This window comes from Cyprinus carpio, unplaced genomic scaffold, assembly GCF_018340385.1.
Source record: "Cyprinus carpio isolate SPL01 unplaced genomic scaffold, ASM1834038v1 S000006759, whole genome shotgun sequence".
In the NCBI taxonomy this organism is placed as follows: Eukaryota; Metazoa; Chordata; class Actinopteri; order Cypriniformes; family Cyprinidae; genus Cyprinus; species Cyprinus carpio.
In genome coordinates, this window is record NW_024879356.1 from 1,402,446 (window position 1) to 1,472,519 (window position 70,074).

Here is a 70,074-nt window from a genome sequence, read left to right on the forward strand (position 1 = left end):
TGTTAGGCCAGGAAATAACTCACTGTTAACATAATAACACATAAAAATAAAGCTTAAAATTAATATGGATAACTACTTTTTAATAGGAAGCTGAGAAAAGAAATCTGCAACTCAAAAATACAACACGTAATTATTGGGGTTTTTCTTTAAAATGACTGGTCCATAGCAGCATGCATGAATAAAGAGGGAGAATTTATATTAGCTATTAACGTGATTCAGACCTCTGTTCACACCTACCACATATTTGTCAGTTACAAAATATTTGTAAAGGTGCGCAAGTGGCATGATATCAAGACACTCCTTTACTTCCATTGAGAAATATAACGTTACGCGAGGTTTGAAACAGAACAGGCTGATCTGCTCCTATAAATTAAACAGGGAAATTAAATAAATTTATGCCATTTAGCAGCGCTTTTATTCCAAACCTCCTACAGTCGCCCATTCAAGCAAACAGGTGTAGTAAATGCCTTCAGGTTTCGAACCCCAACCTTGCGCTTGGCAACGCACTGCTCTACCACTTGAGCTACAGCAGCACACCACAACATTATAAAGACAAAAACTAAGTGAGTAATATGCTCTCAAAACTTCTAAAGAACATTAATGCAAACAGTGGTATTACAACGTCTGTTTCGGCTTGAAATCAAGGAACAAGAAGTTCAGTGCATGGATGTCACACGTTTATCCAGATAAGTTACCAATATTTTCTGAGTATCTTGTTATACATATTCGTCTTTGACCCATTATATTGATAACCAGGAAAGATACTATATCAGACACCAATACGAGCAAAAAAAGTGAAAAAGCATATGGCATTAATAAACAATCATATCTAAACACAAAGTAGTAACATTAAGTGCGCCAACATGAAACTCTTTGGCTCGAGTCCCAGAAAGAGCAGGAATGGACTGGATGCATGTGACTGCAATTCACTTCACTTATTCCCGAAACGCATAAGAATCCAATATAAGTCTTGCATCTGATTATCATACACACTGACGTTATGAGATGCCCACGCCATGGCAACCAGTGACATGTTGAAGACGTCAGTGAAGTGGTCTCCCTCTACGGTGATCAATAACCCCAGGATGAAGAGGCAGCTTCTCTAGCGTCCTGCATCGGCTCCACCTCATAACCGGCGGTGGTCCGTGCTGGCGGTGGCCCAGTCTTTTCGGTTAGTAAGCCCGAGGGCAAGGGGCAGCAATAAGCCCACCACGGCCCGTTTCCACCTCCAGATGTGGACTCGGAAAACAGGCGACCAGCGCTCGCTGGACATAGAACAGCTGCGTGCAAAAGCCGCCAGCGCCATATCATACCGTATAGCCAATGCTTCAAAGTCTAGAGAAACGCGTTCCTAGTTGAATGTATCTATGGGATTTGAAGTACATTCCTCATATTAAAGTAATTGTGTCGTCTGTGAGCGATGGTCTATCGAGAAAGTAACCATTTTGGTCACTGCCAACACCGCGCGAGCGCAGCCGGCTGCATTTCTTCTTCTTGCCACCTTTCATCTGGACCCCGCTGCTGTGTGACATGGAGCTCGATGATTGGACGGCGACAGAGCGCTTGTGCGTCACCTAATCGCGGTCGGGAATCGGTGTTGGACGTTTCCCCGGCAGGGCTAAGGGCGCGGAAGAACATTTGGACGGCTGATCTCAGATCAAATAAAATCAGAATTCAGCCTTGCGCGCGAAGGTGCAATCCGATTGGCCTGCTGCTGTACCGGTAAATGGAATTGTGAAAAAAAAAATCCTATACTGAATGTATAATCATTTTGATCTATGAATAAAAACGTAAATTATTTTATGTGTACTTTCAGATATAGATTTCGGATTTTACTCAGCGTCACTAGAACTATATAAAACGTTTTACTTGAAGGACATATTTGAATGTGTTTGATGATAGGATTAAAACGACTTTTAACACGTACTTCACTTACTAGCCACTGTTTAAATGCCCCCTATTCACCATTGCAACTATAAAACCGATAATGAATATATATGTTAATGTAATATTGATGTATTTTATATAAATATATAATTTTTTAACTAAATACAGTTAACAAATTGATTTTTTAATGTATATATACTATGAAATTAATATGAAATGGCTTTTTATGCAGTCTGTTTCTGATTTCTTTCTCCGGAATTTAATGAAACAAGCTATATTTCTATTGCAAATCAATTGTTTTATTTTATTATATGATGTCCATATCACTGACACCCTGACGACAGTGCGACCAATACTGGACAAGCCGTTATAAATTTATTGTTCATTCTATATGGGATGCAAACATAAACAAAGCAGAGAGGCAGAACACCCAACTCTTGCAATGTTGTTCATATGTAATTGTGATTACATAATTTACAAATCATTAATCATCATATTTCCTCATTGTCTGTGTGTTCAGTTTGGGCTCGTCTTCAATAACAAATACTCTGGTCTGCCTTCTGACAGATTATCTTGTTGCCAGTAACATAAGCTCGCCCATTCATCAAGAGGATTCATGGACAGGCTCGTCTGCAGAAATCAGGGCCTGATTTCTAACATCCTTTGCTAAAAGGGCCTTTTGACCTTGATGAGTTCACAGTTGCATCTGCCATGGGTTTTACGTCCAAATATAGAACTTTTAGTTTTGGTAGGTTCCAGTGGGCAGCGCAGGGTGGAGAGTTGTGTGTTGCGCCAGAGTTTTAACACCTGCATGTCGCCTGAGGATGGCTTCAGCTCACGTTCATGTATCGTGTCAATGTTTGTTCCCCTTCAGATCCAAACGGACCAGTGTCCTCAGGAAGCCCTGGGTATACAAAAGAATTATTAAAAGAACTGATCTCAATAGAAAGAGTTATCAAGAGATTCTTGAGGCATGTAAACATGACCAATTAATCACATCACATTCAGTCTGATAAAAGCATAAATAAAAAAAACAAATGCATAAATACAGTAAATGTATGCATGCATAAATGCATAAATAAATGTGTAAAATAAATGCATAAATAAGCAAATGCATAAATTCATAAATAAATGTCAAAATTAATGCATAAATAACTGCATAATTAAACATGCATAAATACAATAAAATATTACTGTTACTATAATATTACTATTAAAATATTATGTAAAAACTATACAAAAAATGTGTAAATTAATGCATAAATAAATGAATAAATAAAGGGGTAAACATAAATAAATATGTAAATTAATTTGTAAACAAATGCATAAACTCATAAATAAGTGCATAGATTAATGCGTAAATAAATACATAAACAAATGCATAAACTCATAAAGGAATGCATAAATTAATGTGTAAATAAAAGCATAAATAAACAAATGTTAATTTGTTTAAAAACTATACAAAAAGGCAAAAAACAAGCATATCAAAAGACATAAAATTGTAATTGAAATAAAACCGGAAAAATATTCTATATCAATGATATTAATTATATTCCTATTCATACTAGTTAATATTAATTTCAAAATGTTAATAAAAACTATTATTTCAATGAGACTAAATAACACAGATGGACTTTTTAGTTTATGTCAAGGAAATCAAACAAAATAACAATACATTAAGTGGAGAAAAAAATGCCCATGTACCCATGAGGAACAGCAGAAAGCAGATTCTTGTCTAACGTCTAGGCTGGTTTAATTGAATGCAGCAGGTTCTCGAGGGGCATTGGCTTTCAAAAGTTTGGGATTAGAGTTGTGGTTTCAAATAAGAGATGTTTCAGTAGTTTCATTCCTGCAAGCTGTTGGAAAGTGACTTCCTGGATATTGTTCTGCCTGCAGTCCAGCGTCTTCGAGTTTTTAGAGGTCAATCTAGCAGGCAGTATTGCGTAGCCTCGGTTTCCTGCCAACTCGCACACAGACAGATTAGGCAGGCGAAGACCCCCGGCCACTTGACACGAGCCTGTTAGAGCTGACAGAAAGAGTAATGAGGTTGTGCAGCTGGACATGTCACGATTCCTCAGTGAGCGAATCTGATTCCGGCTGTCCAATGTTCAGATGAACTAGAGACCGAGGAAGACCATGAGGGACTTTGGTGAGGCGGTTTGAAGACCAAATCTAACGTTTTTTAAAAGCTGCACCGCGAAGAGAAAGAGAAGAAGTTGATGATATGGAGGAGATGCTGTTGGCTGTCCATGCTAAGCAAACTGAGTAAGGGCAACTGGGGACGCCATGTAATTTGATTTGATTTGATTTCACATCCAGAAATAGGACACTAAGCCTTGACGCGTTATATGGTGGTGTTTCTTTGTGCCGTGCTCCTTTTAGTATATTTGTCTTCTCATTTCTTCGTGATCAAATTCTGGTTTTTCCCTACTTCTGGATGGCCCCCAGCACCCTTGCGGACTTGCAGCTTCGAGTCGCCCAGGGGCGACTCTTGCTAGGCTGTGTATCCTGTTTGTGGCCCAAATGGCTTCGGATCTCCACAGGCCATCCCCTTGGGGCATGCCACAGGCGAAGCTGTCGTAAAACTTCGTAGACCTTTCCGTATAAGGCTCCCAGAGTTCTTAACAAACTACGTGAGTATCTGAAACACATTGGACAGATCGATCTAATACTACGATATTCCCACAGACGACAGAACTATGAATATCTTCAAGTCCCTGGCAAACCAGATAACATCTCTTGACCTATAAATAACACAAATCTGATTTAAAATTCATAGGCACAAGTACATACGTTCACGGGAAAATACCATGATAATAATATTTAAAGCTTGAATTAAAGAAAAATACACATAGTACAAAAATGGAAAAAAAAAAGAGAAAGGCACTCTGCAATACTGTTAAACGTGACATTTAAACCAAATGTAAATTAAAAAAGCCCCCCAAAAAAGCACTAGAAAAATAAAAAATAAAAAATAAAAAGGGATATTTAGCAAAGAAAGAAATTATTGTACACATTCCACTGGGAATAACTAAATCTGTTTAAAAAGTAACCAATATATAAAAAAATATAATCATAATATAAACTAATCTAACACTTTCATTCGAGAAATAATCCACAAACCTTTGAAAAAAAAAAGTCGAAAAAATTAAACTAAGAGAATAGGTAACCTGAAATTTTCAAATTCACTACAAATTTTTAACCTCTGTAAATGTGACATTAATCAAAATTTAAAAACAGGATATTTTAAAAATTACATATAATCAAATAAATAAATCCTGGGGGGTGGGGGGAGGGGGGGGCGAATTAATAATTAGTTAAATGAATTCAATCTCTTGAAAAATCAATCAACAGTAGAACTAGGCTATTAAAATAAAGAGAACTACAAATAAAGAACATACTAGGATGTTCATAAACAAAACAAAAAAAAAAAACATTATCCAGTGGGCAATTAATAAAGAAACAAATCTGATAGAATGGAAATAAATAAAATAATACATTAATTAAAGAAAGCATTTACAGTACAAAAAGATGTAAAAGATAAAAACCTAAGAGGAAAGACATTCTGGGAGTTATGAATTGGACTACCAATTTTACCTCGGTAATGTGAACACATTTAAAGTAAAACAGCAAAATTAACAAGAAAAAAAAAAAACAAAAAGATTTAATCTGCTAGGATAGTGTAATGAACGACGAATGAATGAATGTTTTAATCCTGAAACAAACCAATATCACCATCATTTCATTGTAAAACATGGAAACATTAAACAGGGTAAAATATTTCATCCAGCTGGAATGAATGACTCCTAAACAGCAAATAATACAAATCAAATAAATACACCCAGCAAGCAAAAATACCTTCAGCTCTTTGAGGTGATTGTATCCCAGGGTGTAGTTTTCCTTAACATTTTTGGTTGAGACAAAAGCCGGTGAGTACAGCCTGAAGCCACAATGAAACACTGCACTGGAGCTGCTTGCTCACAGATGCAGTTTTTTGGACAAGATGTAGCTGCAGTGGGCCCATGTTGACTTGTAGAGTAAGACACACAGATAACAGCACAGAATATCATGCGCATCTGTGAAAAACAGAGTCACACATCTGTGTCTGAAGCAGGCATTTTGAGCATCTGAGCTAGCTTAAATAGTTAGGACAAAGATTCACGCTATGGTGAGAATAAGACTCCTTTGCTTTATACTTGAATCAATGGCTGTGAGATCATTAGCTTGGTTAGAAAAAACAAAGTCGACACCATCAAGGAAACAAAGGCGTATCAGCAATAGAGTGTATCGCTGTCTGTTTGGTTTTTGTCAGATGTAACCAGTGCGTGATGAACTATGTACAACCTACTCTTTTTAAACAAAATGCCATTCTTATGGAATAAATTCTTTGGCTTCATCTTTGCTACCCAGCTAATATTAACATTAACTAAAAAATGAAGTTTTAAAACCTAAAAATGTAGAAACCATGTTATATTTTGGAACGTACTTTGATTAAAACAAACCAATCCCAACATTGTAGGTTACGTCACATTACTTTTTGTTTTGTTTTTTTATTACTTGGCATTCATGCATGCTTGTATTCACTGTTAGTTATTGTTTATAAATCTAATAAAAAACAATATTTGAATTATGGACATTCATTACTGACTGTTATTATCATATATATATATATATAATATATAATATTATAGTATATATAGTAGTAATATCGATATATAGTATTAATAGATATATGAGATATATAATATATACTATACATTATAAGCTTCAATTTCTAAAAAAGCTTAAAGAAAAACAATAAATAAAGGGTTTGGGTGTGATATATATACAACACACACATTTAGTGAAACAAGCATGTATAAGATTTTATTAAACACTTGCAAAATATACTATTACATGAGTTTCAACAACTAAGAATAATGCCAAATAATGATTATAACTGTATCTATATTATGAGCACAGGAGAGTGTAGTACTGCTGTATAATGTTCACCACGAAGCACATCACCTCCGTGAACGCTCGACTCGTCTATCGAGATGCCTTTCCTCATAAAGTGTTAGGAGCCCATCTTGTGTCAGACCCAAACCTAATCGATTCCACCGCTTTGAACTTGTTCGCATCTCAAGGATCTTTCCTGGTCAGATTGAGAGCACGGAAACCCACGCCCATAACAAAACATCGTCTCTCACTTCTAATCGCATCAGAAGTCTGCTGTTTAATATAACTCAATCGCACCTGAGCAGAGGACTCACATTTCGAGGTTCATCTGTGTTTTCTTCTTGTATCCGTGTTAAAATGTCTGCGTACGCTGGCGGCGTGCCGTATGCCCCGGGCTCGGCCCTCTCCGTCCCGGGCCACCGAAGCCGCGCGGCTCCCCGCTCCGAATGGAAATCCTTGTTTCCGATTGGCTGGAGGTTGCTGGACGAAGGAGTTTTGACAAAGGCGTACTATGTGGACGTGGCTTCTGTTGCTGGGTGAGAGATCGACCCGGGACCAGGGCCTGATAACACTATGAGGTCCGTCCAGGCACAGATGACCAGGCACTCAGCTCGTGGTTTTGCTCAGCTGTGTCACCAAAGCCCAAAACCATGTTTCGAGCTCAACACACAACTAGAGGTGAGGAAGAAATGATGGCTATTCTCCTACAAAGTCTCTAGACAAAGGTTGTGTGTACTGTTCATGTATGCTATGTCTTGTGAACCAACGTTTCAGTTTGAATTGTAGGACTGCAACATACTACATACAATATAATTTGATCGAATGGATAGATCTGTCGAGTCTTTAATACACTGATTTTTAATTTTGTTATAACAAAAATAGAATATGGAATAGGGGTATTGACTATTCAGTTTACATGTCTTATTTCAATACTTACACTAACAAAAACTCACATACTATGTAAAACGTATATAGCATTGTGTGCATAAACTAAGGCATTTACTCCCATAATATGGTCCCTTTTTAGTATGACCCCATAGGTTAAGCAGAAACTTCTGTAATCCAGAATTCCTTGACAAAATCATTTATGCAATAAGGGACGGGAACCTTGAAATAAAAAACTGCTCTATAATGTCGAAATAGTATAGATGTCAACCGTGCTTCATTTGCAAATTCTGAATAATTCCATGCGGTTCTGGTTTTAATAAGGTTTTATAGTTGCCTAAACATGAGCTTTATTTCTTCATTCCATGTTGGCACAACCTTAAGATTTTACTCGCAATTTGAAGACGTGTAATGTACAGTGCCGGCTGCATCCAAACCGCACCTGTGTTCCCCGCATCGCGTAATCTAAGGCTAGCAGCCGTGAGTCGCCAGCCTGAATCTGATCCAAGCTTACGGCTACAGGACGCCAATAATGACCCAACATGACAGAGTCCGCTGGTCAAACCCCTACGGCAAAGCAACAGATATTTACGAGGCCAAATAGTTTTAAACGTAGAGCCGCCCTCGGAGGTTTATATGGTGGGACACCCCACACCAGTTGTCCGGCGGTGACGAAGAGACTGAGCATCCTTTTATATCACTATAGGGGTATTGCCAAAATAACTGTATAGGGGCTGAAAACGCCCTGTGGGGTGCGCACCCCAGTTTATTCAGAGTCTTACAACAAAACCACTTCATTGGTCACCAACTGAAGGGGGTGTCCTATGTCTGTGGCCCTCAGGACTTTACTTGTCACCTGTCCATGTGTAGGCTACTGTCCGGATGAATAATGCACCTATGATGCATTTAGTCGTTTTTGGTTCATTAGTCATTTTTCCTCGGGACCTACCCACAGGGGGGATGGCATGCTGTAATCTGGATGGGTTCAGGCTGCAACAATCAAAAAAACAAAAAAACTAACACAAAAACGTTGCCCAGTTCGGGAACGAAGCAGGATTTTTTCTTCAATTTCCACTGGGAAACACAAAATGCTTTGGCCATCGATGGGTTGCAAAAAAGGCGAAAGTATATCAAAATACAAAAAAAACTTAGGGACGTGCAGTAAACATTATCAATACCCTGTGGGGAGGGGGAACCCTGTCTTAACGACCAAGCCAAAAATGGCCAGAACACTGGTCCCACCAACATTCTCTTCTTGTTTTAAAAAAAACTTGGGGGACTTGCGTGCAGTCCCACTTCACATACAATGAGCCCACTTAACTTTAAACAGCGCAGCACTAAAACAATTTGCCATACTTATGTTCCGGAGGGGGTGTTTCAATGTTTTTTATATAAGTTAGTATGTTACTGTTCTTTTTTTGATTTTTTCTGGGTTTCACACCCAAACCCCAACTCTGGATAACTGGGCATTCTTAGTCTGTTGGGGTTGGTGCCAGGGATTTATTCCGGTTTCATCAGGAGAACCCAGGGCTCGGGTGTAATCTGCCTTTTTCCCCACCAACTTTTCAAAAAATGCCCGTTATGGGGGCTCTTTTAATCAAAAGCTCCACAAGGGTTCCAATTTGATTAAGCCACGTTATTATCATTTCCCATAGGGGAAACAATTTAATTGGTCTCTTTGGCTTGTGGAAGGAGGGGGGGAATTTCCACTCCAGGGGAGGAATTAAACAATATGCAAGGCAGGAGGTCCAAGGCCGAAGATTAAAATTTTCAAATAAAAATTAAAACAACAGTTCTTAACTCTCACTTGCACTGGGATGATCCCCGTATTGGGAAATTTTGTGTGGGGGAGGGCCTGTGATTTTCTTTTCTATGAAAACAGGTTAGTTTAGGGCAGGTGGGAGGATGGGTCTGCCCCAACGGTACAACACAAATCCCACCCTCTCTCGCTGGGGCAAACATGCCTTGGAAGGCATAGATTACCAGATAAAGAACAAGCTTGATAAACACTTAAACACTCCCAAACTGTAACAACAAGGGAGGGGAGGGGTTTGGATTGTTGACAGTGCATTTTACAGCTTCCTATCCTGTTCCCGTTAAAACAGGGTGTTGTATACAGCTGAGGTGGTTTACTACCTTGCCCAACAATACATTGAACCCATATGGTACGACCAAAACATGTATTTCGGTATGGCCACTTGGTTATCAGCCCCATGGGTTACTGTTCCCCCACCCCCCAAAACCCCCCCTTAGGGCATTAGTGGCGGTCCAAACCAAAAAAAGTTACAAATTCACCAACATATACAAAAGTTGTGCCAGGGGAAAACATAGGTTAAGTTCTTTGTGTATCGTCCAACGACCTTTAATACCCCCCCCCCCCCCCCCCCACCCCCCCCATTTTATGTTAATTTTATTTCTATTTACCCTTTAACAACACAGACGCACCCTGACTAATTTGTTACCCGTTTACCATGTTTGTCGCCATGTGCCATTTAAAAAAATTATCTACACATTAACTGAATTTTTCATCAGCCGCCAACTTTTTTTTTTTTAGGCCCATCCTTTTGCATAAGAGGGTGGATGGCTTATTTGGCAACATTGTATGATTTTTTACCACATTTGATCACTGTTGTAATCCCCCACCTTATATATTAACGGGAAGAGTTAGTGATGTAGTCTTTTCCATCCCAGGGGTTTTATTAAACGTAGTTCTTAGATTTTTTGTAGTTTTTCCTCCCCCCCAATAGTTTCACCATGTTTTCTTGTAAAAGTGGGAGTTGCTTTCATTTAGAATGCCGAAACATGGTACTAATTTTTATAAGTAAAAATTTTTTTAACGGAAATCCCTCTTTTCTTCCCCCCCCCCACCACTTTAACCGACTTTATAGTTCAACATTTTCCAAAAAAACTTTGGCCATTGTTCAAAAACAAAAAAAAGCCCATCCCAGTGTTTGTTGTTAAATTAATGCATTGCCTGACTAAGGGGGGGAAAAAAAACACAAACATCACCAGCGGTTATTTTTGATAGGGGAACTTGGTCAATGAAGAAAATGTTTAAATGGGGAGTTCATTTGTGATTTCCATACTTGCCCTTAAAAAAAATCTACTTCCTTGTGATGTCATATATACTTTTTCCCGGAGGGGATTCCACCCCAAATATTTTGTTATGCCAAACACACACCTCACTATTTATGAGGGCTGCCAAACTGTGTATGAAAAGTTTCTTGGGACCCATGAAACAAAAAAAAAAAACAAATAAGGGGGTCATTTCTTTTCTTCTAGTTTATTAGCGTGTGTCAACCCCCCGACACACACGGCGCTTTCTTGAAAATCTCCCTTTTTGACGGTATTGTGTGGTTGGGCCCCTCGTTTTGTGTCAAGATTAGTTTCCCCCCCCCCCCCCCCTACAATTGTTTAAATTTTAAAAGGGGACAAACTATAAGTTTTGTTTTTGCTAGTGGGGAAGTGTGTTGTTTAAAGTGAGTATATAGAGGACTTCCTAGCATTTTTAATGTAGACTATGTCACTTTTTATTGTGGGGAATCATAAGTATTCAGTGCAGCAGCTGATGGTGTTGGGTTTAGATTTTCCCCACTCTCGCTCTACTGTTAGGTTTTCAGCAACACGAATCCTGACAGATAAAATAGCATACCTTGGTCTGCTGCTGCGTTACTGTTACAATAACGTGTCTGGGAGGGGGAGTGGTAGTGGAGGAGGTCCTCAGCTAACCTTGGCTATGAAAGCCAGCAAGAGAGTTAGGTTTGCATAAATAAATGAGTAGTTTTTCTACGCGAGAGGGGGGGGGACTGTTTTTATATCTGTCCTTTTTTTTTGACGCAGCTTGCCTTCCTAAAGAGGCTTGGGAGGATGCTGGGAGGATTGAGCTGCTTTCTAATTCTGCGGGCCTTCTGATGGGGGACGGGATGTTTTCCGTTATTTCATTCACACAGTTGTGAGGTTGTTAATGTTCTCATGAGTGTGTCAGATTGAAAGAGTTATGGCTCTCCGAAGGGAAGTGGAAACGGTTTAGTGGTAAGGAAAGAGGGGAGAGGGAAGAGGGAAAATTTTTAAAGCGATTGTTCACCTAAAAAAAAGTCCAAATTCTGTCATTTTAATTATCCTCATTGTGTCGTTTCCGGAAACCCCAGTAAAACCTACGTTTCATCTTTTGGAACACAAATTGAAGGGGGGGAAATTTTGATGAATGAAATCTGAGAGCTTTCTGACCCTGCATTTAGACAGCAATGCAAGTGAAAAATGTTCAGAAGAAGGTACCAGGAAAAAAACATAGTAGTGAAGGACAATACGTGTTAAAGAGTCCCATATCTCGGTCCTTACTACCCAAACTACCTCTTGTATCGGGCCAGTTAAAAATGAAAATGTCACATCAAAAGGTAGAAAATAAGAGCAGAGGGCTAAATGTTCAGTTTTTTTTGTCCTCCCTTCATAAAGGGAATAGTTTACACAACACCAGAAATGGGGGGAACCAAACTGGTGAAATGCTGTAGGACCCACAAAAACCAAGTCATAAGGGTCTATTTTTTTACCAATTTTAGATTTATACATAAATCTGAAAGCAGAATAATAAGCTTGTTAGGAGGACAATATTTGGGTTTGGATAACACCGAGATACAAAACTATTTTGAAAATTCTGGCGGACAATCTTTGGAGCTGGGGCAATACAAAAACTAAAAATTTCTGGGTGAGAAAAATCGCCTTTAAAAAAATCTTAGCAAAATACATAATTACTAAATCAAAAATAAGTTTTTATATATCCTACTTAGACTGTAGAAAAAATTTACAAAATATGATTCTTGGGGACATTTACTTAACTCTTTCCCTGCCATTGACAAGTTTTTTACGGCTTTCCGTGTTTTCACTGTTATTATACACACGGGGGCGCTATTACACATCTTCTGAACGAGTACAAAACCTCCCGTGCAAAAAAAAACAAAACACACGTGAACAGGATGGATAAAAAAACTAACGATTTCTTATGTAAACAGATGCATATAATAAATTAATGCATACTGCTATCATCAGCAAATATACAGCATATAAAATGAAAAACTGCATAATGTTTTATGGGAGGTAAAATGATATCCCGGAAAGTGGTATATGGCTGTGCAAGTTTTGGAGGTGTGGATGGAAGTGATTTTACTGGATTTAGGTTTTGAAAACGGTACTGAATATTTACCCAGATGTAGTTTTTTTTTACTATAAAAATGTGATTTTTGTTATCCCTTATTGCTCAAAATTTACATTTTTATGGAAAACTACCTATATTCAAGTCTGTGGTTGATAAAAAACGAATTGCTTTAAGCTAGAAATAAAACTGATTTTTTTTTGTTTAAAAGTAGAGGCTTTCCTTTATTTTGGTGGGGGTATTTGCCATGTATTCTAATATCATATTTTCAGCCAAAATCTATTACTGTCAGCCATCCAAAAAATTTTTAGTGCCACCCCCAAAATCATCAAAATCGCTGGAGGTGGCTGGCCCAACAACTTTTTTTCAAAAAATGCTGGCGGGGAAAGAGTAATAATCCCTAATGATTTTGCCCATTTGCATAAAAGAAACATGTGTTAATTTTCACCAATTACAAGTGTATTGTTGGACTAATGCTTCAATCAATACCCGTGCTGCTTATGATAACCCCGGTTTTGTTTTCCAGGTTCACAAAAAATGTTTACTCAACCCTCAGGCCATCCAAGTTGTAGATGAGTTGTTTCGTAATCTGAAACAGATTTGTAGACATTTTGCAGTACACTAAAAAAAACTAAAAACAATAATCCAGCAAGTCAAATCACACAACTCCAGTACATCAGTTAAACATCTTGGGAAAGTGAAACGCTGCGTGTTTATAAGAAAGCAAATGCACCGTTTTACAGGCATATTTTATTTTTGGATGGAGCTATTCCTTTAAAAAGACTTGTTGCAAAACTGGGAATCTAACTAGAGTTTTTCCATAGGCATCTTGGCTCAACGTGCCAGAGAAGGAATTGCACTAATTGCTAGTATCCTAAAAAAAAGCCACAAATTGCAGTTTTCCTTTGGGTGTTGACTCTGTTAGGTAGGATAAAACATTTTGTCTTCATTTTCATACTTTATATTTTCATTTATTAATTGTAAATCTGACTCTATTACTGGATTGGAGAAGGATGGTCAATGCGTTCATAACGCAGAGACACTACTTGAGGTCAGCACAAATCTGAGCATGGACTCATGATTCTTGGATGGCCTAGTTATCTCACTGTGTCGTGTGTGTGTAGTGTGTGTGGTGTGTGTGTGTGTGTGGTGTGTGTTTGGTGTGTGTGTGTGTGTGTGTTTCAGTCTCCAGCTGGTGGACCTGCGGGTCGGAGCTGACAGATTTCAAGGAGGAGAAGGCTGTGCGTGTGAGGAGGGTGGTCATGAACAGCTTCTTCAAACTCCCAGCCATGCACATTGCAGCTTAAAACTCCAAGCCACAACGACGGACAGGCGAGTTCGACTCTGAACTCCATCAAAGACTCAGGATGGCTGGGCACATCACAGATTCCTACAACTATAGCAGAGAAAAGAGAACTAAGGCTAGGTTTAAATGTAAGATGATTGTTAGCTGAAAGATAAGGCTTTGTGAGAGGACACCTAGTTTAATATGTTAGCATCAAGGCCACCTGGAATGCTTTCAACTCATTATGTGGTCAAAAGTAGTGTGGACACCTGATAACCAGAAACATATCATTCCAGAACTATGGTAATTAATGTGGAAGTGGAAAGCTTTTCATCTGATGTAACACTGATAAAGTTCAGGCCTAGAAGTGATGTTAGCCTAACTAGCTGAGTGGGGGATATTTCGAAGCAGGGCTGATCAAAGTTTATTCCAGACCCATCTAAAAAAGGAGTGCTAGATGAACCCATCAGCTTGTTTTGTGTACAAGGGACTACTGCCATGGCGTTTAGCAAAACAAACATAGACTATCAGAAGCCCCTTTCACACTGCACCGTTTGGACCCGGAAAATTGCCGGGAACATTGCCGGGTCGGCTTTTTCTTGTTGTGAACTGCAAACACATCCCGGGATTGATTCTGCGGATTGATCCCCAGGTTGGGGACCTAGTAACATTGCCGGGTTCAGTCCTGGAACGAGCTCTGTGTGAACAAAAGCCAGAACTAATGCCGTTGTAAAGGGTGTGTCGTTAGTGATCCGGGAGACACACGTTATCGCGTGACCCTCTGTACCGGTCTGTTGTTGCAAGGCAGGCAGATCAGCGGGGACCATTTCCGAGCGACACAAAAAAAAAAAAAATGTGCAAACTGTAATGAAGCAGAGATCAGGTTTAGGTTTCCTCACTTTCCACGCCGACGTGAGATCGTTCCCCAGCTTAAGTGAAAGTTACATGCCTAGGTGTTCCAGGAGGATCCGACTCTATTACGCGGATACAATCCTGAAAAACCGTCCCTGGATTGTAACCCATGTTACACAGTATCGATCAGAATAGCATATAACTGATAACTTTGTCTTGTTTCAACCAACAACCATTTTAGAGATTGGGGCTAATAAAGTACAAATAAACCTACAAGCTGAACCTAGACTGATGAAAATTTTATTAAGAGATATGATATAAAACACCTAGAGGAATTGAAGTGTTGAGCAGATTAATTTTGCTAAGACTGTAGCACCGTTACTAATGTTACAATTAGTAAGTGTTTTAAAATATCAAGTGAGTGTTACCGGGTAATGCGGGCAAGCTAATTCCAATGTAAAATGGTCAAGTGAAGCATGCTGCACAATGAAACATCCATTCCAGTAGGGTCAATGGCATAGATTGGGTGGTAAGGATGTCTAAAAACTTCTGAAATAATCCGTATGTTCACCAGTCTGCCAATTTATTTGCTTAAAAATGCTCAGTAAAAATAGTAATATTGTGTAAATATTATTGCAATTTAAAATGACAATTTTCTCAAATCTAATTTATATTCCTGTGATATGCCAAGCTGAAGCTTGCAGCATCATCCAGCATTTCGTATAGAAAATCAAATCATGTACAAAAGAGTTTTCTGGGTTAATTATTTTTGTGGATCGAAACCAGGCCTATACATTTTTTTCACTACCGAGATTATTTGATGAATAGAGTTCTAAAGAATAGCTTTTATTTGAATGAGAATAGTTTTGTAACATTGTCGTTAATGTTACTTTTGATTATTTATTGTGTTCCCCCCCCCCTTGCTAAATAGAAAGTATTAAATTATCTTACCGACCCCAAATGTTTGACTGGCAGGTATAGATATATTAAATTAAATTAAATTAAAGTAGATTTATGAATGCATTTAGCAGACGCTTTTATCCAAAGCGACTTAAAGTGCATTCATGCTATCAATTTTTACTACCTATATATATATCCAATATCAACCTACCATTACATTCAACAACAACAACAAACAACAAGTATTTAAAACCTTCCAGCTCAAGCTGCAGACAGGTGTCTGGTGCACGTAACGGCTTCAGAACTCACGTCCTGTTCTGTGAGCTTCTGTGGGTGACCTGCCATCACTCCTAGACTTTTTCACTTTACTGTAGCATCACTTAGAGTAACCCAAGGGCGCAAATCTGACAAACCGACTACAGAGATTACATGTCTGTATGCTTCAGTTTATCCAGCCATCATTAACGGGTTGGCTGGAATAGCTCAGTCCACTAATTAGTACATGATGTGTCTACATACTTTTGACTGTGTAGCAAAGCTGTGACATTTGAATGGTGTTGTAATAGCAGTATCTATGGTATAATCAGCTGTAATGAACACTAACAGACTCTGGTGGGTTGGCACACTCTGCGCTTGCCTTCCTGATTTAACCCTACATGATGTAAGGATGATAGCGTTGATGCTTCTGTAACCGTCCTTTCTGTTTTTACAACCCTGTCTCTCTAACCTCTGACACCTCTGTTTTTTTCTTCAATTCTTAAGCCTGTTCCTCAGTGGAGGACAAGGTAAGTTTGCATGTTTTTTTGAGTCCATGTGTGTCCGGTCTAACTCCACTTTTTCCCTTCTGTTAATGCTGCTGCTGTCTTTTTTAACCATCCCTAGTAAAGAACTATGTTCTTTTTGTGTACTAGTAGTGCTAGAGGTGAGTGAATATATTGGTAGCCGATACATTATTCACTGAAACCTTGGAAAAATTGAACCCCGCTGATGGGTTATAAATGAAAAAGTAAAAGAATCTGTATCGCGGCCACCACATGCTGTTAAGGTGTGGTCATTTACTGGTTGTTGAGTGAAAAATTTTGTGGACGATTATCCAGTATTTTAAATCCACATAATCATGAATTTTTGCATGAGAACGAAACTGTTCCTTCACAGAATTTTGCTCAATTCATCACACTGACCAAAGGAAAGCTGCTTTGTCTGAAAATTAATCACCTAAACTTTTCACAATAGACCTTTTATGTCTGCGAAATTTCACCGAAATATCGCTAATGTGATCGCACCTTTAATCTTTGATACAAGCCGATCGATATTAGTCCTGAAGTTCAATACTGGTTACATAGCTAATGCTAGATGTGTGGTCTTTTTTTCACTCCAGGGGTTGTAACAAATGAAGAGATGCCATTTAAAATTAGCTTCATTTCACAACTAACTGGGTAAACTTGTAAGTAGAGGTGGGTGATAGGACCAAAATCTTATATCACGATACGAGTCATTTGATTTTACGATAATGATGTATATCATGTTCTAGTTATTTTTTATTTAAATAAGGACTTTTTGAATCAAAACATTTTTATACCATAGAAATTTCAGAATTGCTTGTCACAAGTGTCAATATGACAAAATGATGCACGCGTAATGCATATAGCAAAATGAGTTCTCTTACGCTGCTGGATTGTTTCAAAGGCTTAAAAATCACTAGTTTTAAAACCGCATGACCTTTAAAAATGTGCGCAAATGATATAACGGTTTTCTTGACCATGTGGCACAGCAATGTCATGTGAGTGTGTAACCGCGATAGAGACTAAAGTTCAAAATCTCTACCTTCTTCTTGACAAAATTTAAACCAGTATCGGCTATAATGTCTGCTTGTCTAATCGCCCACCCCCAACTTGTAGTAATTATGATGTTAAATCTACATTTGTTACAATTCTGTAGTATTTGCACACATTAAGTGGTATGTTTAAGCTAGAGTGGTTGTTTGTCCTGTGATCTCACCTCACTTGTCATTGTGAAGTTGTAGTTTTTGTGGTGACGTAGGTCTTCTGTTTCTTGTCCTATTGGGCAGCACATTAGAAAGGTTGTTAATGACAGAGATTTGATGTGTGTTATTAACAGACTTGCATCAGTATGCATACATGGTCAGAGGTTTGGCGCACAACTGCTCACCTCTGGACTTTGTTTGATTACATGTCACAGGAGAAGGAACTGGAGGCCAGTAAGAAAGAAAAAGTGAAGGAGGCCAAGTTGGAGGCAGAGGTGAAGATGTTTGAAGAAAGAGAAACGAGCCCCTCCGCAGGCACATTGCGGTTACTACAGGCTGAGGTGTATGGAGCCAGGCTTGCAGCCAAGTATCTGGACAAAGAGCGTAGTGGCTGGGAGGTAAGAGGACAGCATTGTTCTTCTGTTCTGATTGACCATTATGTGGGTTTCATGTGACGATTTTTCTTCCACACAAAGAGGCAAAAACTGGCACAGAGTTCTGGGTGTCAGTAGCTATAAACTGGAAAGCTCTTTTCGTTGTATTCAGGGTGCAACAGATCCAGTTGCTCGGGCGAGACATGAAAGGACCAGCACATGACAAGCTTTGGAACCAGCTTGAAGCTGAGATTCACCTGCATCGCCACAAAACAGTGATCCGAGCCTGCAGGGGGCGCAATGATCCAAAAAAAACCCTTGCCATCACCTGTGGGGCATGTAAGATAGCACATTCAGTTCATTTACTTGGTAAAACTGCATGCAGGTGAACTAATTTTCTTGAGATATATCAGAGTAAAATTTGAAAAAACAAGATTTTACCCCAAAATCAAAATCAGAAGTTAAAAATCTAATTTCTTATATCTTCTGGTTATTTATTTATTTATTAACTAAAAGTAAAACCATAATTCATTACTTCAAATAAAAAAACTAAATAAAACAAAATTTACAAAAATTAAAACATTTCAGCTAGATACCGTCAACATTTTTTATTTAATACATTTTTTATTTTAGTTTTAAGTACTATAATAACTTAAAACAAAATTACAAAAACCTTAGCTAAAGTTAAAATGAAAATATAAAAATAAAATTGAATTAAAATAATAATAATAAAAAAATAGTGGTACATTAATGAAACTAAAATAATATTGTTTTTATTTTTTAATAAGAAATAAAATTTTGCATTAAACAACTAAGTTTAATTAAATGTAATCTTACAAATAAAATGTTAAGCCCATTAAGATTTTTGTCTGCACTGACATTTAAGAATCTTTAAAAATATATTTAAATGTCCATATTTACTTATTTAGTATTTTAAATTAAATCTATTTTAGATCAAAATGTAAGATTTTTTATATTTAAAAATTTATATGGACTTAAACATTAGTCTTTAAAATTATGTTGTTTTAATATACTTTAAATGGTATTAAATATACTATATAATCCCAGTCACAAGAATTAGATTTTTCCACAGTACAGCTGGCTACCATAAATATGAAAATAATGTCACAATATAAATAATATAATATTATAGACAATAGTCTAGAAAACAAGCTTAATTATTTATATGCACTATAAATAAATATATATATAAATATAGTAGTTTGTTTGATTTTGTGGTGAACTATGGGCATTTTCATGTGATTCACCCTTGATTATGTCCTCTCTACGTTTACCTCTGCAGGACACAGATTCTTTGAAAAAGACTCAGGGAGTCGGCCCTATACGCAAAGTGGTTTTGAGCAAAGAAGATCATGAAGGACTTGGCATCTCCATTACTGTGAGTTCAACCTTTGATTTTATATGCAGGCTAATTCATCTGGTTTCAATAGATGAATCACTGTATGTTCCAAGATCAAAGTCCTGATTTGATGTTTGCATTGGAATTATTACAGGGCGGGAAAGAGCACGGCGTTCCCATCCTCATCTCCGAAATCCACCCCACTCAGCCTGCAGAGCGCTGACGGAGGACTGCATGTGGGAGATGCCATCTTAGCCGTCAACAACATCAACCTGAGGGATGCAAAGCACAAAAAGAGGCCGTCACCATCCTCTCACAGCAGGTGAGAGACACGCACGGTTCAGTCTGCAGCCCAGCGAGGGGGCTGTCAGATCAGGGCTTAGCGTGTGACCTATAACTTCTTATTAGAACCATGTTTCAATCCCATTCTAACACCCGCAGAGAACCTCCCAAAGGTTAAGATGCCCTTTAATTGGGCTTGTGAGGTGTAATGACTACCGGTTTGAAGAGAACATACCTGTTAATGGAATTGTTCACCCAAAAATTGTCATTTCCCCGTCATCATGTTGTTCCAAACCCATCTGACTTCTTTCCTGTTGAACACAAAAGGTGGGTGCTCTCTTCAGTTTAAAAAAGCAAATGAGGACTTGGTCTGTCAGGCTCTGAAATGACAAAAAATGCATCATAGATGAATCATAAGTGGTTTATGTGACTCATGGGCAAGTCTTCTGAAGTCATATAATAGGGCTGTTAAAATGGCTGTAAAATTTAATTCGAATTTTACACTTAAATATTATCAGTATTCGAATTTAAAAGGCATAAATTTCAGTAAGGGGGAAAAACACTTTTGGTTTCAGCTTTGACTTAAACAAGATCTTCTCTGCATTGATGTTGTCTTTATCCACAATGTTTTGAATGAACAACACAGCATCGCTGCATCTAATGTGTTCAAATGGATAGGCTAACAAAAACATTCAGAAATCGTCATCGCATTTCGTGTTCCACTGATAAGGCTGCCTGACGCACACCTAAAAACATTGCATTCGAATGTGGATTTTTATTTTAAATTCGATGAATATTCGAAATTCAAATTTTAATTTGACAGCCCTATAATACAATAGCTCTGTGTGAGCATCCCTAGGTTATATTTACCTCACATAACGAACAGGACTGATATCTATACACACACCCACACTTCTTTTTTTGTTCTGCAGAGGGGAGAAATCGAGTTTGAGGTGGTTTACGTGGCTCCAGAGGTGGACTCTGATGATGAGAACGTGGAGTATGAGGATGACAGCGGACACCGCTACCGTCTGTACCTGGACGAGCTGGAGGAGGCATCAGGAGCCAGTCACAATAATGGCACGGACCCCGCTTCCCTACAAGGTGAATTCATTCTCTTCCAATCAAAGAACAGTTTTTACAGCATTTATTAATCTGTGTAAACTTGTTGTTCATTCTTTATGTTCATAATATATTAATATTGCATTGTAATTTATTTAATCAATTTTGTTATTTATCTTTGATGCTAAGGCACTAAATATGAATATAAATAAATAACATAAAATAAACAAAAGTAATAAATATGAATGAATAATCTATGTAAATCTAAATATGCCATCAGCTTATACTATTGTCAATTGTCTATTCATGGTTGTTCATAAAACATTATTATTCTAGTTTACGTTTTCATTAATTTTATTTTCTATTTTTGATGCAGGCAATAAGATATAAATATGAATGAATTAATAGATAATGTAATAAATTAAATATTGCTAAATAATGATATTAAAGTTAGTTTAAATTAAACACAACTTGAAACATTAAAAATGTATTAGTAAAAAGTAATATTAACCCTATAGCATTAGCTATAAACGTGTAAGTGTAAAACTTACATCAGATTATCAATAAAAATTCACAATACTGTTTAAAAGTGTGTTTTTGAAAGAAGTATCTTATGCTCAACAAAGCTGCATTTATTACAAAAAAACTGTAATATTGTTTTGAATATTTTAGTAAAACCGTAATATTGTGAAATATAATAATATTTTTTTTCTGTTTTAGTATGTTTCAAAATGTCAATTTTCCAGTGATGCAGGCTGAATTTTTAGCATCATTACAGCATCATCGTCACATGATCCTTCAGAAATCATTCTAATATGCTGATTTGCTGCTCAAGAAACATTAACGTTGAAAACAGCTGCACAGCTTAATATTTTAGTGGAAAATGCGATACATTTTTATTATTCTTATATCTTTACTGTTACTTTTGGTCAGTTTAATAAAAGTATAAGTTTCTTTAAAAAAAAAACAAAAAAAAAAAAAGCGTACTGACCCAAAACTATGCACAGTACTGTATGTAATGATATCATTATAGCCTATGCAGCCATTTAATCATAAAAGCCAAAGGCTAATGGTTTAAATAAAAAATTGTGAAGTTTATCCAAACTGACTAACCGTTTTCTTTCTCCTTACAGCTGTAGGGAAGCACTTAGTGAACAACAGAACAGAGAACGGAGATGCTGCCTTGTCCAGTGAAAGTTTTTCAGACGACAAGACCTCCAAGACAGCAGAGTCTGCAGAGAGTTCCTCCTAGATCTCCAGACTCCCAGAAGAGAGAGAGAGAGAGAGAGAGAGAGAGAGAGGAGCATCAGGCGAAGAGATGGAGACCAGGAAGAGATTAAGACTGCACATGTATAATATGTAACATACCAGATTCTTCTTGTTTTATGCCGTTTGGAGAACAGACTGCTTCGACGTCCACTGGAGATGGATGAACCACTGAGAAACACTGAGGGAAGAGGACACACTGTTACTCAGAGGCCACAAAGGATTGTTTGCATATGTACATCATCAGCCATCTTGGTTTATTCTTGTAAAGAAACACTTGAGGGGACAAAATCAATATTTACGTGGAGAGTAAAGTGATTGGATGGATTGATATGGTATACGAGCTTTGATTCTTGACCTCCTCTTTGGTGTACCCCTCTGTAGGTGAGCTGAAAATGAGCTCAAATGTAGGGCTTCTACTTTAATGATTCACACTTCTTCTCTTGTACTGAAGCAGATGGATATAGCAATGAGTTACTGCTTGCTCAAAATGTATGCACATTGTTTTTAACTTCTCTGTTTTAGCTTAGTGTGATCCTGTCCTGCTCTGAAGCAAAGGCAAACGGGATGATGCTACTTCCTGTTTTGCACACAGGGTGTGGTCAGTAGGTGACGGGGACAGAAATGACACAGCGTGATTTACTAACAGTGCACATCCATGTGCTTTCTTTTCTTTGCTTACTTCACTAACAGTTCAAGAATATAAGTGGAGAAGTGCCATTTAGTTGATCTAGAATTAATTTTGGGGTGAATTTCATAGAAGAGATATCCAGGTCACATTTTACCCTATATATATATAATAATAATAATAATATTTTTTTATTTTATTTTTTTTTACTTTTCTGTGGCATTATTTTAAAAAAAATAATTACAACCCCCCCCCCCCCCACCACACACACACACCACCACCAAAAAAACAAAAACATTGTAACGTTAATTTTTGTATTTCAAGTTAAGGACAAACATTACTCAAATTTACAGTGACACTCACTTTTCAATATTTATTTCAACTAAAAAATGTATACACACCCACACAATTTTATTTTAATTGAAATATCAAATACTGAAAAGTGAAATTTTAAAGGTTTGTGTGCTTTTTTTTTTATTTCTCATGAAAATAATGGCACAATGCAAATTATTAACAATAATAATTAATGGTACTAAATTAAACAATTTTCTATATTTTAAAAATAATGAACCTATTTTTATTTGTATTTTCAGGATTATTACACAAAATTCTTAAAAAAAAATCACACATTTTTTACACAAAATCCTCATTATTGCAGCATTTAAATAAACTAATTACAAATATATATATGTTACTGGCAATTGAATAATAAATACAAATAAATAGTATTTTTACTATTTTTACTATTCATGAAAATGATGTCACAATGTAAAACAAAAAATAGTAGTAATTATTGTTCCTAAAATTTTTATTTTATTTTATTTTATTATTTTAGGATAAGATGTGACCTACACATTTCTTGCCAGCTTTCATGATATCCACCCTTACATATCTGTCAAGGTATTTTTAAACATCTTTACTCAACAGTGTCCATCTAGTGCCATTAAACCTACTGTATTAACAGCGTCTCTGGAAAAGACACTGATATTAGCTTGTTAGGAAAGTGAACTTGCATTTTTACACAGCAATGTAGCATAGCGTATTTAATCCAAGCCAATTTACTCTTAATATTCTGTGAAAAAACATAAAAGTGTACAGAAATGTTAAGATGAGGATTCTCAACACCTACCTTTCTACCCAATTCAGTCTCTTTAGAGTCAGCTGTAGTGCCTCAAAACCTGAGAATTGTAAGATCATCACTGTATTGATCACCAGAAGAGGTTCCTATAATCATCAGTGTTGCTTTACTACCGTTGAGTCATTTAACATATCACTTTTCTCTCAAACTGTTCTCTCACTAGCATTTTCAAAAAGGCGTTTATCACATTATTGCTATTTAATGCTCCAGTCTGAATGTCTTTGCATTGATTACTTTATATTTAAATGAAACATGTGGGCTGCATAGCAATAAAACATTCCCTAAACAATTGCTTTACCCTGCTGAAAGAAAAACAGCTTGGTGGTTAGCGATTAAGACTGGTTTAAGCAGGTTTTTCAGCAAGGAGGCATAGCTTGAATGGTAAATATGAAATATTGATAAGTTATTTGCGTATATCACACTCTATCTGCTATTTAACACCCTACTGTAATTGTCACAGGTGTTTGTAGATATTAGGCAGATGAGGGCAGTTGGCTCCTTTGGCTGTAAGGTCTTCTCTTAGCAGTATATGGACTGGGTTCAGTGGACTGTTGTTGCTTATATTTTCTTGTTACTGATTAGTTCATCTAGGAGATGATCTGTGAGATGAAATTCTTCCCACACTGCCAGTGCATGGCACCGCACAGATGCAACTTTAACATGGAGAAACATTTTTCCTTTTTATAGCCAATTCATGTTTTCCTTTTCCTTCTGGTTTGTGATTTATTCTCTGTTTTTCCAGTGTCATATAGGGAGATTGGGAATAAATGTTCCACCTGTAGTTATTGTATGACGTGAAATGTTTCAATAAACTTACATGTATTTGCCCAGAGCTTGGTGTTTTGTTGTGGTGTTGATAAAAGGGCTTTATTATAGTTTTAACAGTTTGCAGTTGCAGTAACTCATTTAAACACGAGGTGGCAGTACGGCTTGACAGAACAAATACTATAAATGTTTTTGTATAAGCATACTATGTGATAAGTCAAATTTACACGTGTAAGGCGTTTCAGTGTTTTACTGCGAAATATTAGAAATAATCTTAAGAATAACGTTTATATTGTTGGTAATATTTCAAAATGAACACTTCCTAGACTGAGGCAACTTGGGTTTACTTAATCCTTACATTGACTAGCAATGAGAAAATTAACTAACCGTACCATGTAACGCTATGGTTCCTCCACATTTTGGATTCAGTGAGGGTCTGGTCTGGATGACAATACTACAAAAAACTGCAGGTTAAAGTTTAGTATGCACTAAATTAAGCATATAAACCCTAAAAATACTAGAAAGAGTAGTTGCGGCAGAAGCGACGCGCTCATGAATATTAATTACGTCATGTGACGTACTTCGCCCAGTCGGTTTAACTAATTTGCTAAAAGATAGACGATTGTAATGGTGAAGATCTGGATGACAATACTACAAAATATAAAGTTTAAAGTTTAGTACACACTAAATTAAGCATATAAACCCTAAAAATACCAGAAAGAGTAGTTGCGGCAGAAGCGATGCGCTCATGAATATTAATTACGTCATATGACGTACTTCGCCCAGTCGGTTTAACTAATTTGCTAAAATATAGACGATTGTAATGGTGAAGATCTGGATGACAATACTACAAAATATAAAGTTTAAAGTTTAGTACACACTAAATTAAGCATATATATCCTAAAAAAATACCAGAAGAAAGAACAGTAGTTGCGGCAGTCGGCAGAAGCGATGCGCTCATGAATATTAATTACGTTATGTGACGTATTTCGCTGAGTCGGCTTAACTCATTTACCAAAAGGCTGACGATTGTAATGTAAGTTAACTTTTATTTATTAATATTTATTTTAATATATGACTTGGCTCTTCATGAAGGTATTGAAAGCAACGTGTTAATATTCATAATCTAGCAGGATTCGTTATTTAACGCGCAGGTGTGAACGGGAACACACCCAAGTTAACAGCCCACACAAAGTTCCGCTTCCCACAAAGACCTCCCACACACACTAAAACAAAGCTGTTTCACAAACCTTTTAAGTTTATGACATTACCTTTTTACTAATGTTTGACAACACATAAGTCACACCTTTATAAAACACCTTTATAAAATGCTTAACACGCGCAGCTCGTACAGATGAATAAGATTGTCTGTTAGTAGGTAATATTTAACTATTACCAAACTTTTTCTGCATGCTTTACAATGTTTACCATATTTTATACCCTAAAAATAGCCTATGATAAATGCTATTCTTCCTTCCTGTATGATTGCGTTTTTTTTGCACATATACCAGAATTGGATACACATGGATTCATAAACCATTTGTGTGACCCTGGACCACACAAAAACCAATTATAAGGGTAATTTTTTTTTTAAAATTGTGATTTATACACCATCTAAATTAATAAGCCTCCCATTGAGGTATGGTTAGTTAGGATAGGACAACATTTGGCTGAGATACAACTATTTGAATTGGAATCTGAGGGTGCAAAAAAAAAAAAAAAAAATTTCTAAATATAGAGAAAATCACATTTAAAGTTGTCCAAATGAAGTTCTTAGCAATGCATATTACTAGGTTTTGATATATTTTATTTGGGAAATTTACAAAATATCTTAATGGAACATGATCTTTGCTTAATATCCCTAATGATTTTTGACCTAAAATAAAAATCCATAGTTTTGAACCATGCAATGTATTGTTGGCTAATGCTACAAATATACCTGTGCTACTTATGACTGGTTTTGTGGTCCACGGTCACATTTGTGGCAGTCAGTCGGGCCAGAGATTCACTGCTCTGCTTTAATGTTGCATACTTCGGGTGGGAAATGTGATACAGGGCGCCTGAACGGTAGATTTAAACAGCAGGGTCACCATCAGCTGCTGCCCCATAACTAACACCCCACCGTTACATTCCTGATCACTGTCCCACAGAGACACCTCATGTGTGACATCCTGCTTTCACCAAATACTTACGTAATCTTGCTGATTATTCACATTTTTTAAAGCAAAGCGGCCATCATAGGACAGGTTGAACAACTGGTGCTTTTAATCAGGGTTTAGACGAGCACAAACACAGCACTGAGATTCTCAGTGGCAAAGCACTTCAACACATCAGCATGACCAGATCCTCACGGGCATACAGCATCAAACATGAACCATCAGCACATCCCCAAAACATTTCACAGAAATTAAGACCAGTCAGTAATCTTTAACAGGGATTGTCCCTTAAACAGCAGCAACTCACAGATCTTCTGGAAAGGGATATTTTGGAATTAAATGAGAATGAATAAACAATTGCTGAGTGAACTATCCCTTTAAACAATCATTGACAGCACAAAGTAACATCTCTTTTTTTTTTTTTTTAACCAAATATACATTTCAAAACTGTACATGTTATACTCCTATAGACAATCCAAAAAAAAAAAAAAGACTGTTATTGCTTTAAACAGCCGGTTTTCACATGGAATAAGGGAAGTCTAAAACAATAAAGTGAACACAACAAATTTTCAGCAGGAAAGAAATATCAAAAACCTTGAGATTCAACAACGCGATTGCATACAGCAGAATGAGAGATGAAAAATGATCCAAAATGTAAGCGACATGAGCAGCATCATTTTGCTTGCATTATAGGATCAAGCTAATTTTGTTGCATCGATACACAGCTTGCTTCCCGTTTAGATGGTTGTAGGCTATTTTAATGGTGTTTTTCATGTCATTTCATGTGTTTTGATTGGTGCAGAGACATGAACATGGAATGGTTCTTGGTCCTAAAGGAGACGGACCAAAGTAACTGCTCAGGAACTTGTGTTACTCCAGTTCCAAAACATCTCCTTCTTCCAACAGGTCTTTTAATCTGCTTCCTGAAATACGTTCTTTTTTGTCCATAGCCCTAGGTTAAAAGACACTTTTCAGATTTTCTACCAGCTTTGTATTGTTAAAATGTCAGTAGTATATTGAAATGAACAATTTATAGTCTTTCGCCAGGTCATCCGCAACCCAAATACACCAGTTTATGTCAAAAACAAAAGTTCTGTTAGATTGTTCAAAACACATCACCTGGCTGTCAAACGTCTTCTGCAGGCAAATTAATGGAGAATAGTATACATTTTGAATAACATATACTAATGACACCTTAAAGGGATACTCCACACCCCAAAATAAATTTTTTGTCATTAATCACTTTACCCCCATGACGTTCCAAACCCGTAAAAGCTCAGTTCGTCCTTCGGAACACAATTTAAGATATTTTGGATGAAAAACCGGGAGGCCTGTGACCGTCCCATAGACTGCAAAGTAAATAACAGTGTCAAGGTCCATAAAAGGTATGAAAGTCTTCGTCAGAATACTCCATCTGCCATCAGACATGCAATCTGGGTTATATGAAGTGACGGGAACACTTTTTGTAAAAGAAGAAAACAAAAATAATGACTTTATTCAACAATTCCTTTGTCAACAGACTCCTCTGTGTCCCTCCATATCACCGTATGCTGTGTATGCTCGGTTTTCATCCAAAATATCTTAAATTGTTGTTCCGAAGATGAAACTGTGCTTTTATGGGTTTGGAACGACATGGGGGTAAGTGATTAATGACAAAAATTAAACACTGACATTTTGGGGTGGAGTACAAAAGCTGGTTCGAAAAATCAGTGAAATTGCCTTTTAGGGATGTTCAAAGGGATGGTCACATTGTAGAATACATGAAAATCTGGCTCGCATTCACAGTTTGTGTCCGTAGGGAATGAACGGGGAACAAAACAGGGACAATTTAATAAAAATCTTGACATGTCAAGACAAAATACATAATATATAAAAAAAAAATCGTTAAATTACACAAACTGGTTGTCATCCGTTATTGCCTCTCCGCAAAAATGCAAAAAAAAAACAAGCTGTCCCTCATGCACAAATAAGTTAAAGAGTCTGGAGGGTGGTTTTGTTGAGTCAGGTATATCAGGCACATCACAGTGCGGTTCTTCTCAGCTTCCTTCGGAGCTGCTGCCCTCGGGGTCCGGTCTGAGTCCAGAGAAAGGCAGTCTGACGCAGTCTCTGGGAGTGGAATAGCACTCTTGAACTGGGGATTTAATCTGAGGTCTCTGGTATGCTGAGCAACTCCCGTTCTGCATGACGGGTTTCAGGATTTTTTTGGGCATGTCATAGATATCCTCTGGGTAATTCCCCCTGTCCGTTTTGATGTGGGGGCGTCTGGTACCCCCGGCAAGCCCTCCGATCACTGTCCTACAGTTACTGCCCTCCACTGCTCGAAAATGACGGGCTTTTGTTTAGTACCACGCCTGGGACGCAGTAGCTGGGATCGGAAGGAAGGGATCTTTGCGGAAGGCGTGGCGCTCGATGATGGGTGTGGCGTACTCTGGTTCCTGATTGGTCAGTGGCAGGGCGTACTGGATGCCCGTTTTGCAGGTGGTCGTAGTGAGAAGTAGCCTCGATGTCCTTTGTCCGCAGTGTCCATGGGTCTGAACGTTGAACCTTTTCTGGACACTGTGTCTGTGCCGAGCATGAGAGGCTGCTGGTACTCAGCTGAAGAAATAGAAAAAAGTTAGTAACTTCATTATAGTTTTTCTAAAAATGCCCCAATCTTTACTGTCCGTGTTATTTTAGTATTATAGTATTTATTAATATTTTGAATTTGATTACTTTTATTTTTTCAGTTAAGTTTACATTTTTCAAATGTAAAGTTTTAACAATTTTGTTGTGTGCCTTTGTAATTTCTTTTAAAAAATATATATTTCTATATAGCTTTCATTTTTATGATGATAAATTTTAGTAGTTTTAGTACTACATATTTTATTTCAGTTAAGTATTTAGTAGGCAAAATTTTTAATTATTTATAATGAATTATTAGGATTTAAGATCTAATTATTCAAATGATTTCAACTCTAAAAAATAATTTAAATAATTACAGAAAAGATTTTTAATAATTTTAGTAAGTTCTTATTATCGTTAACTAAAACAATAAAAAAAATACTTAAAATAAACATTAACTGAAATAAAATAAAAAAAAAAAAAACTTTATATGAAAATGAGAAATATTGCTGAAATAAAATAAGTTTATGAAATATATAATTGATACTAAAACCAAAGCTTAAACTATGCAGACATATATAAAAATAAAAAATTTTAAATAAAAATTTAAAAATAAAAAAAAAAACAGAAACAGAAAACATTAAAATTAAATCTAATTCACAATATTTATAAAAAATATAATGACATATAAATGATCCTAAAAAAAAAAAAAAAAAAAAAAAAAAAAAATTCTACACTATTTGTTGGTCCATACAGTGAAACCCAGTGGAGTACAATGTTGTTTTGGGGTCAAAACGGTTTAAACATTCTTCAAAATATCTTCTTTCGTGCTCCAAAGAAGAAATTGTTTATGCCAAGCCCTTCTGAAACCTACCTGGCTAACTAAGAAAGCCATGTTCATAAATCTGGGATCACAAACTCTAAAGCCATCAAAAATGAATGCCATACAGTACTATAGTTCATTTTCACGCATAAGGAACGACTGACACGGTAATAAAAACCAAAATGTACACAAATAAATTGTTTCAGCATGAATTAATTGAATGAAATTTTTTAGTATTTGCTCAAAGGGGCTTCAGGTCAAGCACAGGGCTTGAAATCGGACTGCCTGTAATCTGTCTGACGTCTTGCACAAACCTTGAATCATCAATAATTACAGTCCTGAGGAGTATAGGGGAAAAAGTGCCAATTCAATTTTTTTCAGCTGGCAAGCTTTCAGGCTGTTACAACTATTTTAAAAAAGTTATTTTCCTTCTTCAGCTCACTGAAGGACCATAACTTGCCCTACAAGCTGAACCCCTTTATCAGACAATAAAAAACTCCCCTATGACTTTAGTTGCAGGCTGCAGCCACAAAAATGAAACGCTCTGGCTTTAAATCTATATTTCCACATGATCACAATGTCCTAACCACTTTGTCCTAAAACAAAGTGATAAATCACATTCTATTCAAAGTGATAAATCAAATTCTATGTTAAATGTTTTATTGTCTGACTATGACAAGCAATCTGTGCAATGAAACATTTTGTTGGTCACTTGGGCTCTATTACCATCTTGGCTTGGTCAGTCTTTACCTGCCATTGCACTGGTTACCAGGTCCAGCTTCTGGATGGGGTCTTTCTCAGAGCTGTATTGATGGGTGAACTCTGTGGACTGGTGCCTGGCAAACGGCTGTTTTATCTGCCTCCAACAGCCTGTAGACAAGAATCATTCAACTGTCATCCAGTCTGTGAAAGATGGTTTTATCTGTGTGTGAGTTGAGCAGCTAAGCCTTAAATTATACGTGTCTGAAAGGGCAAAATATATGTATATAAGGGATATGTCATGAAGACTAAAAATATTTTGTGCAGACTTAGGGAATAATAAAGGTAAAAAAATTCATTCAGATCAGTATGTTGTGGTGTAGTGTTTTTTTATTCATAGTGTGTGTGTTTGAATTCATATTTTTTTGATTTTATTTCACCCTAAAAGCAATGAAAAAGTTTATCCAAAAAAAATGAACAATTTTCTTGTAATTTACTAATTTCATCAATAGACACACAAAACAAGACAGACATTACAAAAATGTTCAAGCGAACAATGAAAAAATGCAGAACAGTGGCACCAAAAATAAAAGTAACTCCATTGTTAAGTTATCTGATAGCTTACATGTAAATAAACCAAAATGAAGTCAATATTCAAAATGAAGTCATTCTGTTTCATACAAAGCTATAAGCCTTTTGTTTTTAGAAAGGACAAATCAATGTTATTCAGAAGGACAAATTTAAATGTTATTAAAAAAGCTTAAATGTTCTTTCAAACATTGAAGGACAAATTGCTTGTTTTCCACTCAGTTGGTCCTTCTGAAACCATTGTAATAGCTTTGTATATGAAACTGACTTTATCATTTATGAGTAACTTTTTGGTAATACTTTACTTAAAGCTTTATGTATAATGCACTATACAAGTAGATTGAATGGCATTAATATATGCCTTGCAATGCCCTTATAATGCATTGTACTATCTCATGAACTAACTGTAACCACAGTTACAACATTATAACACATCAATTCATTGTCACACTATGCACTTGGGAATTCTGTGGTAATTAATTTACAACAAGAATATAATGCATTTGGCAATGCACATCATGAATAATCACAATGCATTATACCCTTTAGTAACCCTTTATAATGTATCATACATAAATGCTTTGGTGTTACCACTTTTTTTTTCTCTTCATGAAGTTATCAAGTCATTTTCAAGAGATTGCTTTTATGGTGATCTTATTTCGGCACCACTGCTCTCTACTCTATTCTCGTTTGTATGGAAAAAGTGCAGTTGAACATTTTTGTAAACATCTTACATGTGTTCCACTGAAGAAACAAGTCAAATGTTTTATTACACGGTGGTTTAGAGAAGTACAGTCGGTTAAATGTGCTAACCAGTTCATTAAAAGGGATTGTTTACCTTTATGTGTCCTCTGCATAGCCATACGGTGCTCCTTGGTCTTCTTGAACTAGGGGGACATATGAAAAACACCATTTATCAGAGACACAGGTGAGCAAAGGCCTAGGGTCTCACCTCGCCACCTTCATTACACTCTTTACCAGAAACAGCCTAACAATTCCACTGAAACACTCCATTCATTCATCCTCGCTTTCCCTACAACCCTTTGTCCCGGGCTGCTCTCTCGGGGACTACATGCGCTTGCACATCTCCGGACCGGACGTTGACCCTCAACCCCCCATCCCACCGCAGCCTCAATTCTCATCCATTCTATAAATGAATCTAACACCGCTGCAATGTGGTTGCTGAGGAATCAACAACAGCCACACATGGTTTGCTCGATCAGCGTGTTTATTGACGACAGTGGGCTGTGTCTATCTTTAGGCAGGCTGGGAATCACTGGTGCATGTACATACGCGATGCTGAGACTGTGTCTGCTGTGTTTGATAACAGGACTAGAAAGAGACTGTAGCTGAACGGAGATAAGCTTGCCGTGCTTCAGTGAATGTTCACATATCGGACCAGATTCTCACGTCAGACACAACATGGAGAACACAGACAAAATTAGTCTTAACTTTCATCCTTTCTTCTTTCAAGTCAACATGAAAATAAAAACTGACCTATTTACTTTGTTAACACACACTGAAGGTTAGGTAATCATTACAGAGGTCTTTTACATCTCGAAAAGGCATAAAAGTAGGGTAGCAAACATTGAGGACTTCAGGAAAATATAAACAAATACAGCAACTTCAAAAAAGTGATAAAACTGACTTACTTGTATAGCATTTAACCACGCAGATTCCCACAAGGAGCAAGACCACAAGCAGAATGGTTGGCACAATTATTATGACCAGATTAACTGAAATCAAAAGAAAATGATGAGATATTAAAGTAATGATGATACAGAAAAACAAAGAAAAAACACCCTTTGCATTTATGTACGTTGTTAAGCATTTTTGAACCATGAATTTCCAGAGATAAGAAAAGACAAACTTGAATACATTTTAGTAATTTCCAAGTTATTATTGTGTGTGTATGTATTAAATAATTTTATTCCACGGTCTGTCTGAATACTGGATTCTGATTAGCTGGCAGGTATGCATTAACACCATTTAATGCACAGGTGGTTCCAAGTCAGTTTAATCAAGTTTAATATCAGTTTCCCTGCTTTAATTGATGCACACACACACACACACAATACCGTAAGAAATATAACAATTAGGTCAGGTTTAAACAAGTATTGTGTGTTTTTTTTTATGTTACTGATGAATTAAATTGTTGCATTAGATTTAGATTTATTTTTATATATTACAGTTTCTTTTTAAATGTGTGTAGTTCAAATGCTGCTAATTGGGTTAAGTTTTTTTAAATATGGTTATATGTTAGATTAAGTTTAGTGTTTAGTTTTGTTATTTTAAACTATTCAACAAACTAAATGAATGATAAATTTGGCCTTGTGCATTTAGCTGGATAAAAAGAGGATTTTAAAATATATATTTTATTTCCTTTAAGCCAATGTTTAAGTAAGCTACAAATTCACTTTTAGATGGTTATAGTTACAATGACAAAAAGTTCTTGAAAAAAAAAAAAAAAATACTTTTAACTGAAATTTGAATAGTAGTGGTAGGGAAAATATTTTTGGATTCTCAGACATTTGTCCAGTACATCTGTAACACAATCTGTAATAATGTCATGAGTGATTCGGCTTGTGTTCTGTAAAATCATACCAGAGATCGAGCCTGAGAGGCCACGGTTTGGTCATGTCACTGTGAATGGACTGGTGTCTGGCCGGGCCCTCCTGTGTCAGCCTTAGATGATGCATTCACTGCAGACAGAGAAGAAACAGGGTTTAGTGAAACAGCTCTAATGAGAGAAATAAGGTCGTGGAAGCCTTTGTGTCTCAGACATGCAACCCCGGGATGGGTTTAACGTAAAGGGACAGACCCAGTATCTGCAAAGGTCTCATAGCGATTATCCGGTGCCGACTGTTGAGGTACGTACTTCGAATGACTTTCGTGCTACAATGGAGGGATGGAAGGTGTTGCGTGTTGCAGCGCGCCGAGGCTGTCAGTATTCCGCCTTCAAAGATCTGAAGTAAAATACAACATTGGTCTACGCACAAACAAATGAATGTCTGATACAGCTAACAATCTGATCAATCTCTGAAGATGAATTGTTCCAACAAGTGTATCATGGAAAATGTAAACAAACATATATATTAATCATTAAAAAATATTAGTTCATTAATTGTTTAAATTAATAATAATAAGTTTTACGAACATTATATGTAGTTATTTAAAGGGAAATTCTTACCATTCATCAGAGTTATTATCTGCCCAATGTACGCGCCCCGTACGATCCTCTCCCTTTGTACGCAATCTGCTAGTTTTTTAACAAATATTCAAAGCCTGCAATCGGTTTCACTCGCCCTGTGTCTAGAATACCTATGAAACAAAAACATGACTCCCGAATTATTTTCTTAGCAACATCCCCGCTCTAGTCAACAACATTAGCCTCAAATGCTCCTGAGGAATATGCTGGCGGTGGGGCGCTCAGCCAGCTGAGGAATTTGACAGTTGCATGTAGGCTAAGACTTTCACTCAGAGTGCATCACAGTGGAACCCGGCCGGGTCCCGTGTGGCCTCCTTCGGCTTACTAAAACAACATCCTGAGAGAAAACCAAGGTGGCATGTTCCCAGCAGACACAGAAAGACCCCAAGGCCTGTTATTACTTTCCCAACATTAACTACATCACAGCTGCGAGAGGACACACACTGTGATCATAGGAGCGATTCCGAAAGTGTGAAGCTGAGACTGAAGTGTGATGCCTTGTATGTTTGAGAAAGGAAGTTACTCATCATCAAAGAGAAAGCCAGGAAAGCTAAAGAATCAAAGCACTAAAAAAAGTCCACTGGTGTCTCTTCTTGGTGGCCGTTTTGAAGATGAAATATATTGAAAAACTAAACAGTTTTCAGGTTAAAGAGTAAATGATAAAACAGGCACAAAATTGTGGTTCTGACAGGATGAGCAATGCATAACCCATAATCTCCCTCCACCTCCTACAAGAAAAAATTACCAACTTCTTGCGGATGGCCCGCGGACTCGTCCGACACTGGTGAGAATGTATTTATTGTGTGTCATTATTCAAAGATGGCAGAGGTAAAGCAATTGCTCTATTGTTTGTTGTCTGGAATGCAGAATGAGCTGGGAACATTGTGGGATACATTACAGTACTTCACTCCAGTATTACCACCAAACGCTCGATGGTTGTAAGGATGTTCATAATCCTAATAGCACTGCATAATGAGCACTAGCTTCAACTGGACAAGTATTATAACGGACAGTCATATCGCAACTACACCTTATACTCATATAAAGTCGATAAAACACTTTGGTGTTTTGGTAAGATTTCTTAATTTTTTTTGAAAACGTAAATACATTTCTTATGTACAAAAGTACAACAATATTGTGAAATATGTATAATTTAATTGTATAAAAACTGTTTTCTATTTGAATATAGTATTTAAACTTTATGTTGTACCATGAGCCTTCCAGTAATTCTAATATCCCCTCTTTGCTGGTAAAGAAATATTTCTTACTATAAATATTTATTTTGTGGAAACAAGTAATACATTTCCAGAATTCCCGATGGATTGCGAAACTTCAGACAGCATTTACTGTGAAAATTGTTATATTTTTGTAATATAGGTTAGATGTCTCTATGGTCACTTTGAACAAATTGAATGTGTTCTTAGCTGTACAAGTTATAGGAGAGCTGTTTCTTTTCTGTCTTGCTTCCACAATCAAAAATCTTACGGCCCCAAAACTTTTTCAAACCTGTGCGTGTACGTTGATTTTTACAAGTGTTTAAAGTGGTGATCAAATTATAGTAACACTAACACATTTTCTTGTGTCTCACTGCTGTTCATTTACCCTGTTCTGTCTACAGCAAGACATAAAAAAACATGCATTTGTCATGCCGGTGGGTGGACACTAGATGTCTTCCCAGAATAAATGCATGCGGTGGTGAGGGGCGCCGCCGGCTAGACTAAAGAGATGCTTTTCTCTAGATTTATTTAGCCTCACAATTTTGGCATGTGCAATACAATGTAGAGCTTCCTCTTTGTTTCCATGGGGTCATCGTGTCCAAAGCACAGATTCCCTCTGACAGGAACAAAGTGAGCATTCTCTCGCTCCTTGAACTGTATGAAATTAGCTCGTTTTTGTCTACACACAGTTGTGCTCAAAATAAATGTGTCCGGCGTGTTCCTAAATTTAAATGTGTGGCTTTTGTAAGAGAGGGTTTGTATTTTTTGAAGAATGGACATTTCTGTCGCTTTTATGCAATACCAGGAACTGTTCAAAAAAGTAGGAATGCCAGAGTTTAGCAAGTCAGGAGGGTAGGTGTGTAATGCTCGGCACTCGAGCTGATCACGAGAAAAGAGAACCTTCTTAATGAGGATACTTACACTCTGTGGAGTCCTTTCCGACATGTTTGCGTGTTTGTTTTGAAATAATAGCATTACATTTCTCCCTGAAGAATGGAAAAAGCTACTAAAAAGATGCCATTGAGAAATGCCAAATCTTGAGAGGGTTTAAAGAGGAAAATGGCAAAGCCAAAGGTGACCCAGAGGGAGAAGAAAAATCCTGGATGAACAAACATGTCCAGTGAGAAAAGTTTATAAGTTTACAATGTTTACCTGTGATCATCCGGGTTCTCTGAGTTAATCCTGCGGCCATTTTGGATGGTTATTGTTAAAGTCCATCACCAACACCTGGTTAAGTTTCTACTAAGAAACCAGTCCGACTTCAAGTGCATTAAGAAGAGATATTTTTTTGTGTGATAAGCGAAGCTTGTAGTAGTTGCTTCACAAGTTGAAGAAGAACAGTATGTTTGGCTTGCAATCTGTTAAAGAATAACATTGAAACAATTTTCATTACCACATTTAAAATTTGGGGTCCCCTATACATTTTTTTCAGCGAACTTTAAAACTTTTATTGATCCCAAAGTGAATTTAAAAGACGTGAAAACTGTTCAACTCGATTTTACATAATGCTGTCCTTTTGCACTTTTTTTGTCATCAAAGAATCCGAAAAATGATTCAACACTTTGCAATGATTTTTCTTATGAAATGATCCAGCACAATGTTTTCAACACTGAAGAAATGACACGAAACAGCATATTAGAATGATTTTCTGAAGGATTACGTGGACTGGTTCCACAAAACCAGTATTGTAAATTGAATATTAATTCACAATATCGAATTATTTTTGATCAAATAAACCACAGTCCTTTGTTGAGCATAACGGACTTCCTTTTCAAAAACCATTATAAAAAATCCATTTCCTTTTGATTTGGGTATGTGTTCAGCTATCGTGCCACATGGAACTAGGTGACATATTAATAATTTCCCAAACTTCAAAAAAAAAAAACACAAAAAGAGTAATGCTAGTTCTGCTATGTCTTTGCTGCTTTAACATAATAAAAAAACAATGTTGAGCAAAACTCATGCGTGTACTTTGACTCAACGGGAAGACTGATTTTAAAAAATACCCACCAGGTCATTAAAAATGGGACGTTGTGCTAGAAACCCGTATTGGGGGAATAAAGTAAAAAAAAAAAAATCTTCTGACTGAACTTTTTTTGGGCCCAAGCCATTTTCCCTTTAACAAAATTTATTTTAAATATCGGAAAAAATGCGTTTAAGGGGAGATTAAAAACCGTTTTAAATATTCCATTTGCAATTTAAAAGCTTTTTTGAAATTTTTGAAAAAAAATATCCCTTGACAAAAATCAAATCACCACACATCTTTCAGTGCATGTTTTTATTTATCTTATAACAAAACAATGTTTTTGAAACTCTTAATAATGAACGGGAAAAAAAAAAAAAATTAAAGCACCCTTAAATTCAAAAAGCTTTTTCAAAAAGTGCTTTCAGGGCTGTTTTTTTTTCTTAAACCCAAACAATTTTTTGAAACTTTAAAATTAACGGGAAAAAAAAAGAATGCACCACCATTAATTTAAAAAGGGGTTTTTTTTGGCAATGTCTCAGGTGCTTTTATTTTTTCTGCTTTTTGGCTGTAAAACCATATCCTGAAGTTTGGGCTACACCTGACACCCTTTTTTGGTTTGACTAGTACTTTAGGAGGGCTCCAGGAGAGGTGGGGGGGTGGGGGCTGTACAGCAGTTTTCCCTTTTAAACCCCCAGGGGTGGGGGAAAAAAGGGGGGTGTAGAAACACTTTACCTTTACCTCCAAAAATGGAGGAGGTGGAGAGAGCGCAGTTTTGCCTTTAAATTTCAGGGGTGGAGGAGAAGAGGCTGTAGAAATTTCCCTTTAAACCCCCACCCTTTGGAGGGGGTGGAGACTGTAGCAGCCCCCTTTAAGCGGGGGGTGGGGAGAAAGGGTGTAGCAACAGTTTTTACCTTAACCCCAACAGTGAGGGGGTGGAGACTGTAGCAGCATTTTTCCCTTTAAAATGCAGGGGTGGAGGAGAAAAGGCTTAGAACAGTTTTTACCTTTAATCCAGAGTGGAGGAGGTGGGACTGTACCAGCGCCTTTAACTGCAGGGGGGAGGCTTTTGCGCACTTTTTGTTTAAACCCCCAGGGCGGAAGAGGTGGAGGCTCTAGCACGCACCCTTTTTTAAATCAGGGGTGGAGGCTGGCAGCAGCTTTTCGTTTTAACCCCAAGGGGTGAAGGGGTGGGGGCTTTGACAAAACAGAAGAGGGGGAACCTTTTTTACTTTTCAAACCCAACTCGGGGGACCTCAAGCTTCCCCATTTTTCCTTTTCCCTTTTGTTGTCAAGGGTTTTCCCTCTTTTTTTCAGATGTTTTTGGTATGTCCAAAAGAAGACAGGAAAAATCTCCTTAAGCGGGGTAATTGCATTTGATGCATTTTTTGCCCATTACCTTCATGTGGGATTTTGGAAGGCTAACCCCTCTAAGTCTCAAGTTCAGCCTAACCCGTTTTCTCTTTATCATCCACTGTTAAATGCCCCTTCGCAAAGGGCCGGAAACAATGACAAAAGACCCTTTTACAATTCCCTAAGATGGGGGAACTCTTTCCTCCTTCGGCATCTTCTGGGAAAATTTACTCCCCATCAACACGTTTCGGCATGTTCTCCCAAAGTTTTTGGCCTGGCCCCTAGACGTTTTAATCTGGAGGCCCAAACCCTTTTACCAGTTGACCCAACCCCTCGATTCCAGTTTTGGCAGGCCCTTTGGGCCCAAGGTTTTTGAATGCACCTTGGATATTCGGAGAATCAATGATGGTGTCGGGCCCCGATAAAAGGTGATGAGTGGTGTTGGGGGCAGGTTTTTTTTCAGGGGAAGTTGCTGTTTTATGTAGCCTTCTCGAGAGAGCTGTGCCCTTCTGCCCCCGGGGCTTCTTTTTACTCTACCCTTTTTTAAAGGCAAAAAAAGCAAAATCCCCCCACAGACAATTTTTTGTAAGTTACTGCGGGTCCTTGGTGAAATTTAAGTTTAAACAACCCTTTTTGCATCAAAGGAAAGTTTCAGGCTTCATAAATTTTAGAGAATTTCCCTAACAAGCAGCTTTTCAGATGCAGACAGAAATGGGTTTTTTCATGTCAATTTTTCGGGAACACCAAAAAGTTGGAAAAGTACACCTGAAATCACAAAAACCCAAATTTTGAAGGGTCTGATATTTTATTCTTGTTAAAAATCACATCTAAAATGTAACATACTTTTTTGGGAAATTAAAACCCTTAAATTATTTTTAATTTTTTTGTTGTTATTTTCTTTTGTATTTTTTAATTGTTAGTTTTTTTTACTCAGTCCTGAAATGTTTTAATTTTGGGGGTTTTAATAAGTTTTATAAAAAAAGGGCTTTTAAATAGTTTTTTAGGTGTTTGTATTAGGTTTAACCAAAGTGATCTATTAACATGATCTAAAAAGTTTTATTTTAAACTCAATTCCTTTCCAGGTTTCCCAAGAAAATAAATATAATAATTAAAACAAAAAGGGATTTCAAAAAATAAAAAATCTCTGTACTTTTTTTAACATTAAAGTGAAAAAAAAGTGAAAATACCCTACAAATCAATAAGGTTGTAGTTTCAAACCTAAAAAAAGCAACAATGCTTCTTGTTTTTTGACATCATTTTCCCGATCCTTGCAATTTTGCCATTTGCTGTTGAGAAAAAATTATCCTGGTTTCATCGATAATGCAGTTACAAGAAGCGGGTTCAGGACCATCGCATCACAAAAAAACATATAAAAATAAGGAGAAGAAAAAAAAAAAACAATGATTTCTAATTTTCCCAAAAACTTCAACAGTCTGACATACTTTTTTTGGTTTTCAGGTTTAAGGGACTTCCTTTTTTTTATTAAGGTTATTAAAAATTTGTTGCATCTGGAAAGAAGCCGGCTTTATTTTTTAACATTTTAACCCCCTTTAGCACTAATTTTATAAATTTTTTTAAAAACCTGATTGCACTGAGCCATCTCCACCCCTTGGGTTTGATTTGTTTTAAAAAAAACCCCCTAATGTCTGAAACTTTTAAAAATTATAATAACAAAAAAAAAATGTGTGGGTTTTTTAAAAATCCCAAAAAAAGGGCCTACAGTACGAAATGATGATCAAAAAAAGAAGTACCTGGGTTTTGTTGATCATGGGAAGACAGCCTGTAGAAGTCCCATCAAAGGATCCAAAAACCCCGATTTTGTTGCACCATCCAACATTTGCAGGACCCGCTGCTGAGGGAGTTTAGGGGCTTTTTCTCCAAAAGAAAATAAGGGACTGAAATCAGAAAAAACTTCTTTCTTTTGGGTGATTTTTTAATTTATGATACATCAGAGCAAAATTGTTCCACAAATCCCCGGAAAGATTTAAAAGGGCCCTTGGGGCATTCGAACATAGGGGGCATCTCCCGGGCATCCCGCAGGATGGATTTTTTTTCGATAGTGCCTACTCAACTTTTTTTCCTTCATCACACTGCAGTTATCCAAAAAGTTACCAAAAACCCGATTCCCCGTTCAGGTTAGATGGAGAATATCTTTCAAATTTTTTTGTGATTTTTAAAGGGATTCATATCAGTTTCCTCGAGGCTAGATGGGGGTTGCCCCTTTTCCACTCTTTATCATGTACAACAAAAAATTCAGAACCCCGTCCAGTTTCCATCTTTGTCATTTAAATTTTAAAAAAAACATCTCGTTTCAGCCTTTGAGACAAAGGGTTCCAATAAGCAGAAAGCCATGTGTGCACAAGTAGGAGGGATGTGTTAGAAAAGCAATCTTTAAAGTGCACCCGTCTTTTCAACTGATTGCATTAAATTTAATAGCGGTTTTGGAAATTTGGGGAAAGACAGGTCTGCTCCGCTATGAAAGAACATATGCCGCATTTTACATGGGAACACGGTCCCCCCATAGTCAGAAACTCCGTTTTTTGGATTGTCGCACCGCGGGGCAGTTTTACTTAGACACGAACGGCAGCATTGTGATAGCTTTGGATTTTGGGACTAGCACTTTTTTATTATTTCCCTATTGAAAAATTTCCCTTTGGGATCTGTGCAAAAACCGTACCCGGTTGTTGATTTTTTTTTTGCCCCCAACAAAAGGCGCCATTTTTCCCAATTTCGCTAAGCCAAGCCCCTTCCTTTTTTTTTTTACACTTTATCTCTCCCAAAAACCGGGGCCTTTCCGCATTAAAGGTTCCTGCTATCTAAAAGTAATTAACCTCAGCCGTAGCCTACATTTATTCTTAAAAACTAAACCAAAAACCCCCGGGGTGGTCCATACCGGGGTGATAACAAAACCTTTATTTAAGAAGGAACTGCATTCCTCCCCTCCAGGGTTTGATCCCTCCTCCTCAGCAGGTAATACACTTTGTCTTTCCTTAATTTAAAACCCATTTAACTAAAATTACGACATTTATTTACCTAATTTGAGAAATGTAAGCCTATATATACAGCAATTAAAATTATGAAAAAGTGATTTAAAACATAAGGACAGGTAACATGTATTGACGTAAATCCTCTATACTCGCTACAATTAACGCAAATCCGTCGTAACGACCGGGAACTTTAAATCCCGGCGATATTAACAATAATACGAGGGGGGAAAGACACGAACCCCACATCCTTGTAAGAGATAGAAAAAACAGTGCCAATTACATCCTTTTTGGCTTAGTCCTGATGATGGGCTACACTATCACATTTCCCAAACATTTAAAACATATGTGGCAGCAGGAGGAAAACTCAAAAAAAAAAAACAAAAAAAAAAAAAAAAAATCTGAGGAATCAGGAAAGAAGACAATGAGAATCTCAGGCAGGAGTTCGAAAAGATTCCCCGATTGACGTACAAGCGGGGTTCCGAAAGTCCTGCAAACTCCAGAAGATGATGCTTATTAACTAATGTAATTTCACTGTCTTTAAATCAACCTAGAATACAATGGGACTCTTCAGTATTTTTGCACCATCATACATGTGTTCTTTGTTGGAACTTTTTCCTAATTCTAAAAACTGTTTAATTTCAGGTATTAAACAGGATTGTTTAATCCTCTGAATTTCAAACATGTCCCTCTGTATTTCAATGCCCAATGGGTTGTCTAGTTATACTTAAATGCACACCCAAAATGCATCTTGATTATCTTTTCGAGGGTCTCTTCACATAGGCTACTGTTTGTGAGTGATATCATCTAGCTAGGGGGTTGATGATGGTAGATGATGGCACTTGTGGAGCAGTCATTGCTGGGTTGCATGGCTGTGCTTTAAGCTAATTGAGATAATGGACTCAATGGAAAGGTAATAGACGTGATGTCCAATTCGATCACTCCTGTCATAAGAAACTCATGCAATACATTAACAATGCACACTGAAACACAAATCCACTTCGGACCAGAAGAGCTTAGGGTCACAACGCTCAGGGAAAGGGCACTCCACAAAATTACTAACAACAATGACTAAAGCTTGTGCGTATCACGTCAAGCAAAATAGGGAACAGAAGATCATCCAATGTATCCAGGTAATTACCAATAAGACATAAATATATATCTTAATAAATTAAAAGATTACTTATGTTAATGGACAAACTACAATAGGGCACAATATTACTCTCACAAAAACGAACTTTCAAGAGAATAGAGTTCCATAACTAAAATGTAACAGTACTAAAGTTACTTGAGAAGATGAATAAAGGAGGTGCGCGTACAATTTCCAGTTTTTTGTTTACCCCAATTTTTTAAGAGGGGATTGCATTTTTCGACACAAGCGACAGTGTTGTACTTTATGGAAGACTCAAAAGACGACAGTCATTTGGTGCACGGCATTCAAACATGGAAAAACAAGAAGAACAAACTGTTGACAACAAAAGGAAGAAGAGACGCTGCTGATCGAGAGCTGTTAGTTATTCATTATTGATAAGTCATCGCAGGTGTCAACCATAAATGAGACATGGAATGTCAACAGATATACGGTAAATCAGAACTTGAAAGAATCAGAGAAGGAAAGACTAAGATTCTCACAATGACAACTCGGCGAGGTGCTATATTATGCTACAGAAAGCAGCACATGACACTTACATTGTCCGTACCTGACTCTACAGCATGTTATCAACCATACTTCGAAAATAAATTAACACAATGTTTACACTATGTATTGCGTTATTAAATCATATGGTGGTGAGGAGCGTTCTACCCATACGTACATATTTGGCCAATCAATGTCTACTTACGAACCAGGATCACTAATATGTTTATATAGATAATAATCATAATATCATAAAGAAATACAAAAAAGTTAATGAATGAACTCTCTGGATATATTTTGAATTTCATCAAGCTCATTATATTATTATTTTTTCATTTTATATATTGTTTGACATAGCGATGTGAGTAAAAATTCCATGGATATTTGTGCAAAGTCATATTCTATAATTTAAGCAATCCTGACCACAACCATGGTAAGGGTAAACATTTGTTTTTTGGAGTCAAGGGATGGCTGGCCCATGCACACAGATTGGCAAATACCGATTTAGTGAGAGTTGATTCATCAGCTATCTGCAGAGCTTGCATGGAGCACACGTCGCACACAGGTAAATGAGGCAACCTGTCCTGTGCACAGACTCAAACAGAGCCAGAGAAAAACATAACTCAGGTGATAAGATATTACCAACTGCGCTAATGCCATTCACCAAAATGAAACAGCGCTAAACGTACTAAAAATATTCCCATATCCAAACTACCTGATAAAAAAACACTGTTGGGCCAGATAAGGTGATTAACACTACTTCCTAATATTGTGCATGAGGAATTGCAAATATAAACCAGTCAAACAACACCACCACAGCGAGCAGCCAGGGAATAACAGCAGAGTGGCGGAACCACTTCAATACAATGGTCAACAACAAGGTTTTCAAGAAATAAAAAAATAGGAATTAATCCTACAACCAATATGTGGAGCTCAATTCACAGTCACAATATGAACCATAAAAACAAAAGTAAAAGATGCTTTACCATTTGTCCACAAATGTGAAAGAGGGTTTCAGACAATACGAGCCAACTGAAAGACATAATGGAAAAACAGATGATCATCGTGAGACACTGAGCATTTAAGACAACAAAGATCATATGTACAGTGATTTTATTAAGGCGGATATTTATGTCATGTGAAAGTAACCGCCTGCAGGGGCCATCCAGGGAGATGTTCCATTGTTCCAACCCATGTTGTGTTGCCAAATTCAGACAACCCCTCCACTTCACTGCATATTCCCGCTCATCCACCCTCATCACATTGATGAAATGGGGGGTACAGCTGGGCTGGTGGAAAAGAGCCAGGTGTAGCTGTAATTAGAGAGGGAACAGGCTGGGAAATTGCTCTCTGTCAGGCATTACGTTAAAAAAAGACCCTGTCATTACTACCACAGGGCTTTATCCTGGATGTGATTACGACTTTTTCAATTTACTCCATTACTGGTATGGTAGCGCATGCAAAACACGTACTTCAAGAGGTTCAGGGTACAAAGTGGTTTACGACCACGATTAATGAACCGAAATCGGATAAACGGCAAGTGGTGTGCCAACAACCAACAAAATAATAGATAAATGTTCTCTAAGCCCTGGAGATATAGAAGCAAATAAGCGGGTCTGCTGTGGTGACAGAAATATAATGCAAATAAAATCAACGGAAAAAAAATGAATCACAGTGGTGATCAGATGTCGCCAGACTGAAATAAAACCGTTTAGAAGTGCGTTGCAGTAAAACTGTGTGAAAGCCATGAGGTAATTAAAACCCAAAAAGCAATGTAAATACGGAACTGAATAATTGATTGTAGTTATTTCAGTTAGGTACAAAAGCGGACCCTGGTAGTACTGTACACAATCATCAACATTAATCTCCTTAGACTGGAAGATGATTGATTGTTTGACTAAGAAAAATGTAGACTATATCAAGTTGGTAATAAGTCGAAAATCAAATGGGTAATCCACACAGTGCAACCTTCATACTTTTGCATTTACATAATTTTTTAAGAAGTGCTGCATAAAGAACAATGCAATTACTATTACTAAATTTCTCTATTTTGCATATAATTTGATTTAGTTTAAACGATAAATGAAATGCAAGTAAAAAGAAATGATCACTTAATTAAATGTTTTCTACGGATAAACAAAATTATATAACCCACATCCAGGACGAAAAACACCCTGCAAATCACAGAAAGAAATGGCACTTACAAACAAACAGAACCCCCAGAGTAACTATATAGCAATGCTTGCCAGCAGGCAGAAAAACAATATAACAATTGCATAAAAATGCAATTCCCTAATAACTGCATAACAATGCATCTTCATAAACCAGAAACACACTAGAGAGCACATTGGGCAAAGCACCAGAAACCATTCTGAACATTCCAGTAAACTATGTAACAATGTTACTAGCCAATCATAGCAATGCACTGAAATCCATTTTCAAAACACAACCCAGTAACTTGCTAAAAAAAAACTGGGGGAACTACCCCCTGAAAACTAGGTGATGTTGGAGGCGTGGTGGAGAAATGTAGCGTCTCACAACACACTTGTGAACAACAACGGGGTTGCCAACAAACTGTGAAACCAGAGCTCAGCAAAAGCGACAGTGGACCGAAAAATAAAACTCTACACACTATAAAGATTTTACACTTTGATGGGACACTGACTGGCTAGTCAGGGAACTGAGACACTGTGTCAGTGAAAGAAGAAGGGTACCAGTTAAACGATGACTTATGGAAATCCCCTGGTGTAGATACCACAAAAAAAGCAACATTGAACATTGCATTAAACAAACCAATCAGTAGACCCCAGTTATACTAGTATAGCACAACAAGAGCAACACACTAAAATCTATATAACAGAACTAGGGCTGTCAAAATAATAATAATAATAAAATAAATAAAAAAAAAATAAAAAAAAAATTTGCATATATTCGTCAAAAAAAAAAAATTCCACATTCAGAATGCACAAAACGTTCAGCGGTTGCACTTGCATTCTCACAAAACAACCCGCCATGTTTAGAAGCCATGTTAAATTAATAGTTCAAGTTCAACATGTTTTGATATATAAAAAACATGTCTCAAGACTTTATGGTGTTTTTTCCACAACATCCCACTGTATCTCATGCTCTTAAAATGAAGAAAGCAGCCTACTTTTTGTGATTGGTTTTCGGTCCTTTGTACTACTATACAACATTAAACTATAAACATTTATTTTAACCATTATGGCACTTTTTTTTTCAAAGATAGTCCGTGCTTTATTTTATTACACTTTGAAGAAATGTGCATAATATTTGCACAGCAGTGTGGCAAGCACCCTCTTGTGGCCTGATCTTTTGTGGCCTTATAAATTCTAATATAATTCGAATTTTGATCATATTCAAGTAGAATATTCAAATGTAGTTTTTAAGTCCATTTTGCCAGCCCTATACAGAACGCCTAGTAAGATATTCCAAAGACTGCTGTGATTATTACTTTCTTAGCTCCTTTTAAAAGAACAAAATAAACTATGCACTGTGGCCTAGTTCATGTGCTGACACATTAAAAGAGGTCCCCCTTCTTCCTCTTTTTCCTCAATCATTTCCGGTACTTTTTCCATCCTACTATTCCTATCAATAACTGGTCAAAAAAAGAGAGAAAATGGATTTAATCTGCATTTGTTCTGTTAGGCTTCACCAGGTATTAAATGGATCAAAGCATCTCTGGCTCTAGAGAGCTGCCTATTGTCCTCCTAATAAATCACTCCTCAATGGGACACTTCAAGCACTTCTCAGAGACTATAACGAGAGGCAATCCCGATTTCTTCCTCAACCTGCCCCCCAATTCCATGAAGACAAATCTGTGAAACCGCAACAGTCCAGACAGAGTGTCCCTGAGATTAGGTAGTACCTGAACCATCCATCATGCAAAAGGCGGCAGGAATCACCACTTAATAATAACCGCTGTAGTCCTGGAGAACCTACCAAGGTCACATCTAGTCACAGCAGTTAGATGAAGTTCTGGAATAAGACATGTTGCGACTTGTCAGGGGAACTTTTAAGACAAACTATTTCAATTTTTCAAACCGTAACCTAACTGTTTTTCCTGTCAAACTTTCAGTGAAACACCGCTGACATGGAAATCCACTTGAGATGGAAGTTACATACTTGCTCCATAGACAAACTGTAAACATCAACTTTTTATTCCTTTTTATGTAATGGGAAAGCCCACATGCTGATGTCTGACTCCCCTAAGAATATAAAAGCATTCTGTAGCATAGATAAAATCTGAGGCTTCAAGCTTCTGTCACAGAGAAAGACCATAGAAAACACTGCAGTAACTCACTCTTTTGACTGGATGCCGTTGGCTCTGACCGCAGGGTAACGACTGAGCCCTCGGCGCGCCTCCACTATGATTGGTCCTCCAAACTGGTCCATGATGACCCCAGCATGCACTGCTGCTTTACACAAAACTGATGTCTGAAATAGAATGTACAGACAGCACTCAGACACAGTAATGAAGGGACAGACAGAGAAAGGACAGAGACTGGCCTATAAGACATAAAAGTTTCTTTACTCATACACAACCACTTGTGGGGTTTTTATTTTTTTTCAATCAAATTTCCTTTAAAAGGAATCTAAATTTTATAGTTTTTTTTTGTTCAATTTTAGATCAATATGGCGATTAGATTAAGTTGACAAAAACAATATTAGAACAATACGGATAAAATCAGTTTTCTTCATATTACACCAATTAAGAGAGAAATGGTTGATTTTAAAAATTCTAAATAAATAAATAAATAAACTAAATACTGATTAGAACATTATACTGTACAGTATAAAAAAAATGATATTCACTACACACCCAAACACATATATAAAAATCATATTTATATACATCATAAATACATACACTGTAGGTCAAAAGTTTGAAAATTATGATTTTTGAAAGTCTTTTGAAAGTATTTACTTGTTTAAAAAAAAACAGTAAAAATAGTACTACTGTGAAATGTTAATACATTTTAAAATGTTATGTTTCTGTTATTATGTATTTTTTCTTCTCTATGATCAGTCCATAGCATCCCTAAAAGAAACCTGATACAAAAAATACAAATGTTTGCCAATCATTTCATGTTGTAAGCACTGTCTCCGCTACCATAAAACACCCATAAGCATACTAGCACAGGCATTCAATTCAGTTTGTTCTGGTATTTCATAATTACTAAGACAAACCTCCATTGAACATTAAGCATGCACGTTTTAGTAAAACATGGATTAATTTTAAAATATCTGACTGAGGAGGGCTCTATAATTTCATTCTGAGGCAACAATTACAGTAATTGTGGCAGCCAGTGGAAATGCTTAGCATTCCTTAGCTACCACCGCTAATGCTAATACTTTGTCACAGAAAAATGCCTTTGCATGAATAGCCTTTTTAAGGCCATTTTACTTAACTGGCCAGGTAACGGTCATAATGGGATTTGAACACTGTGATCTTCTGATTTAAATCACATTATGATAATTTGAATTGTGTTGAGTAACACTGAGCTTCGACCCTGAGAGCATATGCATGTCCTCTAAATGTGGATGTTCCATAATATATACATCTGCAATATGTAATTTTAACTTGCTCATCTGCAACAAGCCAAAAACTTTCTACCTTTTTTCATAATAAATATTAACCACACAGTTTTACTACTTTTGAATACTTAAAAGTCCTTTTTACTTTGAATCCTAAAGCTGAAGATTTAAAAAAAACAAAAATTTTTTCCAGAAGCAAGCTCACTTTGCTCATAAAGTTTGAGCAAAATGACTGACTATAGCAGAAAGACTGAATAAAAGTGTGTATGGTCTTTGGGGTGGTCTGGTGTTTTACATTGAGCCCATAAGCCACTTGCAAATCATTACTGTGATGCGGTAACAGAAGACGTATTGTGTGTTATCAGCAGAAACATGCTGCTTTGCATTCAGAGAGAGATGCTTCATTAACCTGAACATGTCTCCTCCAGTCAGGGCCATAAATACAGCCCTATCTAACAACTGCAGTCTCTTCCTTTGATTTATTATGCATAAAAGTTGTGCTGGCCCATGCAAAACACTACTGCAATGCTACAGTGCTCTGGGTGTTTTTAGTGTGGTGCTATGTGGCTGCTAGAGTGTACTTCGGAACACAATTTAAGATATTTTGGATGGAAACTGGTAGGCTTGAGACTGTCCCATAGACTGCCAAATAAATAACAGTGTCAAAGTCCAGGAAAGTATGAAAAGCTTTGTCAGAATAGTCCACTTGTACGCTCTTCTGTGTCAGCATTGGTGTGCCGATGCGCTGTTTGCTTTCAAACCAAAACATAGATACGCGTAAATAAATTTTAATTGTGTTGTGGCTGGGATGGAAGAGAATAGGATGATTGGGTTGTGTTCTAGTTTGTTTTGTTGGAGTTGCGCTGATCTGATTTGGAGAGACACAGAGGAGAGGAATTGTTGAATAAAGTCATTATTTTTGTTTTCTTCATGTACAAAAAGTATTCTCGTTGCTTCAAAACGTTACGGTTGAATCACTGATGGCAGATGGACTATTCTGACGATGCTTTTCATACTTTTCTGGACCTTGACACTGTTATTTATTTGGCAGTCTATGGGACAGTCACAAAGTCTAACGGTTTTCATCCAAAATATCTTAAATTGTGTTCCAAAGACGAACAGAGCTTTTACGGGTTTGGAACGACATGGGGGTAAGTGAATAATGACAAGATTTTCATTATGGGATGTAGTATCCCTTTAAACATAGGTTTGGTTCTTCACACTCACAAAATGAATGATTTCTGGTCTGTCATGTGTTGAAGATAGTGGATACGTGTCTTAAGTGCAATAGTAATAGTAATGCTTAACTGACTGCTGTATTGCTGTCATTCATATGTAGCTTCGTTATGCAAATATGAAGTCCTCATTCTTAACCATCCTTAGAAGGATCTTTGTATAGTGACTATTTCAGTGAGACAATATGAGCTTGAGACAAATCTCCTCACAGCAGAACGGGTCATAGCATGAAGGGAGCTTTCCACTTTTTATGCAAGAATCAATGAAATGACCTGATGACAACAAACACATACACTACCATTCAAAAGTTTGTAGTGGGTTCGATTTTTTTTAAGTCTCATAATCAGCCAGGCTGCATTTATTAATGAAAAATACAAAAAAAAAATATAATAATAATTCTAATAAATTTTTTTTAATAAAATTGTGAAATATTACTACAATTTAACTTAACTGTTTTCTACTTTGATATATTTTAAAAATAATTATTATAAATATCTTTAATGTCCTTTTTGACCAGCTTCACGTGTCTTTGCTGAATAAAGGTATTCATTTCTTAAAAAAAAAGAAAAAAAGAAAAAAAAAATGCATATGCAATGATAGTGATGCAAAACTAGTAGTAAGCATGATGTGCACTATGGGAATTCAGTTTCATTTATTTGCACAAAGAGGTGGGTGGTGCTATATGTCCAAACAGATTTCATTAATTTGATTCATTCAGTCTCTCAAAGTGTACTGATGAATCTAGAATTAAGAATAAGGTGGCAGGATCATGAATAAATGTGTGTGTGTCTGTGTGTGTGTTGGAGTGACTGCTGAATGGCTTTGGAGGGCAGATCCACACCCTCACTGCAGTGGCATTATCTGTCTGTAATCCCAGAGTCCACTGCTCCACCCCATCTACACAAAAAGCCAATGTGAAGTAATCAATCGCTCTAGCTCTTTCCAAAGCCCTCAACACTCGCGCATATCAAAGCAGACAGCAGCAGGGTGGAAATGTGCCCCCTTGTCTTCCAGTGTGGGTTAAGACCCTGTTGTGCGAGTTTGAGCCTGGAGCCGTGTGTCTGTTGTCTTTCTTGAAAACCTGTGATCCGTGATGGGGGTTAGGGCAACTTAAAGCAGAAAGCATTCCTCCTACCATCACTTTAGTCTGTGGAAATGTATCATTAGTAAAATACAATACAGAGAGATAGTCACGCTCTGACACACTGGATTTTTCCAACAACCAGAATGTGGATTTTCCAGTTTCTTTCTTTCTGTGTTACATATTTATTCTATTTCTGTTCTATTCACTTCCTAAATTTATGTATATATATATATTGGAGGTCAGCCGATAGTGGGTTTTGCCAATACCGATAGCTAGGTTGGACCACACTGGCCGATAATGATTAATTAACCGATAGTTCTTACATATTATAATTTAAAATAACTGTTTTCTACTAATATATTTATAAAATGCAATTTATTCCTATAAAGTCATAACTGAATTCAACATCAATACTCCAGTCTTCAGTGTAACATGACCCTTCAGAAATCATTCTATGTCCTGATTTGGTGATCAATAAATATATCTCCGTATCAAACAATTGCGCTGCATAAAATTTTTGAGGAAACTGTAATACATTTTTAAGATTCTTTGATTAATAGAAAGTTTAAAATAAAAGCATTTACTTGATTTGTTTTCATAAAAATTATTTGTAACTTCTGATCAAATGATTGTATTCTTGCTTAATAAAAGTTATAATTTATTTTTAAAAAAGTAAAAGTAGTAAACATGGTTTAATTACTACAAACTCTTACTATAAATACAAAATGTATTTATGCAGTCAAACGATTAATCGCATCCAAAACAAAAGTTTTCGTTTACATAATATATGTATATATACTGTGTATAGTTTGTTATGTATATATAAATACACACTCATACAGTATATATTTTGAAAATATTTCCATGTATATATTAACATAGTAACATTTTTTTCTTAAATATATTCATGCATGTGTGTGTATTTATATATACTTAATAAATATACACAGTACACACATATATTATTTAAACAAAAACTTTTAGTTTGGATGCGATTATTCATTGGACAGCACTACTTTATATTTATATTATTTGTCCTTTTTTTCCACATGATTTTTAAAAACTTTAAAATTAATGTAAACTGTAAAAAGGAAACAACTTAAAAAGTCAGATTTTCTTTCTTGATGCACAAAATGCTCTTTGGAATTTTGTTCTCAAATCCTGCTGCTAATATAACAACTTGAAAAACAAACAAACATTAAATTACAAAGCTGCAAAATAGAAGCATTTTCACTTATGGACTCATGGAAATAGACATTATTTTCGCTACAGTTTTCCTTTTCATGGTGATCAGTAAGGATACTCTACTTTTGGTTTTTAAGAGGTTAAGCTACACTCATGCAACAAACATCTGATTCAAATGAAAAGAACCTTTCCGTTACCCTCACAAAATGACACACATAAAGCTCGGCCAGCTTAGCTTTCACAAACAGGAAGAGATTTTACCACAATGCTAAGCCTTCAGAAAGGCCCTTGACTTCTCGAGTTATAACTCAAAGCCCAAGCACATGATTTTCTCCACATCAAACTATCCATTGCTGCTTGGCCAATCCCTCGCGTAACCCAAAGATCCGACCCCGATTCGCTGGAGAGGTATGCACAATTACATAAACTCCTTTCATTCTGAGTTCACTGCCCACTAAGTGACCAGGGAGAACAATGGAGGCAGCACAAATGATCTGTCACTGCGTATCCTCAGGGCGTCCACATACACATACACAAGCCCTGTCACAACAAATGGCTGTCAGACAATGGGACGAGCCATTAGCGCATTCCACCCCCGACTGCTGGCCTGCTTAACATTCCCTATGAAGGCCCTAGAGGCCTGAGCACCTGTGGGAAAATCTGCTTAGAGAAGCTGCTTTTCCTGGCCAAGCCGCTGCATCTCAAACCTGTTCGGGAAGCTCCCCGCTGAGCATCGGCTTGGCTGCACGTCGGCCTTGTAAACAAACCCACAGCTTGCCTAATATTCTCCCAAGGACGTGGAATAAGCCACGGCATGCCAGCCACACCTGAGGAAAAACAATGAGACACACTCACATGTCTGTAGCCCAGGGAAATGTCCCCCAGACACATCTCCCGTCACCGCTGCACATCCGGCCGGACAGTACTTCCTACACAGGACAAGAACAAAGAGAAATATCTGCTTACAGCGCATCAGTTAATTATAGCCGACGGCTCTTGAGAGATAAAGCTGAGCGAGAAACTAAAATTATAAACACTGATGGCATGAGATATAGTCTGGAAAACTGTGACTATTACCTAGAGTTACTTTTTTTATTATGTAATGTCTTGTGGCTTGGATATATTTCAACTGAACAGCTGAAGAGAGGTCTGGGCAATATACATTATATATGCACTATATTTATGTATATATTCATGTATATTCGAGCTATTGTGATGATTTAAATGCAATTTTACTTTTATTTATCTAAAGAGTGTGTCAAATGACAGGTTTCACATTCCTCCCTTGCCTCAAGAGCCCTTCCATTTATAACTGAAAATTACGCCTGGATTTTTCTTATTTTTATTTATAAAGACTTTTTACTGGACTGTATTTTGTGCATTCGCATAAGCAAGTAAGCAAGCAAATAAATAAGTACATTTATATACATACAGTACATATAAAATATATATATATATATATATATATATATATATATATATATATAATATATATATATATATATATATATATATATATATATAAACACTGTATTATAATAATAATAATAGTAAGAATAATAAATGTTCATTATTTTTTTAATCGAGACTGAAAAATATTGAGTTATATTAATTAGTGGTATATTATTTTAACCTAGAGGCTATTTGTATAATATTATAATACAAACCAAATAGTATAATTATACAAAAAAACCTAAAATAGTTTATAATAATCTGATCTATAATCATAAAAAGTATTATAATTATTATCATTACTAACAATAATTATATAATAATAATAATAATAAAAAATCAGACATCCCATTTTGGTGTATGATTGAAATAAAATAAAAATAAAAAATGTATTTTATATACATAGAAAGCATATTTAATGCAAGTAAAGTGTATACTTTAATGTTTAAATTAAAGTACTCATACACTTTTTTTTTATAAGACTGAAAAAATGCTTTATTGGTCAGCTTGCGAGTTTAACTTTTTCCAGGCTTCTAAATGCTAAAGACATACTCTCACCTGTACTTTGCTGCTGGGAAATGACTGCCTTTGTCCAAGCAAGTCAGCAGCTCTGAGGAGGAAAGCAGAGGAGGCCACACAATGAGGGTAAAAATGGAGTAAATGAGAAGTGTCTCCACAAAGGAAACAGGTCCCCGACTCAACAACAACAACAGGACATGAGCACCACAATAGGATGACGGACCCACTTCCTGCTCTTCCATGTATAGGATGGAAACATATACATACTTAAGACATAAACCTCACTCGCTCACATGACGCTCACATGAGCTACAGTCACAAACAAAGACCACAGACTATCAAGATACCTTCATGAACTACATGAGGGTAAGTAAATTAAGACAATTCTCATTTTTGGATCAACTATCCTTTTAACATGGCTTTGCTTTGTTCAAACAAGTCACGTAAAAAACATCCCTAAAGGATCTGTAAGCATCCAGATGAGGGAAGGGGCAAGCCACAGCATGGGGCCACTGCGCGGCAGTTAACATGAGGGTCAGCCAAGAGACTGGAAGATTATACACACTTTTCATAAAGCAAGCATACCTTTGTGGTTTTCAGTGGAGTATGAAAGCAGAAATCCTCTTCCAGAGATGTGCTGGCTGCTGCGAAAGCGGACGGTCAGTTCACTGGAGTCTGTGTGATTCGGTGTACGCTTGGGCATCAGACCACCACAGTACTCCCAGTAAACTAGATGAAATGCAAGTAAATTTATTAAACTTCATGAAAATGTAACTCTAGATAAGGAATTAGATTCACATTGAGGTATTAATAAAATGAATGAAAATTAACATCAAACAAAACCGGGTTCAACATTAACACCTGCCAAGTGCACAATGAAAGTAAAAAAGTATAAGAATGATAAAAAAATGTTTATGTCAAAAGTCATTTATGAAACCAAAAAGGCAGAAATAGTGTGATTCTGGAAAGTTTATGACATGTCTGCTAACTAAAGGATAACACCCCGAACACTGATGAGATTCTGATAAGCTCTGATGATTATCACCACACTTTAATCTATAAAACATTATGACTGAATGGACCAAAGGGTCGACACACCAAGGCGTGTGAATGACACAACTGTCAAACTCTGCACCAACACAAAGCTTTAGTCATCCAACGTCTCTCAACTGCTGTTTAAGAATCACTCAGAGAGGAATTCCAGCCATCCAGTTGCAGGATGCTTTGATCAGTGGATGTAGCTGAGGCTTGACTCTTGACACCATCACAGCGTTTGTGGTTAAAGGGTTGGCTGGGGAGGAACCAGACATAGTGTGGGAAGAATCATGTCCAAGTCTCTTCTCATGATGCTGTTTGTTCTATCCACAGCAATGGCCCACACAAAGGGCAGTCCATCTTTTCTGGCCAGGATGACCAAGAAAAAGCCCTCAGGTTTAGGGTTGGAAGATGATAGCCTTATAAGTCAGAACAGCCCATTCACCTCGCGTGAAGAGCTGCAATATCCTTTTCCTTTCCATCCATCATTCAGAAAGCAGTAGGTGAGCACATTCATCACAGAGGTTCAGGTGTAAACCTGCAGTTCTGTTGGGATTTTGGAAAGAACGGGAATGCTCTATATGAATTTCTCATATCTACCAAGGTTTGCAAATGACCAGAAGGAAGAGTAATGCTTAAAAGTAAAGCACTTTAACATTTTTGAAACTTTAAAGGAACTTGGAATGTTGGATTGGATCAAACAAAACGAGGAAATGGAATGAATACAAGAACTGCCAATAATATATTTTTTTTCTTTTTTTGAATTAAAAGGTACATTCTGGCCGAATTTGACACTTATATAATCAACAATGAAATTTTAGCTGCTGTGGTATCAACTAACACACATTAATTGGATCAAAATAGTGCACAGATTTGTACAACATACCATGTTTGACCACGTATCCACAAGTCAAGGTATTTTGAGGGAGCAACCATTTAAAAATTGACCTTATTCAGCAAAATCTTTAATTAGAATATTTCAAATTTCTGACATTAAAAGTCTTGTTACATTTTAAACTGAAATGCATTCACACTCAGAATACTACTTAATCTGTGCACTATTCAAATTTTTAAAATCCCAATATAGTGCAAAAACGGCAAGCTCATTCAAAATAGAAAAATATCAGAAATGATTGATAACAAGTGACAATATCCTTTAGGAAACAGGAAGATTTGTCAACATTTCACCATAAACTCTGAAACCTCCTCTGACACACTGCTTTCTGTGGTTTCCTCCTGCTTTACAGTAAACTTATCAATGTGTGACTGCTGCCGACTCATGACAGCATTCTGATTTACAGTGCTTTTTTCAGGTTTACTCACAGTAATGTGATCTAGAGGAGTTTAAACTGACTAAAGAGCACATGATCAACTATATCATAATATGATTGCACAAGTACAACCAGACTAAGATTAGAATTCTAAATACAGCAGTGTTTCCTACAGCATTTTATTTCAGCCCAAAAACAGCAACATTGGCTCGACCAACGGTTTCAGTTTGTGGGGCTTTATCTGTTTTTTACAACCAAAGGAGGTATGGGAAACCTGTTTGAAAATAATCATTACCTTTGGTGCCACACTTCACTTTTTAATTCAAATGCAGCTGTTAGAATGTCCTTAAGTCTAATAGTCAGCAAGAGACAAGTTCTTCTTGTTGAGAAATGCATCAAGAAAACCACTCAGACAAAAACAACTTAATCCACCACACTTTCCATTAATCAAACAAGAAAGCCCTGATGACACAAGAGGAAGATCTCAAAACACAAGAAGCTGTACCATTATTCACCACTGAAAACATCTGGTTTTCATATTGTTTGACCCAGACGGAGGATGTAGTAACCACTAGGGAATCGCTAGATAATGGCTGAGATAACAACATATTATGTAAGCACCATGATATAAAATCAGCTCACCGTTTTCTGCCCCATATGATCCTTTCAGAACCTTCAAATAGTCCGACTCACAGTCCTTCTTCTCCATGTCCAGGTCTCCAAACTTAAGGACAATAGTGTGGCCAATGGGTACGTGGATCCGCCATTCACACCAGGAGTTGTTGGGGTAAGTTCCTGGGTAGTTCTTGGAGGACAAGACACCACTCTCTTGACCAATGACATAATGGCCACACGCCATCATCTGTAAAAGAAATATGAGAATTTTGTGTAATGAATGCTCAAATCAGACCCAGGAAGAACAAGACCAAACACTCTCAATATTTAGTACTTTAAGTATGGAAAATGTACAGCTTTTATTCTAAAATTAGAGATGACCATTGAATATGCTTACATGTACAACAGAACATTACTTTAAAAAAAAAAGTTCAAAAAGATATCAGGAAATTAGTTTTATTAATGCAAGGATGCATTAAATTGATCAAAAGTGATAAAGACACCAACTATTCTTGCAGTTCAGTTTTGGTGTCAATAATGGCAAAGAAATCAATTGATTTAAGCTTTTAAAGCTTATTTCTTAGAAGACAATATTAATCCAAGCCCCAGACTCATTAAACTCTTTTATATATCCAAACAGCAATCCAATCTATTACATAACAGCAAGCAAGACTCAAAATGCACAAGAATACTTGATATTGTTGCAACAAAAGATTAGATGAACCCAACAAGCCAATACACGCCAACCTAACATAAACCTAATAATATTATATCAGCCAGCAAAAAGTTTCATTAACTCAGTGTTTCGACACGCACATGCCCCTAAGACAAATCAAAACACCAGAAGAAGCCTCTAATTAGATCTAAGTATAGATTTTGTAATTAAAAGCAGAAGACAATACAGCACCCTTATTAGAGAGGAAATTAAATGTTCCTCACATATGCTCACTCATCAGTGACAAAGGTGGTGTAAGATTACCGTCAGCAGCTGGACACAAGTCATATGGATGATTCCAGGGTGAAGAGCTCCCACAGTGTGTATATCAGCATTTGTGCAAGTATTGTCAAGACTGTCACTGTTCATTGATATGTTATGGCTCTGTTATGCCACGGTCTCCCACAGTAAAGGCACTCACACCTGTGATGGCACCACTAACTCCTTTCTTCTAGACAGCTGAGCATCCAGCAGCCACGCAGGAACTTGGCGCTGATGTATGCGCTTTACAGATTCTGAGACCCCAAAGTTTTGTGACGTTGGCGACTTTCTCATGTTATAAATATCTCTGGTGTGTTTCTAAGGGAACATTCACCCGCACTAACTAAAAAAGCTTTCTTTGACCTTAGGTAGTGTTACGTCAGTGCTAAATACTAGCGGACACACAGTGGCCTTTGTGGTGGTGTCTGAACTCCAGCCAGATGTAGGGTTGGGTCGGTGCAAAGCAAAAAAAAAAAAAAAAAAAACCTAACGGATGGAAACCTTAGGGCAGGTGGTGGAGGAATGACATCACGTTAATCACAGCCATTCAAACTAACTAAAAGCTATGACTACTTAAGGCAAGACATTTTGATGACATATTAAAGGTTTTTACAGAGGGGATTTTTAATCTCTCTCCATAAATCAAATTCTCCATAAATCATATCACTCCATAAATCAGAAAACAGTGTCAACAGCCAGGAGAAAGAGAGAAAAATAAATGTTCAAACCATTTTTAGGAATAAATTGTATAAAATCAGGCAAATTATATGTGAACAAACCTCTCTGTAAAAACCTTCAGAATATAACATTTGGTAAAATTTCTGTTTCAGTGCATGTGGAAAAAAAGTCTTTTTCAAAAATCTGGCCTTTAAAGATATGTTTTGTAATTGAAATCTACAGAAGCAAATATATAAACATTAAGAAGGGATATCGGATGTTTTTTTAAACTAGTCTGAAACAACACACTATGAAAAGCCAAATAGTTTAAAATCTTAAAATTGACCAATGCATGAAAAAATAAACAAATTTTTGCCTTTAGTGTCTTGCCTCAAAGAATATTCCATGTTATTAATTGGAAATGAAAGTAGTCAACAGGCCTAATAACATTGTTTAAATATAACTCAGTTTTCTCTTGCACTCATCTCAACAGAGAAGAACATGACAGAGCTTCAAAACCAGCTTTTTCAGCATGTTGAAGAACACCTGGCCATCGTCTGCCCCGGGGTGGAACACAAATATTCACAACAGTGAGAGTTCTGCATGTACAGACAATCCGACTTTCTCCTTCTAAGATGCACCAAATATGGGTTTACACTAGTTGAGGATATTCAACTTCCAGAAGAGGGGTTTCACAGTAAATTATGCCATAGACCACCCATTTTTGGTTCCCCAAAGAAACTATCAGTCAGTTCCTAAAATAAACATTTTTTTTTCCTGTGTGAAGAACATGTTCTAAACCTAAAGAACGTTTTTTACACTATAAAGAACGCCTTGAGCAATGGAAAGCTTCCATGGACGTTAAAACCTTTAATGGAACCAGTGACTACATCAAGGGTAGTGATACTACGTAGTATTGAAGCATTGCATCCTTGATTGAAACACTTAAATGAAAAGCTCACCCAAAAATAAAGATTCTGACATTATTTACTCATTCACACATTGTTTCAAACCCACTTGACTTAATTTCTTCCCTGCAAAACCAAAAGAGAACTGCACTTGCTGCTCTTTTCCATGCAATCAGTCATTGTGGAAGTTTTCAAGCTTCAAACTAAATTCAATAGGTACACATAAAAATGGACTGAATTAGTTAGTGACTCAGCATTCCAGTCAGTTTAAGTTAATTATGACAATTTACATTTTTGTGTAAATTAGACTAATCTTTTAAATAATAGCTTCGCCAAATGCATGAATGTAAATCAACCATTTCATTGGAAAGATCAGACTCAGAATGATTCATTCTTAAATCAGACATATCTGCTTCTCTCATGAACCCGCCAAGGAGAGCTAGGGCAGATATCAAGGTTTTCAGTGAAAAATTATTTAGATTTTGGTCTGTTTATCACACAAATGTACTATTTTGGTTTAAAAGACGTGGAATTAGTGCACGAGTCATATAGATACTTTTTAAATGTTGATTCTACATCTTTTTCATGGCTCGAAAACCTTAGCCATTCAGTGAAATCCTTTAAAAATTATATATTTTTGGCTGAACTATTCCTTTAATAACCAAAGGTATCTCCCATGGTATTGCCTCAATATGTGCACAGTAAGCTACTTTGGATAAGGTCACATGCAGAATTAAAAATGAGCCCTAAAGAAATATCCCAGCAGAAAAAAAATGAAATCCCAAAATTTTGCGTTTCCACACTGAAGATCAGATGCTGCTTTAACTATCCAAGCACTTTGACTGCAATGTGAGAGTGATTTGAGGGAAAGTTGTCCTCATGGACAGACTGCGCCAGCATGTTGTGTCAACTGCTGTTACAACACAGTCAGCACATTTTCTAATGAGCCAAAGCTCCAGCAATACTACGGTTTGAAGTAGAAACAAGCAACACGAAACTGTTCATAAACACACAAATTGCAAACCAGCATATGTGCATGTAAGTGAAAAACAAACATACAGTGCCGTGATAAGCTTTTTGCCCCCTTCCTGTTTTTTTTTCCTGTTTTTTTTTGTATATTTGTTGCACTTAAAAGATTCAGATCATCAAACAAATTTTAATATTACACATAGATAATGGAAGTAAATACAAAATGCAGTTTTTAAATGATAATTTCATTTATAAAGGGAAAAAGCCTGTCCAAACCTACCTGGCCCTAAGTGAAAAATTAATTGCCCCCTCCTGTTAAATGTTGAAAGAACTGTGATTAACTAACCACATTATTTTAGAAAGCTGAGTTAAATTTCACTAGCCACATCCAGGCCTGATTACCGCCAGATCTGCTGAATCAAGAAATAGAACCTGTCTGATAAAGTGAAGCATGCTTAAAGAGCAACCCATCATGCTGCGATCTAAAGAAATTCAAGAACAGATGAGAAACAAATATCAGTCTGGAAAGGGTTATAAAGCAATTTCTAAGACTTTGGGACTCCAGCGAACCACGGTCAAAGCCATTATCCACAAATGGAGAAAACTTGGAACAGTGGTGAACCTTCCCAGGAGTGACTGGCCCACCAAAATTACTCCAAGAGCACAACAACGACTCATCCAGGAGGTCATAAAAGAACCCAGAACAACATCTAAAGAACTACAGACCTCACTTGCCTCAATTAAGGTCAGTGTTCATGATTCAACAATAACAAAGAGACTGGGCAAAAACTGCATCCATGGGAGAGTTCCAAGGCAGAAGCCACTGCTGACCAAAAAGAACACAAAGGCTCGTCTCATACAAAAGTTTAACTTTTTGGAATGTGTGTGTCCCGTTACATCTGGTGTAAAACCAACACAGAAAAAAGATCATACCACCAACAGTCAAACATGGTGGAGGTAGTGTGATGGTCTGGATGACATGCCATAATTGATGGAAGCATGAATTCTGCACTCTATCAGAAAATCTTGAAGGAGAATGTCCAAGTGGCCGTCAGTTTGTGACCTGAAGCTCAAGCAACATTGAGATGCTGTGGGCATGACCTTTAAACTGTCCATTCATGCTTGAAAACCCTCCAGTGTGGGTCAAAAAAGAGTGGGTCAAAATTCCTCCACAGCGACGTGAAAGACTCATTACCAGTTATCACAAACTCTTGATTGCAGTTGTTGCTGCGAAGGGTTGCACAACAAGTTATTAGATTTAGGGGGCAATACTTTAATGTAGGGCCAGGTAAGTTTGGACAGCTTTTTGCCTTAATAAATGAAATCATTTTTTTCAAAAACTGCATTTTGTATTTACGGTCTGGTTATCTTTTTGTGTAATATTAAAATTAGTTTTATGATCTGAATCTTTTAAGTGTGACAAAAATGCAAAAAATTAAAAAAAGGGGCAAAACCTTTTTCACACCACTGTACATCTTGGTTTAGAGTAGACCTTAATCCAAGACTGTTTCTACAATGTTAAGTCAAACTCCCTGCGCTGACTGAGTTTAACAAGAGCTCGTGTAACAAAGTTGAAACAGTGTATCTCCTCAGAACAAGCTGTAGCCTACGTTTGCTTAAAATGATATACAATCACAAATGCATGTTCTGTGCAAACAACTATGCAAAGTCCTTCACAAGTAACCTCTGACGCCTCAGCAAACAGCCTCTTTTGTTTCCGATCATCTGCCGTGGTTTCGTTCACTTACCCGTTTTTCGGCGAGCACGAGCGGGTGAATTGAATATAAGAGAATCAGTCCATGCAGTAAAGTGTTTCCAGACATCTCCACTTTAAACCGCTGCGAATGAGAGAAAAACGCGAGGACGCGTTGGAGAAGCGTCACCGGAGCATGTTTACCGGGAGAAACTCGTGTACGTGTGTCCGCGAGGATCCCCAAACGCCTTGAATGAACTCTTCCGGTGTTTTCTCTCCCACAGGCGGCACCAAGCGTTTACTATGACCAGTCCTGACGGGTCTGTCTAGTGTCAGGCTGGCAGTATAGTGGCCTAGTGTACATACTGAGTATGATATTGGATACGAAGTGATACTGAATAGAGATAAACGATACGTAAACGACGTTTTTTTTCAACTTCACACACTTTTTTGTCTCAGCGGACTACGTCATATTAAAACAGCCTTTATTTTTCATGAACATTTACTTGTATTTATTTATTTAGCAGACACTTTTATTCAAAGCGATTTAAATGAGGAGTAGCGCTCAGTAGGCAGTAATAAAAAAGTATTATTTATTAAAAATACATTGATCTACTATGATCTATAAGAAATATTGCATTCAATATTTATAGTGTTAAAATGATGTTTATTTTCCCCTCAGTTTTGACATAATTTCTGCCACAATCAACAATTCAGACATAATAATAATAGTGTAGGCCTGAATTTAATAAGAGTAGTTTGATTTTAGATTTATGGATGTGGAGAGAGAAGAGTAAAGTTATTGTATTATTTATATATTTTTATTGTGTGTCGCATCCAAATCTAATCTAACTTTAATTTTGTCAAACAAACTAGACAAATTATGTGATTTAATTTGTGGTTATTTAGGATACATAAAATGATAGCTGTGAAATAAAACAGCCGTTTTATTTAGAAAATGTTAAAATGTCATTTGCATCATACAGTAAATTATAATTTAAGATGTAGTGGATTGAGATATGGTTCATCCTGACTTTGTTTAATGAGTTTTTTTGTTTATTTTTTTTTTTTTTTTTTGTGGTGGGTGCATACACTTTTAGACATTGCTAGTGGGCAAATAAACTCTGAAAACTGTTTTTAGAGAAGAAACGTCTAAAAAGTCGCATCTGAATAAAAGTATTATATGCTGTAATGCCAGGCAGTGACCGGTGGATTTCAAGTAACATATGGCCATTGATAGAGTCCACAGCATGATGACACATTATCTGTGCCAGGAGAGCACAGGCCTGTCTTTAACATCCTGGGCCATTAAGTTTTATTCACTGGTCATTATGAAAAGCCCCTGTGAACCGACACCGTGCAAAGATCATCATGTATGATAATAAAAGTGAAAAAAAAGTCTGATTTGAGCATAGTTTATGCTTTTGCATTTGATTAGAAGCACAGGCAAAAGCTACTGATAAACTATATACAGCTTGCATGTGTATACATTTGTGTGTGTGTGTGTATGATTTTGTGTGTGTGTGTGTGTGTGTGTGTGTGTGTGAGTGAGTCGCTTTATACTTTTTATTTAAAAATATTAAATCATTTTATTTCTGCAGCTTTGAAACTTATATATTGCTATTGCGCTCTGTGCTGGAGAGAAATCAGTCAACACAGTGTACAGTACAGGTCAGATTTCATTTTAGTTTGCAATTACATTTCATTTTGTATTATAAAAAAGTGCATTCGTTTTTATCTTTATTGCATTGTTTTAGTGGCAGCAGACCTTTTATCTCTCCAGTGCACCACATTATTTATGTGTATACATACAGTATAAGGGTTATCCTTTAATAAATAATGATCTTGTGAAATCATTTATACTGTATGCATACAGTTTGTAATGTTTTAATAACAAAGAGTCACTGCTCTCAATTCTGCAGTAATCATGACATAAGAACAACTAGTTTTACTAAAAATGTTTATTGGTTATGATGGAACTAAGAATCTTAATTTTCAATGCCAGTTCCAAAAAAAGACTTACAGCACTCTAAGCAAATCGTAATTTGATCTTTTAATGACCAGAAATGTTGTTACATAATGTCTTTCACTAATACTGATCACTTGGCTATATATACAGTAGGTACTTACACGTCTTTCCATCCAGTGATATGTAGTATTTAACACTAGATGGTGCTGTTGGATAATATTATTGGAGTACAACTAAAACATTCTGAAATAATGGAATGGCAAATCAAATTCAGTTAGGAATAATTATATGATAGCGAAAGTAACTGTAAAAAAAAAAAAAAATGCCATATTGAGGTTTGACTGTCTGAATTGTTAGTAATAAAAACATACTAACATAATTATGCCAAATCTGGTTTAGCCTATAGATGAGCATGCAGGTGCTATGTACCTGAGATGATTCACAGAAATAAATACAAACGACAAACATTCTGTTCAATAAAATATTGATTAATTAACCGCATGCAGAACATCTTTGGTACCTTCTATGGTCATAAGCACAAGTGAAGCTCATAACTGAATCATCTCAGACAGATGGTTTGAAATGAAGAGCGTGTAATATAATACGAGGAGACTGTACAGCATTATATCTTCATTCACACTTTGGGTTAATCTGTCTGAACAGATAAATCTTTCTGTCAGTGATTTCATTTATTATGATAAAATGTTACTAATTTGTATTAAAAAAAAATATTTTTTTCTTTCATTTGAAATAAGCACAATGGAGGAGCTAGAAGAGAACAATGAGCTAGTTATATAATACTAATATAATATAATAGTAATACTATAATATAATATAATATAATTAATATAATATAATATAATATAATATAATATAATATAATAATATAGGTAGTTATTATTAATGAAATAAGCTGATCAATATATATATATATACTATATATATAAATATAGATAATAATATATACTGATATATATATATATATTATATATATAATTATAATAAGTTGTTTTGAAAGAGAACCAAGAAAGAAAAATCAAGATTAAAGATCATAATTTTTATCTGTTGTGCATTATCCTCGCATCAAAAACCAGAGCCTAATAGCTTTTCAAATAAAAGCACATTTTTTCCCCCTTTGGTGGATACATCCACAAATAAAATTCGTAGTGATATGAGGAAAAAATGGGAATTTTATTGAAAATATTTAAAATATCATATTGCAGCCACAGATAACGATATGATCAATATTAGGATATTTTGATTGAGACCTGAGATTAAGCTCTTGATCTTGACAAAAATTACCACCATGACTATAAATTATAATCATAATGATAATATAATATAAGTATAATATAATATCTCATATAATATAGATATAATATAATGATTAAATACATATAGATATAATATAATATTTAATAATATAATATAATATAACTATAATTAGCATATAATATAATAGACACGAACTAGAATAATGAATAGAAATAGAATAGAATAGAATAGAATCAGATATTAATGCAATATTGCTACAGGTTCTGTAGTGATCCAGCTTGAAAAACAAAAAAAACATGCATTTATGGCCAATGTAATCAAAATATGAATTTCAACATTTCATACTGAAAAAGTTTAGCCCTAGTATGAAAGCTTTGTTCAACATTTCCTTTCAATTGTACAATTAAATAATCATGAATCCTTAATGATGTATGAAAAAACTGCTTTCTCGTCATTAACAGAGGGGATTTCTGTTTCCCCTGCCTGCTTAACACACTCCAAAAGTAACTTAGACTCCTACTCTACCAATAACACCAAACATTTTATGTACGCACGGTTTCAGTACACTCCTAGAGCAGACATGTCAATCAAGTCCAACTCAATCAATGTTCTTTCCAACTTGCTAGAAATCATGAAAATTTCTAGAGAATGGAGAATCCATACTGCAGAGAAATCATAAAAACGGGGACCTAGAGAATGCAATCACAAAAAATGCATGCTGTAGATTTATTTATCAATGACAACAAATCATAACAAGGGGAATAAATCATCAGCATTGCACAACACCCGATCTTTCTCGGGTCGAGGTTCTCCACTACGACCACACAGGTTAGTGTTTCACCTCATTGCTCAACATATAACTTCAAAGATGACAATTTTTACTTATAACTTGTGTTTTACCTTCATATTAGACACACGTGACACCACATTCCTCACACACTGTACATTTCGTTTAACCACAACAATCAGGCTGCCTTTCGCAGATGAATTTTAGCGGGACAATGGACTGGCCCAGATGATTTTAGTTTTAGTAGGGATTTATAGATGAATTAGCTATAGAAATAGGCTAGAATGCATTTGACAAGTGACAATGGCATTGCAAGGGGAAAGAGTTTAAAACCGAGACAGGAAAGTAAAAAGTGAAGGGAAACTAGAGTATTTGAGATGCATTTTTTCCTTTACCTTTAATAATAAAAGATTGCTGGAATACCTGAAGAGATTTCATCTCTAGATGGACAAAGATAATGAATGGTGAGAGACCTTGGTAGGCCCCCCTTTTTACATGAAGGATAGGCTATTGACTAGCACTTTTAAACTGATGGTCGGGCTTTTCTGCTTTTGAGAACATGCTGCCGTATTGCGATTCAGTTGTATAGGAACATGGAGTGATGTTAGTGTTTGAGGGACTGTGCCAAAAAACACTCCTCCTTTTTTGTAAAAGAGCAATTTAGAAGAATGAGGCCGGATTTTACTGAAGAAAGGCAAGGTTATATTTCCTTATTCAACAGAAATGCTTTTTTTTTGTTTATGAAGTTCCATTCAAGTCATTTAGAGATGGTGATTTTTTTTTTAAGTGCACTAATTTGTATGTGGCTTCAGGTTGAAATAAAATCCTTTATAGCTCTTTGCCCGTGGCGGTTTACTCACATGAATGATTGCATAGCATAGACTATTTTTTAATGTATGTGGGCTATGCTTTTCTCTCGACGGGATTTGATTTTATGTAACATCTTGTCAATTTTTGTCACTTTATATTGAATGCTAAACAAATAGACCAAAGCCAATTGGCCATACAAATCTGCAGAAATGGCTTTTCGAATGTGCTTGCAATCTCCACTTTTTGTTTTCTGTAGAGATGTCTTTCATATACTTATGTTATTCACTAATTAAAACATAACATAAAGCCACCACAGGCAAAATCCTAAGAACTATAGCGTTTACCGTTACCTTCTCCACATATGAGGTCTTTCATCAAATACTTTGTGTTTTATAAAAAAATAAATAAAATCTTCAAAGGGTAGGCAAGGAGGATAGCAGATTTCTGTTTCAAATAACATAGGAGAGCGAGCATTAGGGGTCCCTTTACTCTATTAATTGCCTTTCAACTTTGTTGCTTTAAAATGGACTTCTAGATGAGGCTTCAAAGACATCAGAAACACTTTTGGAAATAATAGAGAGGTGATGGAACTTGCTTTCATGCTTTCTGAGGCCCACCGACTCCCCATTTTCTGAAACCAAGCACATGCTTGTGGTGCTTTGTAAAAATCACTATACCTTCATCTGGTTCAAGGTTTCTGAGGGATAGTAGCTATTTCTAGGCCAACAAAGAAAATGTACGTATAAATCGTGTCTAAGCCGAAACGGGTTTGGGTGACAATGTTAGACACTTATTCTGACAACTGGATTGAAAGGAGAATGTGAGCAGGAAGTCCAAGGATACTGTGCTTGACACTTCTGTTTCTGATGACTCTTAATGTCCTTGTAATTCTTATAAATCCTTAGGGAATCATTATTAAAACAAGGAAAATGTTTCAGATGGAGACAACTGACTTCATGGTCAAGTTTTATCACGAAACATATTTTGCCTCTTTTGTCTTAGACACAAATCAAAGAAAAGGTTAAATCCAAATTTAAAAAGAAACTGAATAAAAAGAGGAATGTGTAGAAAAGGTTTATGTCAATGGCAACTTGGGTCTGAGGTATGATTAAATCACACCAAATAGGCTTATTTTTGATGCTTTCAAGGTACCGGAAATTTGAGTTTTTAAAAACATCAAAATGTTGAGTGTTTTTAATTTATTCTTCGCCCTGCTTTAGCTCTGCCACCTCACAAATATGCCGTGTCTATATTTCTGATATATAGCAGTTTGTCTTTCAGATCACATGTTGAAACATTATCACAAAGCAAAGGCTTTTGCACTGTTAGTAAAAAAAAAAAAACGCACATATATATAGTTTTAAAATAAACATCAGCTAATTTTACTCACTGTATTAGTACTTATAGACTTGAGGATTTATCAAGTCATGACTATTTTTACCTTGCCAAAACATCAAAATGAATAAGTAAATAAAGAGTTTGCAAATAATTTAGTGACGGTTTCATTATAAATTCTGTAACTATAAAAGGGGAATGGAAAAGTTACAAAAATTGGGGTTTAATTGTGAAAATGTCTCTTTTACAAAAAACAAATATTCCAGTATATTTTGTCCATTTTTCCCAACCAAAAGTTTGAAATGGACGACACAGAACAATTGGATTGTGAATTTTTAAACAAAATCGTTTGAGTAAATGATTTAATGTGGTTTGAATTATATGAAACCCATACGGGCTTTTTGCCCCCAGGAGGCGTATTTTTTAAAGGTTTTTTTCTAATGGGAGAGCCAAATTTTTAAAACGCCCAGAGCATGCTAAGAAGACTGAGTGTCCTTTTGCATGGCTGCATGCTCAAGCATTTTTATCCGGAGCTCTAGAGTTGAAAAAACTTTAGGGTAAAACAAGCCCTAGGGCCTTTATAACCAGATAATTAAGTCATTATAGTACAGTTTAAACCAATCACAATAGAGGACTGGGGCGGGAATAATACCGGGCAACAATCAGACCACTGAGTGGTTCTACGGCTCTCCCCTGAATGACAATGGAGAAGTTATATTGCCATGTATCCGAGTATTTTCTGTCTGATAATATCTGGAATTG

General features: G+C 36.4%; 3 pseudogenes; 1 reads left to right on the top strand and 2 right to left on the bottom strand.

Annotated features, from left to right (window-relative positions):
- Nucleotides 1–1,306, bottom strand: part of LOC122144785 — a 9,841-nt pseudogene extending 8,535 nt beyond the window's left edge.
- A 16,916-nt stretch (nt 1,307–18,222) lies between these two features.
- On the top strand, nt 18,223–22,435 carry LOC122144786 (annotated as a pseudogene).
- Nucleotides 22,436–28,867: 6,432 nt separating this feature from the next.
- LOC122134604 lies at nt 28,868–59,203 on the bottom strand (annotated as a pseudogene).
- Nucleotides 59,204–70,074: the final 10,871 nt, after the last annotated feature.